Source organism: Anarhichas minor, unplaced genomic scaffold (assembly GCF_050575085.1).
Source record: "Anarhichas minor isolate MPS153535 unplaced genomic scaffold, ASM5057508v1 ptg000006l, whole genome shotgun sequence".
Classification (NCBI taxonomy): Eukaryota; Metazoa; Chordata; class Actinopteri; order Perciformes; family Anarhichadidae; genus Anarhichas; species Anarhichas minor.
Window position 1 is genome coordinate 3846061 of NW_027466452.1, and position 72089 is coordinate 3918149.

Below are 72089 nucleotides of genomic sequence, written 5' to 3' on the forward strand. Positions count from 1 at the left end.
TAGACCAGAGGTCTTCAACAGGGGGTCCGCGACCTCTAGGGGGTCCGCGAAATGTTTGGTTAGACAATTAAAAAAAAAGATTTTTTTTCATTTTTTTCCCCCCAAATATGAATCTGTCCATTATTTTAATAGTTCAGTATTGTATGCAAGATAACAGGTATGTTTATGCATGGCAGTGGCACTAATAGGCCATCACTCATTTTCGTTTCCACATGAATAGCTTGTATGCATGATTATCATGCAATTGACAGACAATATTGGCATTGGTATCAGCTGACAAGGTATGTTTATAAATGGCAGTTGCACGGCCTCCCTACTCACTGTACCTTGCACATGTTTAAAATAAAAACATGAATATATGAACCTGTGTTATTTGAATAACTTAGTATTGAATGCACAATAAAGAGGTATGTTTATACACGGTACTAGGCCCAGTTTAATATAAAACACAATTTTATACAATATATATAGTCGGGGGTCCCTGCTCCATCTTTCTATCAGTTTGGGGGTCCTTGGTCTGAAAAACGTTGAAGACCCCTGCCATAGATTCTATAAGAACTGGATATACAGTGGGGAAAAAAAGTATTTAGTCAGCCACCAATTGTGCAAATTCTCCCACTTAAAAAGATGAGAGATGCCTGTAATTCATCATAGGTACACTTCAACTATGAGAGACAGAATGGGGGGAAAGAATCCAGGAAATCACATTGTAGGATTTTTAATGAATTAATTGGTAAATTCCTCGGTAAAATAAGTATTTGGTCACCTACAAACAAGCAAGATTTCTGGCTCTCACAGACCTGTAACTTCTTCTTTAAGAGGCTCCTCTGTCCTCCACTCGTTACCTGTATTAATGGCAACTGTTTGAACTCGTTATCAGTATAAAAGACACCTGTCCACAACCTCAAACAGTCACACTCCAAACTCCACTATGGCCAAGACCAAAGAGCTGTCAAAGGACACCAGAAACAAAATTGTAGACCTGCACCAGGCTGGGAATACTGAATCTGCAATAGGTAAGCAGCTTGGTGTGAAGAAATCAACTGTGGGAGCAATTATTAGAAAATGGAAGACATACAAGACCACTGATAGTCTCCCTCGATCTGGGGCTCCACGCAAGATCTCACCCCGTGGGGTCAAAATGATCACAAGAAGGGTGAACAAAAATCCCAGAACCACACAGGGGGACCTAGTGAATGACCTGCAGAGAGCTGGGACCAAAGTAACAAAGGCTACCATCAGTAACACACTACGCCGCCAGGGACTCAAATCCTGCAGTGCCAGACGTGTCCCCCTGCTTAAGCCAGTACATGTCCAGGCCCGTCTGAAGTTTGCTAGAGAGCATTTGGATGATCCAGAAGAGGATTGGGAGAATGTCATATGGTCAGATGAAACCAAAATAGAACTTTTTGGTAAAAACTCAACTCGTTGTGTTTGGAGGAGAAAGAATGCAGAGTTGCATCCAAAGAACACCATACCTACTGTGAAGCATGGGGGTGGAAACATCATGCTTTTGGGCTGTTTTTCTGCAAGGGGACCAGGACGACTGATCCGTGTAAAGGAAAGAATGAATGGGGCCATGTATCGTGAGATTTTGAGTGGAAACCTCCTTCCATCAGCAAGGGCATTGAAGATGAAACGTGGCTGGGTCTTTCAGCATGACAATGATCCCAAACACACCGCCCGGGCAACGAAGGAGTGGCTTCGTAAGAAGCATTTCAAGGTCCTGGAGTGTCCTAGCCAGTCTCCAGATCTCAACCCCATAGAAAATCTGTGGAGGGAGTTGAAAGTCCATGTTGCCCAGCGACAGCCCCAAAACATCACTGCTCTAGAGGAGATCTGCATGGAGGAATGGGCCAAAATACCAGCAACAGTGTGTGAAAAGCTTGTGAAGATTTACAGAAAACGTTTGACCTCTGTCATTGCCAACAAAGGGTATATAACAAAGTATTGAGATGAACTTTTGTTATTGACCAAATACTTATTTTCCACCATAATTTGCAAATAAATTCTTTAAAAATCAGACAGTGTGATTTTCTGGATTTTTGTTTTCTCATTTTGTCTCTCATAGTTGAAGTGTACCTATGATGAAAATTACAGGCCTCTCATCTTTTTAAGTGGGAGAACTTGCACAATTGGTGGCTGACTAAATACTTTTTTTCCCCACTGTAGTTGTTGTGACGTCACCCATTGATTTTTGGACTTCCGTTTTGAAGGATAATCTGTTTATTTTTTTTTTTTACACGAATGAATGGCTGAGAGGTTTGTATTTACGAGTACATTGTTTGCATCTTGTAATACATATTGATATGTTCTTGATCACTTTGTGTTTCGTCTGTTTGCCTTTTCTGTTGAGAAGATAACTGAGACTTTTGTGGGTTTTGAGGCACCGGTGACCTTACAATTTCATTAATAAATGCTTTGTAAGGCATAGACAGTTCTCACTTTAGATGGGGTCACACAAAATACTTAACTAACGACTAGTAACTACCTGAATTAATCATGAATTGCAGTATTAATACGTGTTTATAGAGCATATATTAACATAGTCCCTAACCATTAGTGCATATGATTATATATATATATATATATATATATATATATATATATATGCATGAATAATGTACATCTAAAATAAGTTCTTAATCATTTAATTACACTTTATAAATGATGTTATTAATCATCTACAACTCCTTAATAATTGGTTTGTAATATAATTGGTTTATAATATATACATATACTTCATTTATAAAGTATGGAAACACAATCATGAAACACAATAGACGACCATAAACTCATGTTTACAATGTTTACTGAGGGAATAAATCAAGAGAGAAGTAGAGTCATTTTCTCATAGACTTCTATACAATCTGACTTATTTTTGCAACCAGAGGAGTTGCCCCCTGCTGGCTTTTAGAAATAATGCAAGTTAAGGCACTTCTGCATTGGCTTCACTTTTAAGAACCGGAGGTTGCCATCTGGGTAAAGCACATACATACAACAAGGGAGAGGCTCTCACCTTTTAACACCTCCTTAATTGCCTCTCTTAGTTACTGGTTAATTGATTCTGATGAATTTACTTTGCTGTACTTTGTCAGCGTTAAGCTGCTATGACATTAGTTCAACACTTCCTGCTGTTTTGTTTTACCGATAAAAACCTCAGAGAGAATGGAAAGGGTTGTGCCTCCTAGAACTAGAAGGCTTTAAATGTGAAATGTGGAGAGAGTGTCGATTATAAAACAGGGATGCTTCTCTCTAAATGATGAAATATGGTAATGTTTGATGGCCAGTATAAACATTATTGCATTTGCTTCACTTTTCAGAACCGGAGGTTGCAGCCTGCTTAAAACACACCGGTAAAAATGAAGAAAACTATAATAAATTTTAAAAAATCGTCAGAAACCATGCTGCGGTGCCCTTAACACCCGTCCCTGGCCCCTGATTGACCAAGCCCAGACTCGACACGATTGCCAGAGGTAACCGCTCCAACACCTGTCTCCACTGCCAACATTGATAAAACAGGCAGCATTGTGGATTGCATTCAAAGCAAAGAGTGCAGTCAAAGCATGGCTGGGAATAGTGATTTTGCTATCGGAGTATCAACGTTCCGGATTGAGCAATAAAAAAAGCACGATGTCTCCAAGAAACACGTCCTGTGCTGAGACAAGTGCGTGGCAGTTAGAGCAGCCTCCCTCCCTGCAAGGCAGCGGCAAAACTGAAGCACCGAGGAGTCAGAAATGATATCATTTGAAACCGCCTAAAATAAAATTATATAGTAATATACAGTCTATACATATTCTATATTCGCTCCTCGGCCACTTCATTTGTTACACTTATAATGTTATATTCTGTGTGGGTGTGTTACTCATCTTATGGGGACATAAATCTGTTAACACAGTCACATTGTGGGGACTCGCCTGAACTCGGTTAGGTTTAGGAAAAGATTGTTGTTTGGGATATAATGACTGCGGAAGTACCATTAATTCCGAATGCAAGTTAAGTGACAAATAAACACTTCTTGTTTCACATTCAACAGCCGTCTTCTGGCTGAAAGATATCTGCTGAACTTAGACGTGAATGTTTTTAGGCCCAATTCAGTGTCCATTTTTGTGTACAGACTGTCTATGTTTATGGGGATAAGGTGAGATTGAGTGGAAACAGCCAAGGGTCTGATGATTTCAAGTAAGTGATATGTGTCCTTGTTGGAGAGGGGGCCCAGGTAGTGTTCAATGTACTGGGAGATGATGTATGATGTGCTGTTCCAGTCGGTATTGTCCAGATGGATGGTTCCTTGTAGGTTCTGGGTAATAGCTTTTTGGCAAATTGCCAAGGTATAAGCAGGATAATGCCCTTCTAGGTGTCCATAATCAGGAATCAATGGCCTCCACGTTCTGGCGTACCCGTCGTCCAATAATTCCTGATTATGGACAGATTGGACACATTGTTGGGCATTATTCCTAACATATATTTCTTTTCTGTGCACGTTTAGAGTGTTTGGTAAGACCTGTGACTGAACTTACGGTATGTTGATCATCATGAAGCTCTGATAGCTCCCAGTAACTACAGGCATCTCCTCCTGACAGAGAAAAGTACAGATCTTTAGTTTCAATATTATTCCCATGTGAACGCAACACCTGCATTCCTTCACAGCAGGATTAAATGTTGATGCCATTCATTAGAATAAACTTGGGAAGAGAAGTTTTGATATTATGACATGTTGAGGGCAGCCGTGCTAGCATGTCTTTCTCCTGTGCTGTGCATTGTTTCTCCACACTACTTGACCACGTGCACACCATCAGGGGGCTGCCAGTCTATAGTTCTGATTGTCTATAGCGGCCTGTGTTGTTTTCTCTTTGATTTACATTTAACAATTAACAGCTTAAGTTGTGGAGTGTGTTACACCGTGAAACGTAAGGCTGCTGCGGGAAATTTGAAAACATGGCCTACCTTCCAGCCTAAGATCCTGGCCTACGTGTTGTTGTCACATGTGGTGTTTATTTTCAATTAATGTGAGTGTCAACTGTCATTGATTACCCAAGTCAAGAGTCTGATAACTCATTTCCATAACAAATGAAAATTAATGAAACAATGGCTTTCTAGAACGGTAGTGAAAGAACATCAACATTTCTAAAACACAACAGCATAAAAAAGAATAAGCTACGATGTTAGGTAGTCGCTGTAAATCTGCAGATGCCACCAAAAATGCTCCCAAGTCATTGTTTGCAAGTCCAAGTCAAGTCTCAGGTCTTCCAGCTAGAATCCAAGTCAAGTCTCAAGTCTTTGAGGGGCCAGTCCAAGTAAAGATGTAAGTCTCTGAGCGAGAGTCCAAGTCAAGACTATGAAAACGTTCCTATAAAGAAAATAACTGCATCTAAAAGTTGATATAGACTAGTATTACTCAGGGTATCAGGAAAATATTGATATTGCTAACAGCTTACATGCCATACAATATTAACCACAACCTGTTTTTTAGTCAACAGTTAACTAATGAGAGCTCACAGTCTATTGTAACTCAAAACATCCCTTTAGCCTCTCACACCCTGAGAACAGTCCAACAGGTTTACAACCTTGTGGCTCAGATGTAAAATGAAACGTTGAGGCCAGCAAAGGCTGCCAACCTTCTTGGCGCTGGCCTTGCTTGTTTATGGAAATTACATTAATGCATCCAAATGAATGTTGTAATAAAAGATTGATTTTGCAATGCTACATGCGGCACCATTTACATGAGCAGTTTTAATTGATTTCCCGCAAAGTCTGACAGAATGTCCCTCCAGACTGAAATGAGTACACTGTGGGGAGCAGACTACTAGGTATTCTCATGCTTTCTATGTTGGAGTGTTGTGTTCATTAACCCAGAATGCTGTCAGGATTTCAGCTTCCACACAGGAGGTACCGCTCTGGATGTTCCTGCAGTCTCAGACTCTGCAGTAGAAGAGGTCGTCACCTCTGTCAGTGCACAAGTAAATATTCTCCCCTCCAAGAAAGTAAAAGGGAATAGTTTCCACAGAGTACAAGTACATCAGAAGATTGCTCTCCTATGCCAGGCCCTGGGTTTTGTCAGCCGGTGCTTTATGCAATATGATATTTGAACTGCTGTGTGCTTTGCAAAAGGCTGGAAAGTTGCTCTGCAGCACCCAGCCTTGCTTGTTCTTTTTTCCTTCCTTCTCTTCCATGCTGTTTGACACAGAGTATGAAATGGTATGGAGTCTGAGTGGCTGGATTCAATTTGCTTATCAGACTATAACAGTCAAGTTCAAAACTGATAAGACATGAGAGACAGAAAGCAGACAGATGCAGCAGCGGAAGTATTACATTCTTGCTCTCTTTTTTTGCTGCCTTGCTCAAACTTAAAGTCAGAACTGAAGTCATAGCAATCTTCATCTAGGAAGACGGAGTAATTAAATATACATGTTTTCAAACTTCCAGGTTAAAAACAAATTAGGCGCCAGCTTTTTCTCTCTTTATTTGTTCCTGTGTGTGTGTGTGTGTGTGTGTGGTTAAAGGAACATTAAGTGATTTGAAATTCTATGATCATGTTTTTGCAACTCGTGCAAAACAGCCAGATTTAATACGCTTTTTTTGTAATTGAAATAAGTTCTGAAATAATTAGTATTCAGTGTCTGTCACATATTTCCACTCTGTAAAAGTGTAACGGTGGCCACTTAGATGAAATTAAATATCTTGATACCCTACATTTTGGCTTCAGGGTGTGTGAAGAAATATGATGTAAATGTGAGTAATAAAAGTGAGTATGTGACAACTTTAAGCAAACACTTCATACAGTATAGACCTCATGACATAATGTGGTGTGGTACATCTGGGGGTGGTATGTATAAGACTTCAAAGAAATTAAGAATGACCATACATTTTAACATGTCTACCCACAATGCCCTGCTTCAAGCTCTGAATCAGCCAATAGCAGGATCCCAAAGGCCCCACAGCTTCGCGCAAACCTTGTCTCACACATCCTCATTATGACCAATTAGGATTATTATTCATAACACAACTAAGGGAAGTAAGAGCTAAATGCTAATGTCAGCATGCTAACATTTAGATGTTAAGCAACAGGTTTACCATGTTCACTGTCTTAGTTTAGCATGTTAGCCTGTCGGCACTGAAGCTGGTGGATGCCAGCTGATGCCAGCTGTTTAGCAGGTGGTCATACACCAAAGTATGGGACAAAGTGAAGTTCTGACCTGATGCTGTTGCTATATAGTTAGCTATGAAAAGATCACCAAATCATTCACAATTCACCATGAGGGGAATTTGAATGTGTGTACCTGATTTGATGGCCATCCACCCAATGGTTCTCAAGATATTTCACTTAAAACTACACGTCAACTTTGTGGTGGTGCTAAAGGAAAAGACAGGATCACCAAGGTCAGTAGGATTCATTGTCTGGAGACCGAGCATGTATCCACAAGATTTAGTGGCAACCCATCCAATGATTGTAGCCTACTTAAGGACAGTACTTTAGTAAATGTACTTGGATACATTCAACACTGTTAACATACATGCACTTTTATAGTATTTTCTCAACCTCTAGTAAATAAACGTGATAGCAGTTGTGAAGTATTTTGTTTCTACTCGATGCTAAATTACAAACAACTATTAATATCATAATTCATAATTAAAAGTAAACAGCTTATGTGGTACACATTTACATGTTTCAATGACGAAGACAAGTTCTTTGAATGTAAATAAGATGCCAGACTGAATCTTTCCGCAGCCCACCTTTGGGTCCTGACCCATGCTTTGAAAAATAGCAGCACACATGCAATAAAGTGTGCCTGGGGCTCAGTTGTGAGCCTTGTACCCCCTACCGAGTCAAGCTGAGTGGGTAATGAAAGTATTTGTGTGCTGCTCAGCCACTGTGTCTGCCCACTGGGGGGATGGATGTCGCTGTAATTGAGGTATTACAAATTGTTTCGTGCGGAACGAATCCCCCGCTCAAAACAGGCAATTTAGGAATAGTTTAAATGAAGATCTACTCAATGACATGGGCGGCATGGGAGTGTGGGCACACGTGTTTGTGTTTTTTACACCAACAACTGACGACTCAGTGTGTTTGACTCTTTGAGAGACGCAGAAATGGAGTGAACAAAGGAGAGGAAGGCCACAGGGGAGTGAAATAAGTTTGTGGCCGGCTTCAAAAAGGTACTGAAAATAACTGTTCCTCCAGGGATTTCAAAAAAAAAATCAAATCTATTCAATGAAGTGAAAGCATATGATTAAAGAGAGCTTTAATAGGATGCGGCACTTTATTCAGTCCCATCAAATCATTTCAGAGGTTGGGGTAATATGACCAACTCAAACAGCTTAGGGCTCTTACAGATCACTTTAGCATTCACAGCCACATCCTGCGCTTCTCTTTAATGCAAACCAAAGAGCAATATGTCGGACATTTATGCAATTTAAAGGATACTTTCAATTTACAATATAAAACCGAATCTCCAATTTAGCCTGAGCGCAGCGTGGCGCATGTATTTGATGCTTGTTGCCCATATTTTTAAAAAGCTACTTCGTATTACCATCAGTCTTCCCTGCAGGGAGCAGGCAACAGAAGGAGAATGCAATTACCCAAATGTGTATACCGCAGCAGCATGTACGCAAACATGCGGCAGAGAGAGCGCCCCTGTTCTGTGTGTGAGCCGCATGCATCACGTGAGCCTTCAAGCTGGAACTTTACCAATGTTATTCATTACTAGTCCGTGCGTGCACGTCTCCCCTGTGCGCGAGTATAGATCTGGTGATCCGCCTCCCATGGCGACTTCATAACATGACCTCAAAATGACACGCATTCTGTGCAACCCCCGTACCACCTCTGTGGGTATTCCCAAAGATCACATCAAACGTGCTTCAATCACAGTCTTATAGCTAGCTGTGGACTCTTGTGAACATGCATATATTCTGCTTTATATGTCGTGTAAGGGAATAAGTATGACTCTCCTGGGAGAAAGGATGAGGAGAAAATCTCTGTACTGAAACAGACCCTTTAGAGAAAGGTGATCTTAGCTACATGATGACTTAGAAGGGGACTGCCCATTCATTAATCTGAAACCCCAACAGTCCGAAGAATGCCCTGTATCGAAAACCAATTTGTTTAGACCTCCGATCTATTACCAAAAGGAAGACACTCCCAATTGTATCATGAATTGAAAGTACTGGCTGACATGTATTTCCCCCAAGAAACTTTCCCAGGCGACCAAGAACCTTTTGAGGAATTCTGACTGGAGGAAGCAGGAACTAAATTTAGTTCTGCTACAATAGTACCAGGCAGCAAAAACAGTCCCTGCTCTATGCGAAGTACACTGCAATGGTTCAGAAACTTTCGCTGACTCGTCACACACCGCAGCTGCTACAACTTGCGGACAGCTTCTTTCACAAAATAAGGCAGCACTGGGTGTCACTGGTATTAAAACTAGTGTGGGGGTAAAGATTTGTTAAGTTATTTACATTAAAAGTAAACATTTTAAAAAGTCAGCCAGAAACAACTCACGGAGCTACAGTGTTGACATGACATGAGAAGCTGCTTTCGTCTACATCTGTCTGAATTCAAGGATCACCGTTATAACAGCATCGAGCACTCTGTACATCTTGGTTGGCCATGTAATGATGGAAAGCAGGCGTACGATTCTATTATTAAAATGAATGTCATTATGATAAAAGATCCACTGGATGTCTGGTCTATAGGGCACCGAAATGTCCAGAAACGGCCTTGGTTAGTTGGTGAGGTCACGCACACCGACACATACAACAATCTTTGGATTAGCTGCTTCACATTACAATAAGATAGCAGGAAGAGAGAATGAAATATATATGGGGCTCCTATATTTTTATGTTGGAGGAAGAGAGAGAGAAAATAGAGAGATCAAGATACAATGACAATAGAGAGGGGACAGAAAGAATGTTGAAAATGAGCGAGGGAGCTGGAAATATAAAAGAGAGTGTGACTGGGAGAATGTAAAAGAGTGTGGAGGAGGAAATAAGGCAAGGACACAAGGAAGTGAAGTTTGATAGTGCCGTGTAAAAAGAAAGAGATTGCACAGCGGAAAGAGCGAGCCAGACACGGATAGAGAGAGGAAGTAAGTTGGATAGCACGAGCCGGGAAATGCAAGCGAGATGTTGAGGGAAAAGGGAGGGAGAACAATATTTTAATAACCAGAACGTGAGCTAATAAAATAACTGGGGAGGGAAACGCAATAACAGAGAAGCAAAGAGACAATATGAGAAGGGAAGGTTGAGAGAGCAACCTTAAAAGACAGGAAAGGCAACACAGAGAGAGTTACAAAGGGAAAGAAGAATAGCCAACACTAATGAGAAATAGTACTGCATGTGAAGACTGCACTGTAATCTCATCAACTGAATGTGATGAGTTGATCTTTAATCGAGTAGAGTTTTGCCAGTTTGCAAAAGGTTTTTAAATTCTAGTAAAAAAACATAATGGACTCGAGACCCGTTGAATTGTGTCTCAAAGATTCTTCACCAAACTCATCCAAAAACCTGGCTAGCTTGTTAGCATACTTTCCATGCATTGCAAATGTTTTTAAGACGTATAAAATCCTCTCTGGGTTTCTTGGTGACAGAAACTCTCCGTACATTAATGAGTCACAGGTCTCTCATAGAACACCCCAGGGTGTTCCTCTGGCAGGGTCATTTCATAGCAAAGACAAGTGTCCGATCATGTCGGTCTGAGTGGTGCGCTGGTTTAACGGTAGAGGCAGTGCCGATAAGAAATGTACTGAATCAGAAATTGGACTTTTCAAAATTGGGAGAAAACCCAAGTAAAAAAATGAAATGTAGACATAAGATATGCTACCCAACAATGAACATATGTGCACTACTGCACTGAAAAAAAACCTTGACTATTTGAGAGGAATTTAAAGTTTGTTTTGACTCTTCGATTCTTATATTAGAACAACGAATGAACATCCTGAACAAACTTGTTTTCACTAATATCTTTTTGTTTTTGATGAAAAGAATGGACGGTGTGGTACTGACTCAAAATACTTCTCTACACGGACCGAGATAAACCCAACAATGACCGCTGCGGCACAGTTCAAGTATGAGGGAAATCGTCAATGTGTAACAGGGTAATATGAGCCGACATTCCCTTTTTATTTCAAACTCTACAATATATCACTTCAGATTTTACAGTTTCACATCCTTTGATTACATTGGAAATTACAGCAAACCTCTGAAAGAAAATATTTGTTTATTTAATTTTTGAGAGTTTAAAACAGCATACATTTCTCCCCCATATGTTCAATTTTATTTCATTACATTTTTTTATTTATTATTTTTTGCTGTAATGTGAGTCTTCATCCTTTTTGTCCTCTTCAAGTACCAGGACATAAAAGCAGGAATAATCATAAATCCAAGTGGTGGCTGCTGTAAAAGTGTCATTTGCGAGAGCTTTGCAACTCTATAACAAGTTACATATACCAGTGCATGTAAATCTTTCTCCCCCTATCAGTTAGTGAGTGTGTGTGTGTCGTTGGCATGCATGTCTGATTACAGCATTCAACTCACCTGCTCCTGTCTCCACAGCTGCCATCCATCAGTGCATCTACTCAACAGCATGGCACCATTCCAATCTGGCCCCTAAACCCTGCCACTCTGTGACGGAGTGAACTCAGTTTGTAGTCCCACTCCCAGCTGAGTGAAGCACCCTTCTTTACAATGTAGAGCATAAATGCCCATTTACTTAAAGTGCAACTTTTCTGAAACATAACATGAAACACAAATACCATGTTCCTTCATAACATGTCTACACTGTGAGACACGGAGGACAAACTCCACAGACCTCGTTCCAAAGCTCAAATGAAGATAATATAAGGGGTCATTTTTACCATCAAGAAACATTTAATTAAACAAAATGTCCCTATCTCTCTTTCTACTGCTCAACCTGGACAAAACTAAAGCTACTCCACTGAAGCTCAGAGGGACAATGTCAATGTGAAACTGCGAACACATGTCATTAACTCCCTGTGAACAAGTAAAACAACCATAGCGGTTATCTTTGATTCAGATCTTAGTTGAAAACCTCACATTAGAAACACAAATGCATTTCAGCATCTTAAGAAATTTCTCAGGCCAATATAGAGACATTAATGCATGCCTTTACCTGCAGGATTGACTAGTTTAACGTTCTATTTTCTGGTCTTCTGTGCTGACTAGGACCAGAAAGGGAGCACACATTACACCACGTTTAAAGGCTATTTGTTTCAAAATTGAATTCAAGGTTCCTATATTGGTTTATAAAGCTGCTTTTAGCCGATGAACCCTCTAGAACCTTCAGGTCTTCTGGTGGTGGCCAGTCAAGTTGAGGAAGTTCCATTTGTGAGCGTCATGTAGAGCACGGTGCCGACACGCTGGCTCCACAGAGAGATACGAGCTGAGATATGTTGTAGTTCTTTACCAACAACTACGTCACTGAGCTGGATGCAGGATGTACAACAGATGTTACAGCAGGAATACAGTAAACATAATTTGTGCAACCGATGTATATGTTCCGACTTTTTTTGCAGTATGCTGCGTCAACGTTCAGCGAGCTGTGGAACTTTCCACAGTTGTCAAGTAGAGATAATAAGAACCATGACGTTCAGGTTTTGAATGTATTAATGAAGACCTCCCTGCAGCGGAGTCACAGCAGCTCTCTCTCTCTCCAAAATGGAAAAGGACTGCTCTTCTAACGCACTGCCATTCTCAGTGTGGACACCAGGTGGACAGCTTTCTGTGTGGTTCCCGCGTTACATCGTGTGCGAAGGCAGCGGGAAGCTGGAGGGGATGGGGTTTACTCTGTCGGGCGAAGGGGAGGGAGGGAAAGGTAATGATTATTTGATATTTCTTCTCTCTCTCTTTCACACACACACTAACAGACGGCGTCTCCCTTTTTTCCATCTTCTCAGCCGCTATCATTTCTCTCCGTGAGGATCTCGTTGTCAATTCCTCCCAAGACTCATAATTGCTTCGCCGGGCCTCTCCACGTAATGGCCCCATACCGAGTAATCCTGAGCACCGGGGCCTGTGCTCTGCCTATGACTAAAGATTACTTTATTGATCCCTCCCTCTCTCCCCCCATTCCCTCTCTCTGTCTCTCGATCTCATCTCTCCACTTTTTCATGCCCAGAAGTAATTTCCTCACTGTTGTCCACTCCTGTTTCCTACCACTGGGTTCACATGACCCCATGCAGCGCAAAGTGCGAGGGCGGGGGTGGTGATGGGGCCCGGTGATCGATGCTTTGCTTTTTCTTCGGCGTGGCTGACTCAAACGGCTAACGGTTTCTAGTTCTGTGAAGCAGCTGCAGAATCTCCAATCAATGTAGGTGGTGAAGCAGATAACGAAAAAGGTTGAAGATAATGAGGTGAGATGTTTGTTTGGATATAGAAGGCCGTTGCAGTGCTCAGGGAGGGAGAGAGGAACAAAGAGGAAGAGCTCAGCACGAGCCGGAGCTGGATTGACAACCAGAGCTGAGGATCCCCTCGACATCGGGGTCGATGTCTAGATCGCTGCCCACTCCCGTTTTCTGTGCGGCATCTGCTGGACGCCCCTCAGAAACCCATTTCACAGTCAGTTTAACAGCCCACTCCAGCAGGAAATATTCATACACTCGTTTCCCTCCGCAACCGCAATCTCTTCAGGGGGAAATTGAAGCTCGGATTCTCTGGAAAATGAAGTTCATATTTCTTTTGTTTATTGTGGAGAGACAGAGGAAAGTCATAAAAATGACAATATCATGTTCTCGGAGTGAGTGCGCGTGGGACAATATCTGTTTTCTGTTCCGGGTGAGCAGTAATCCAACAGGCGATTCCTCTTTCATTCTCTGTTTTACTGCGAGGCCATAAACAGCACAGTATATTACATGCAATGCTGAGCAAAGGGGGGGGGGCCAAATTACACAAGTTATGAATCTGAAAATGTGGGGGAAAAAAAACCAAAATGGATCTTCACAGGGGGAATAACACATGGACATCTTATGTATGAGGCAGCAGAGTCGAGCAGGACAGTTAACCATAATAAAAGGGAAATTTATCAAAATGAAAGAGGGCTGTGGCGGCTGATAAACGCAGGCGTTTCATTCACCAGGACTGGGGGCCATTTGTTACTGACTTGTGCGGTGACTTATACAGTTGTAACTTTAGATTCAACAAATATAAACCGAAGGTGGTCGTTAAGTGGAGGTTTTTTACCTGCTCTTCTTGTCTATGAATTAGAAAATAATCTATATCTCAAATAAAAATTTCCTCATCCTCCATTTTATTGTATTGTGTGGGCTGACTTACTATCTTTTCATTATTTTCTCAATAAAATCAAAATTTTATAGGGTGGATGCTTTATGTTTTTATCGACACAAAAGGGATTAGATTGCCGTGGTTAAATTTTTTCAGCCATTAAAAGAGATGCAAAAGTTTTTTCTAATCTAGTTTTTAATGCGGTTGCCTGATGTTAGATGACCTGAAATGAAGAACAGCTGGTTATATTTTTTTATTGCATGCACTAAAAAACTGTGCTGGGATAGGTTCTGGGCCCTTTCACCGAATATGTGGGGATGGATGGGTGGATGACTCATGGATGATGGATGGGTAGATGGATGTCTGGATGTATGGTGGATGGGTGATGAGTAGATTGATGGATGGTTTGGTGGATAGATAGATGGATGGATGAGTAGATGGATGGGTGGATGGATAGATGAATTGGTGGATGGATGGGTCGATGAATGATGGATGGATGGAGTAGATGGATGAGTGGATGGATGGATTGATCAATTGGTGGATGGATGAGTAGATGGATGGGTCGATGAATGATGAATGCAATAAAACAAAAAGAACAGTGGTGTTGACATTTTGCTGTATTGCATTAATAGCAAAGAAAATACTCAAGTAGTCAACCAGTCAAACACCAAGGACAAAATAAAGACACTCACCCAAAGGAAAACACATTCAAATGCCAAGTGGGAATAATTTATCCAGAGTAAACTCTGTGACATAGTTCAGTCTGCTGCCACACTTCCATGGTACGCTCATCACTGCAGTATACATCCAACAAACCCTTGTTAACAATGAGACGACTATTGAAAGCTGTGCTGACACTTGCTGCTGTTTATACAAGCTTTCAAAAGACTCCACCTCCACCACAGAATCCACCTGTAGGATGTGAGTCTACATTCCCAGAGGGGGAAGTTAGTATTATAACTCCCTGCTGTATTTAACTCAGTGTTTACTCTGAGGGGAGTGACGAGGTCAGAGTTTAGACCATGTATTTATTCTACATTCACACATTCATCTATTTCATGTGAGTTGGCAGACTGAAATAAAATGGTGGCAATTAAAAGGATGTTTTGACAACCAAAATTTGTTTTACACCACTTGCATTCGCACATCTAAATCTATAACACGTTGTTAAGATTCAATTATTACTCATTTCAAAAAAAGTCTTAACATACTAACAAAATTTGTTTGTCATTCTTTTAAAAAGCATGTTTCCATAAATACATGGTTTATTATAGCCAGAAGCTTTAAAACAGACATTATCGTCGGATTTCAACTTTCCGACAGTCCTTGAACACATTGCATGCGACAAACACGTCTGTCAGAAAAAAGCCACCAAATCGAAGCTTAAAATTGTGCTATTTTATCAAAAACACGTTATTCTACATGTGTCGTTTAAAATATACTGTTGCAGATCCTGTAAAATAACGGTGAATTCTGCGCTCCTCAGCACAACTGGGAAGCCATGATTGACACTTGAGACAAATAGTCACATGACAAAAACTCTTAGAAACTCCGACTGACCTGCAGGCTGCTGAACACGGGGCTGTGAAGGAGGACTAGTCAACGTGATGACGTTTTGTAGTCCCATTAGGCCACTTGTTAGCAAACGTCTTTTTTTAAAACACGTACAAATTCACATATTTATTCAACAATTATTTTTTTTATCAGAGAGAAAAACGATTAAATCTTTTAAGCTTGTGTTAACCACAGATTGTATTTCAGGCCTCTGACCAAAAACCCATTGAATGGAGGAAACCTGAAGTGTAAAAATGGTTTTAGGGCTCATTCCTGGAGCACTCTATACTGCTGCTGTGCCAGTCAATCCCACCATGCTACGTGTGGTGATCCTGTATGTGCGTGTTGTGAATACACCACACATTAGAGGCTGCAGAGTTATCTGGATATTATTCAGATGGATTACATTTTCATGTACAGACTGTCGTCCACACTGGATGCGTTAGCACTTTGCATACCCTCCACTTCACCTTCTCCTGCAATGATAGAAATGTGGGGGTGTATCTGTCAAGTTGTGCTGTTGTATGTGCTTTTCTGTACTTTTGAAAGTGGCACAATCAGCTGTCGCAGACAGCTTGCAACGTGCAGACAACAGAGGAGAGGGAAGCTGCTGTCGTTGCAGCTGAGGCGTGTAGTAAGGTAACTGCATGGATGTGGGCAAAACAAGATGAGTAAGATCCAGCTATGTAATTATTGAGTAAGATCCAGCTATGTAATTATTGTGTGTTACTAAGTGTTTGCAATTTCCGCTACTTTAACCTTCTACTCCTGTAATTCATGGGGACATACTTTTATTCCACTACATTTATTTGACACCTATAGTTACTATTCAGATTAAAGGCTTTTAAAACACCGGGGGCGTGACCGATAAATGACACGGAAATGCGAAATACTAACCTTAGCAAATTCTGCATCAAAGCTGTTCATAATGCCAGCGATGTGAATTTGCCACAGCTGCAGAACTTGATCAATAAAAGGTTTGAATGGATTCACACAGGCAGAGGAAAAACTAGCAGGATCCTGTTGACCCAGAGCAGGAGTCTGTCTGAGGTAATGTTTCTTTATCCCAGAGGGAGCTCAAATTCACTCAGTAACGCAGTGTAAATAAACATAGCACGAAAAATAAGGACATTTCTGTTTATTTCCCTTTTTAAATGGTGCCACATTTGTAAGGAACATGCATTTGTGGGATGAGCAGCAGAGCTGAGTATGTGGGTTGCGCCAATGAAAAATTTGCCAAATCTTCTCTGCCAAACAGCTTATTTTGCCATTGCCTCTTGTTTGGTGGATTGGATGATTGAAGTCTGAAGAAACAAGGCAATTTAACAATTTATTCAGTTAACAAACAGGAGCCTCAGTAGCGTGTGGAAGAACCATACACAGCCACAACAGCCTGGCACCTCCTCCTCATGCTGGTCACCAGCTTGGTCACACACTGCTGTGGGATGGCATCGAATTCTTCAAAAAGCATTTGTCGCAAGTCAGCCAATGTGGTTATGTTGGTCACTCTGGCACAAACAGCACGCCCAAGCTGATCCCACAAGTGTTCAATGGGGTTGAGGTCAGGACTGCTGGCAGGCCATTCAATCCTCTCCACTCCCAAATTCTGGAGGTGGTCTCTGATAAACCCCGCTCTGCTGGCATTGGCAGAGAAGATTTGGCAAAATTAGGCAAGATAACTGCAGCTGATGTTTAACTTTCTGTTGAAGACGCTATCGCGTCAGAATTAAACAAACTGGATTGTATATTTTCACAGTTTTTACCTTTTCTGTTGTTTCAAAACAATTTTGTAAATTGAGGAAAACTGCGTGTTGACAGCACAAACAGCAACAGTCATTCACTACACCATCACAGCTCATCTCTACATGCTATAAGCGCTATACATTTTTCCGTCGCTCAGTGGTTTCTTGTATTTTTATTCAATTGCGCCCAGAGGCATTCTGGTCTACCGCCATTGATAACGCATTGGAAACAGGAAATGAAGGTTCCAGGCTAAAAGACAACATCCGCCAGAGTGAAGAAAGGCTCAATCGTAGTGGTCTCTTATCGGTCACAAACACCTAGCGAAGTCATCTCTACTGTAAACCTTGTGCTCACCACGATCACCGCTCCCCATCACAGAGAAGGAGACAATACAAATATGACCTTTGTAGTCTCCTATTCAGTAATGAGACCTCATTTTTATGTGCAATGTATCCATCCAGTGTTGCAGGGATGCTATCAACGGGTAAAATCTTATGTGCCATCAATCCCTTGTGTGAGGTAGGGATGTTCTGATCAAGTTTGTTTGGCCTGACCATTGAAGATCTGAGTCATTTAATTTTCCGTACCTGCCGATACAGTCATGTCAGGTTCTTATATTTGCCTGCATTACTGATATTGATGCATACTTGGCACTCCTTGTTTTTCTCAAGCCGCATAATCCATCAACTAAAGGTTTTAGTTCAAAATGCTGACATTTCTAAACATTTCTAAAATCATAGATATGACATGAGTGGGGGATTTACTGGGAGAATGTGACTCTAGAAATTGTCGTGAAACATTCAGGTCGATAATTTCAGAAGAGAAGACTAATCACTTTGTTAGAGTTGTAACTACAGAAATACTTGGGGGCGAATCACCAAAGAATGAATTGCGGCTACTGATACCACCCTGAATAGCGCATTGCTTGCAGCCGCTCCCTCAAAGTCCGATTCACAAAAGACATTGCACTAATGATACTACAGCTTAAACACGCCCATAAAGTTTCACTGCTGAGCACAATTTAAGTCTGATCGCAATTATCCATGTGGCAAAATATAAATGTTGCCTTTGAATCAAGAACATAGTAGGCCGAACAATGGCAAAGATAAAAAGTTCTAACTGTGAGCTAAAGGTCCTCACTGAGGAGGTGCAGAGGCATTCCTCGAAACTTCAGGCAAGGAAATTAAACGTGACGGAGAGGAAACGTGTTTGGGATCGAAAATCACGGTCGGTCAGTAAATGTGCTTCAGGTACCACCATCTCTCTGAAGACGTTAATAACTGAACTGTAACTGTGTGTGGCTATTGGCACCAATTGTTGTGAATTGGACTGTTTTTGCAATACGGTTCATATGCATAGAAAGGATTTGCACCACATGTCTGCATATAACCTCATTTAATTATGTGCAAATAGCACAAGACGCTATTTGCTTGGCAGCGCATCTTCATACAACAACCTATCCTTCTACAACAACATATCCTCCTATTACAACGTATCCTCGTACAACAACGTATCCTCGTACAACAACCTATCCTTCAACAACATATCCTCGTACAACATATCCTCGTACAACAACGTATCCTCGTACAACAACCTATCCTTCAACAACATATCCTCGTACAACATATCCTCGTACAACAACGTATCCTCGTATAACAACCTATCCTTCAACAACATATCCTCGTACAACAACGTATCCTCGTACAACAACGTATCCTCGTACAACAACGTATCCTCGTACAACAACATATCCTCGTACAACAACGTATCCTCGTACAACAACGTATCCTCGTACAACAACGTATCCTCGTACAACAGGTCATATGATATCTTACGGAAAACTGACTCCTCATTATTCGTGCATTTTCCAACGAAAGCCAGCAACACTTGTCAATTTACACTTACATGCATACGGTCTTGATACTTCCTCATTTGGGACTGCACATTTGTGGATAACATAAAAACATTTGATGGGATATTCATGAATTACGAGGCATTACTTTTCGTAGGTTTAGCTATGAATGCTGGATGAAATCATCCCGGGCAGTGCAGTTAGGGCTGCGTTTCCACCAATGCTTGTGCTTTTTTTCATATTTGTGCAGGTTTAGCAGCCACAAACACTGGGCATTCCTATTGGGATTATGCCCCCCCTGTCTACAGTTTACAGTGGTGTTTTTCTTCCGCTCTTGCAGAGATCCCACAAACCCAACTGACAAGTTTTATTTTGGCCCGTTATCAAGCTACTCACAGCATTAATGTTTATTTGCAACATCTGATACCGTCTGCTCCCGGCAACGTTTGTCACTTCAACCGGTGAATTATGACAGTCAGCGGCAGCTGAAAAGGAGAAGCAACACAGGCAGGGTGAGGACACAACTCAGTAGAATACAGTAAAGAAATGACCAAGAACTGTTTATTTTTGCCAATATTGATCCATTGAAATATGTACTGAAGGGCCCGAATACAGATCCTTAGGATGTTAGTTATCAGGTATAAATCCTGCTGAAGCTATTTCCCTCCATGGTTGCCTCTTGATGCTGCAGAGGAAACACAAGCAGAGAGCCCGGTGCCAATCCAATAAAAGATCCAGTTACTTTTTTCTCGAAAAAGGAACCATTTTTGTCCCGAGACAAATTAGCTATTTTTCAAGTCTGATTCTCTTCCATCCACACTATGTTTTCACTGATCCTTTGAGTTCTACTTTCTCATAACAATCTAGGTTTTATAAAATCATGTGTGATGCACTTTTTTTTGAATTTCACTGCAAACATAATCAAAACAGGACCATGTTAAAAATGAGTATTAGAAAAGGTAACTATCTCTAATAAGCCTGAGCTAACCTACAAGTATTAGGGTTCATATATATGCAAAAATGATATTGTTGACATTTAATATGTTTTATCTTCTCATCTTGACCCAAACAATAAGGTGACCAGAGAAGTTTGCAGTAGGTATCATTGTTGATGCCTACATTTTGGAAAGGAAGAAGACACATCTTCTGAAAAATGTCAAACTGAGTTCATTTAGCTGAATGTACACAGTGTTTTCTTATCATCGTGGCTTTTACATACAGTGTGAGTGACTGTGGCTCAGAAGGTGGAGCGGGTCGTCCCTCAATCAGAAGATCGATCCCCGGCTCCTCCAGTCCATGTCGATGTGTCCTTGAGCAAGAAACTTAACCCCAAATTGCTCCTGAAGGCTGTGACATCAGTGTGTGAATGGGTGAGTGGTATGTAGTGTAAAAAGCACTTTGAATGGTGGGAAGACTAGAAAGGCGCTATACAAGCACAAGTCCATATTTCCTATTTGTATAAGTTTAGTTTTATCTGGTTCATCTCTGCCCTTTAACATTTTATTTGACTCTATTTTTGCTCAATTATCTCTGCAAATTATATTGTAATCCAAACCGATCTTCAGAATTTGAATGTTGAAAAGAAAACAAACAACGATTCAGGCAGCAGGATATAAAGACAATGCACTTGACAACAACACAAACTAGACTCAACATCATCTCTCTCTCTCTTGCAACTTGCTGCCACTGCTGCCCGGGAAGCGACGGCAAGCTCAGAGATTGATTCCACACATTCTTCATCCAAACAGCCCCCAATGTTCCCCGTGGCAAAATGCAGCCAGCACGCAGCACCCTCACAGTAATACCCTGAGAAAGACGGATCATCAGACAAAAAACCTCACTGAGGGCAACTTGCTCCAGCTGACAGCTCTCCCCTCAGGAGACTCCACTCAATCACAGTTGCTCCCGTCCTGTTACAGAATCTCAGCTGTCCGCTTTAATGTTATTGTGGATTACAATCCATCTCTGGTTCAGATTCCTCTCCTACTATTTCTTCCAGCAGTGAAGCATCCATTCTGTTTTCCCCCAAAGCATGCTTTACAAAGATGTTTTCTTCACATCAGATCACTGTTGGACATTGTAGACTGCAAATGTACAGAAGCATGAGTGGGTGGAACGACAACTGGTCTGAATCAGGTGGCAACAGCGACGTGAAGCTTAGTTTATACTATGCCAGCAAATGACGTAATCACGGATTATACAAAGAAGGCCAATTCACTTTTAAATGCTTTAGAAACGGGTCTTAAAAATCTACATCTGAGTAAATATTTTTACAGCCAAATCAAACAGTTTACAGGATCTTTAACCTTTGTTTCTTTATAATGCATTTAATACTTTACTTGTTTCTTTACAGGGTTTGTATAAAGGCAATAAAACAGTCCATGAATATGAGATATGAGTTTACAGATAACTACAATCTTTCCTCGTCATTGTGGAGGTTTATGGCTTTTTACTGGTTACACCTACAGTCTATGAGTTACAATCGTCATTTTGATTCTTCACAGTTTTCTTTGTTCGCCCTCTGGCGTTTCAGAGAATAATGCAGCACATTGAGCATCAACGCCTCCGTTCATGCTGGGAGATCATGCTACTCGCCAAGAGAGAGAGTATAAACAAAGTTTAAGGTAGTTACATCGGGCCCAAAGCTAGTTATTAGTTAGGAAGTGCGCACACCGTGGGCTGGCGTCTTGTTCATAAAAGGGCCAAAATAAACTAATTTAGGGAGACATGCTACCTTCTCCCCTTCTTTTCTTCTCGTCTTTTCTTTCTGCTTCTTTCAGGTTTGAAAGGCTGGACTGCTCGCTCGGATTGGAGATGTGATCAGCTCGACAGTCCTGACAGAATTTGCATCTAAACTAACAACCGTTTGTCCTTTCACCTCGTCACATGATTAAATAGAGACTTGACATTAGACAACATCAACATCAGTGGCGGCCGTGCATTTTATACCTGGGCCTTCAGTGCTGTCCTGCAGCTGAAACACCACCTAATAACCTCATGATGGCGCCACAGCTACGGTTATTTGTTTCTAAGGGTGTAACAATACACGTATTCATATTAAACCGTTCGGTACGAGGCTTACGAACCGAACAATACATTTGAATAATACTAGTGCATTTGGAAAATGCAGAAGCTTAAATTGTGGTAAGTATAATTTTTTCGGTGGACTGCGCTCACGTAGGAGACAACGGGCTGTGACCTTTGAACCCGGAACAATAACGAAAAACAGCTGAGGCCCCGCACTTCTGGGAGGCTACGCTAAACTAGCTTAACAAACAATAACTCCGCGCATGACGGTATGCTTCGTAATTAACGGACAATGCATATAAAAAATCAGTCCTGATGACGTTGCTACTGCTAGCCACTGAAATTTGACGAGTCAAATCATCTGTGGGTGACCACTCAGTCCACTTTAAATTCTGCAGCAAGGATCTGGGAATTTTGTTCATTATGAAACTGGGGTGGGCCGCATGGACTGAATGAATTGTAATGTTGGTGATCCCATAACTTTTCATCTAGCGCCATATATCAGGACAGAATTTAAATCTTTCCAATACTTTTGTTTATGACCAAATACCTGCAGAACTAAATACATTCCCATCAGGTGTGAGTGGCCAGTGGATAGAGTTGTTTATTTCCTCATTCCTCTCGTGGTATGATTTTATGTTTGGTTCCTAAAACAGCTTTGAACATGGCTCATAGAAATACCTGTGCTACATGGAATCAGACAGTGTGGCTGTAATACACAGAGGTCTTGTTTGCTGTGAATTTGACTCATTGTTCTCTTCTCTCACTTGACTTAGATCTTATAAATTCAGACTTTTCTCCCCTCGCAGTAGATCCATATGGCCCTCCTGATATTTGGCACTTTAATCAATAGCTATGAGCACACACAAGCCTCTCCCAAAGACAGAAACTAGAGATCCAAAAATCTCATAGTAACAGGACCAGTAAACAAACCCTGGAGCCCCTTCACTGGCAATTAAGGGGGACAGGCTTTGTGGATAAAACTGAGCCTTGTTTTTTTCCAGTTCTTATCTGTTGAAGAAAGTTGTTAACAAGCACAGGAATTGATCCAAGAACAAACAGGAATGGCATTATTCTGCATGTGCAATACAAGTATGTGGTCCACACAGTCTTATAGAGTACAGTGCGTGTTCATAGCAGAGATGTGGGCAGGTCTGCTTTCTTTCTTCAAGCCCTCTAAATTCTCCGGCTAATGATCGTAGAAACAGAGAAAGTCATCTCGGTTATGTCAGAGTTAAACCATCTTAAAGGAATGGACCTTTCTCTCACGCTGAGCTCCCACCTTGAAATTGATTGTAAAGAAGAATTTTCGAATATCAAATGGTTGCTATCCCCGGGGGAGAACACATTAAAAGTCTCTACCTGCTGTGATTTTGTTCACTGTCCATTTTAAGTATTGGACGTTAAAAAGCCGCAACAGGAGCAATAATGAAGTGTTCCACTTGTACCTTCAGGCTATTAATGGCTAATCACAGACACCACATGCAGGGCTGCATGCACACACACACACACACACACACAGGATGCAAAAAGGGAAGATTGAAAAGGAAACTACAAACCTTATTCCAACAGAATGAAGCTTAAAGAAGGTTCAATGAGGAAACTATCTTCACGGCAGGCACGGTGGCAGTATTTAAATTCTGGATGGGCCAAATTAATTTCGGCCTTTTAATTATAATTTTCTTTTGATGTTTTTTGTTACTGGTAGTCTGGCAAAAACAAAAGTGACTAATACCATGCAGTGGAAGGCGGCTAGCGCGTCTGATTGATTACAACTGTTTTGGAATTTGAAGAGTTAGCTTATTATTTACCCTCCACACTTTGTAGGCTATTAATTCAAGCAGCTCATGCAGTTATATTGCTCAAATTTGGGGGAAATGAATGATATCCATCATGTATATATTTTGCTTTGGATTGTTGAAAATACCATCTTGTTTGGAGGATCTGGCTAGATTATTACTTGGTTACCATAAATCGATTGCAAAAAAACCCAAATCTTAAAATGACCTTTGATGTATTCATATCCAGTTCTCATTGATGGGCACGGAGTCCGTATTGTGACGCCACATCAATGGCCTGCTGTGATTGGTCCAGACTAATTAAATGTTGTGTTTTACTTCACTTTTTTTTTTAGGAAAGGGAAACAATTTTGTATTATTTTTGTACTTAAATGTTAATTCTCATCAGAGTTCAGAAAATATATGATGGGACAGTTATACAAGTGGGTGGGCCTTGGCATTGGCCTGTGGCCCACACATAATGTCACGCCTGTTTCACTGTTCCTCTATTTGTTCACTTTCTGTCTCTTTCTAACAACTTTAAGACGTGGTAGCAATCTGACGATCACTGTGTAGCCCCGCCCTAAAGCATACCCTGCTTTATGGTCTGTTTGACTCTAAATGGACGATCATTTACTAAATGAACATCATGTTGTATTGAAGAAGACTTGAAACTAGAGATTTAAACTCATGTTTACAATGGTTACTGAGGTAATAAATCAATAGAGAAGTAGAGTAACTTCTGCATTGGCCTCACTTTTCAGATGCAGAAGATGCTGATATGTCCATTTTGTGGCGTATCTGGAAATATTGCATTACTTGAAGCCTATTAAGATAGATTTCCATGTGATATGTGATCCTGGGATTATCGTGTTATACTGTGACATCGTGAGAATCCAGCTGCTGTAAAAATAAGTTGCCACTTGGCGGGTAACAAAAGAATACTTTATCTACTGCAATCTAATTAAAGATAGCGTTGCTGCTAATAGGTCCCACATCTATTCATATGATATGTGCACTTAAAATAATATTTACAATACACAAGTTTGTTCAGTGCCATGTTTATTGGCAACATTTTAGAATTGGGGGGAAGCAGCGCCCATGGGCCTTTCTCTGAGCTCATTAAAAGCTATGAAAAATGGATGGATGGCAGCTTTTTCTGAAAATAATTAGTTTTGTAAAATAATCACTATTATAAAGTGTTGAGGCAAAACAAGATAAATATTACACAGTAAAATGCATTTCATTGTCATTAAATTGAATGCTCCACCAAAAGCACTGAATTCATTCAACCACCTTCAGTGGTATGTATTCATTTTGTTGTCAGTCGGTGGTGCTGTTTTCCTCATTTTGACTGTCATGGTTGGTGTCACTGATAATAATGTTTTCTCAATTCTCCCTTTAATTCCAAACAACTTGCTGTTCCTGTCACGGGATCATTTCTGTGCAGCAGAGGATGAGTCACGGAAGAACTCAGCATCTCAATGGGATCCGTGACCTTCTTGTTTTACATAACACTGTTTTCTTCTGACGTTTTTTTTTTTTGAGACTGAGGAGTTGTTTTTGTAAACGCATCCGAAACATCACTTGTAGCAAAATTAAGTTTTCAGAAGTGTTTCAAAGACACAAAAGGTGACTGTCAGGTTTTGTAGAGTGTTTTGGGTATTGATATTTTCAAGCTGTCAGTATCTGCAGCAGACTGCTGTCATTGTCCTATGAAACAATCCCTAAAGCAATGAGAGTAAGAATTAAAATGGGTGTGAAACAGAGGGGGATCTTCACTTTATAGTGATTTAGGTGGGAACAACGTTACAGGCCAGGCCTGTATTAATCTTTGATTACTCATTTCAATCTTCATTTTTTGATGAACCATTTTAAGGTGGTGTCTGTGATTCTAACCAAATACACTTATTGTCAAATTCCAAGAAAATCTCCTCACGGTACGTCCGTTAGTGGAGGTGTGAGCTTCCCTCTTATGACAGCAAGTGGGAGATCAAAAGGTTTTTGACCTCAGTGAAATTGTTGTTCTTGAAAGGAAAAACGCCAACAAATATGAATAGGAGCAGGACATTAGATTAAAACATGTTGTGAATTTGGTGATGATCATCCATCCTTTTTTTCAGTTAACTTTTGAACTGAGGACTGAGACAATTACAGAGCGTTGCGTGTTTTAAAATTTAAACAGAACAAGCTTATAAATTAAGATAACTGCAGCCATTTTGCCTAAACAGGCAAATATAATCAATGCAATTTACAAAAATAGATTGAAATTAATTCACTTAACTTTGTAGAAGGAAACTGCACGTACAGTGTCAAGCCGAAGGGTAACAGCACATACCACATAACCGCAATATCGCCAGTTCAATTCGAACCAGGGAACTTTGCATGTCATAACCACCTCCTTTCTGGTCTGCCTCTCCACTGTAGACTGTCCAATGAAGGCAAACGAAGTAGTAGTCATTTTCTCATAGACTTCTATACAATCAGACTTCTTTTTGCAACCAGTCGCCCCTGATGGCCATTAGATGCAATGCAGGTTTAAGGCACTTCTGCATTGTCTTCACTTTCCATAGGCGGAGGATACGTCCCCTTCTATTATACTGTCTGTGGGGGGAAGTAAGAAGGATAAAGAGATCTACAAGGAAGGGAGAACAAGAAGGGGACATGAGGTGACTGCCAGTGTGTGTGTAACAAACATTACTTATTCTTGATTAAAATGCCCATGATTATTTTTGCAATGTTCGTACCACAGACAAATATTTAAATATTGATAACAGTAAAGTGATCAATCAAAATGATCCATTTCTGAATTTGTGACACTCATAAGGTGAAAGAATGGGCACAGTATCACTGCAGTATGAAGTCCCCACTCTGATAGGTAGACATAATGCAAGTCCCCTCATGACAATTTCCTTAAAAACTATTAAAAAGCACATTTGCTGTTATTTTCTAAGATAAATACCTTGAAAGTAAATTTTCATTTCCGTTTAAGTTTTTCTCAAAATGAACAGAAACAAAGGGCCACATATGGTTGGAGTAGCTTGGTAATCCACTGTTGGTAATGTAGACATGTATATGTGTGTGTGTAAGCCGAATGGATACCATATGAGTAAGAGCATCATAGCAGTTGATTAAATATTAGTATTGATTGAGACGTGATTGGTTATCAACTGTGACAATACTGCATTAGAAATAAAATAATTCAGCTGGAGAAAAATAATGGAAATATTGTACACGGGGACAGTCAACGTTTTCATCTAACAGTCCCCAGAAATAGAACTCTTATAGATATCCTTCTGCTCCTTCTTTTTATTAACAGTGATGTTGTGTGTGGGATTGTGAGCTGGGAACCCACTGTATCATACCCTGGAGGAAAAACTGACAGGCTTAGTGTACTGTATAGTTTCACGTCTCTATCTCTTCCCTTTTCTCTTTCTTTGACCTTTTATTATTTCCTCGACCGAGGTATTTTCCTCTTCCTGTCACCTGTCTCTTATTCTGGAAATGCTGATATATGGCTATGTCCTGTAGGTATTTGGGTAAACAAGCTTTGAACGCCTTCAGAGAGGCAATGAGTTTTGAGGCTTGAAAGGGTGACTTTTTTTTAAAGACAGCCGTCAGTTTGTGACTCAGACTTTTTTGAGGGTGTCCAAAGATTTTTTTTTGTTTTCATGAAAGCGTTTCAGCCTCTGCAGTGCATTGACAGCAGTCTCTGCCAGCATAATTCTACACAGAAGCAGAGGAAGTCTTTCAGAAGCACATGAAAGCTATTTCATTTATTTCCACAAGCTGCAGTAAGAGAAGGAAGGAGTAATTTATTAGCACCCATGGAAGTTGTTGTTGACAGTTAAAATAGTTTAAAAGGAGACAACGAACTGTAATTATGAATTTGGGCATTTATAACAGGATATGTTTCATTCCCTTGTTGTTATGATTCCTCGAGACGATTTTTACAGGACGGCTGCCAAACCTGGAGCAGACAGGGAATGGAGACAGACAGTTTTTAGTGTCTGGGACAGTGATTTTCAAAGGGGGGCATGGAGATCTACATTTACTGTTAATATGTGCAACGAGTGTCAGATACATTGTACTTAGGAAAGTGACTAATAGTTTACACTACAGCCATCAATATTAGAAACCTATTTCACCCACAGTGACGTTGCTTAAGATATACAATATCAACTTTCACACCAACAAAGGCACATTCCTATATTACCAACAGTGGACCGACATGCTACTCAAACCAAGTCTTGACTTCTGTTTCTGGTCATTTAATAAAAACAAAAATACAGCAGAAAATATTATTTTTAAAGAATTTTCCCAGAATATTACTGCAAATGTGCTTTTTAAATTGTTTTTGAAGCAATTGCCAAGAAAGGGTTTGCATCCTTTTATGCGGACGCATCACTGTTAAAAGGCACTTCAGTACACCTAAAAGTAAGCAGGACCGCTCATACGGCCTAAAGCTCAGCACTGAATCTCATTACGAACAGTGAGTTGGTGGTCCAAGCTGTCATGCCTACACGTACATTACAAAAACATACTGTCATAAGGTCAAAGGAGCAGTATGTAATACCTGGACACATGTTCCAAACAATTAGGGGCAGCATTTAACCTCCACTACTGGGACCATATATACATATATGATTTCTTTATACATTTACTTAACACCTCTATTCACTGCAAAATAGCACATCTTGTAGATGCCACCGTTAAATTCACTACGAGATAATCAGAGCCAATAGCCACCTGAAGTCGGGAGACATAACTGTCCTGTAAACTGTGTGCATCGTTGACAGAACTGTAGCGATTCAAGGCCGCTAATGTAACCAGCTGTCAGTGTTAGTTTTTGGCTGAAAATATCCTTTTTGTGGATGTTGTAATAACCATTTTACACATCAGGCAAAATATATAAATATAGTAATTACATTAATTACATTTTTCAACCATACTTCGTACACCTGTGTGGTTTTGCTCTTTGTACGTTATACATTTTCATTTTTAAGGGTCAAAACAGAATACATTCATGAGTAATGTAAACAAAAACTATTATTAGCTTATTTACTGTAACAAAAACAAAAATCAAATATAGAGAGCCACAGTTAGAGATACAGGAAAACAGCACAAAATGTCTGTGAGGTGCTTCCAGATTCAGTTAAATTTTAGCGTCTATAAGTGATTGAATGTTCTGTGTTGCTCTCTCGCAGTTGCTGACAAGCCCTAATAGCTACCAATGTAAACGTTAGGAAAGTTCAACAATCCAGCAATGTTGTACAGTAGCTCTGATGGAGGAGCTCTCTGGTGTAGTGAAAGAACTGAAGTGTATCAGGTCATCAGAGAACCATTTGTCCAATTCAGTGGGATATCACAGAGTGAGCTCCGTCACATACAACACTGTCTGATTCAGCGTCACGCTGCATGTCTGGTCTCCTTCTCCTTTTCCTACACTTTGCTCCCGACCCACTTGGAGTGTATTGTGCGATTGTCATTAGCATAACTTAATTTCCAGTCAGACAGTGATGGAGGTAGCTTCTACACACGACACCAATACATCATATCAATATACACTGGAAGTCTGTCTTCACCAGAAGCAGATGATTATCTAACTTATATATTTATTACATGAATATTACTGAATGTTATTGACTGTTTCAAAATACAGTACACACTGTTCCAAATGCTTTATATATTACTAACTCCTGCTGTATCAAATGGTCTGGCTAAGAGGGGGGGAAAAAAGCCTCCGGCTTCTTTCACAATCATCTTGGGGCGGTGCCAAGCCCAGGAAGCAGTGACAGGTCCCTTCCAAAATAGCTGGTGCATGTTCTGCTCAGACCTAATGTCGACTCTGTGTCCTGTATTGGGCTTTGCAGTCAGCTAAACTCTTTCCCCAAGGAACAGACCAGCGTGTTGTATGTGGACAGGTTTAATAATATGAAGTGTGAAACTACAAAACAGGAAAAAGATATACAAGCACATATTAGTTTTCATCAAACTTAAATACTGTGTACCGTATTTTCCGCACTATAAGGCGCACTTAAAAGCCTTTCATTTTCTCAAAAAACGACAGTGCGCCTTGTAATCCGGAGCGCCTTATATATGGATCAATTGGTTAATTGGTTGATCCATACTGGTTGTACACGGCGCTCTGTCAAAATGTTTCAGTACGACTGGTAAACTACAAAGCCGCACCGCGGTAAACACCGGTACTGTGCTTACTCCTAGTCCAACACCACTTGTGTGTATAAAGACCCCAAAATGGCACCTTTCAAGAGACACGCTTACGACGCTATTCTATTCTATGCGCCTTATAATCCGGTGCGCCCTATATATAAAAACAGTTCTAAAATAGGCCATTCATTGAAGGTGCGCCTTATAATCCGGTGCGCTTTATAGTGCGGAAAATACGGTAATTTAGAATGTTCATTTCAATTTTCACATGCAAACTTGCTAGCAAATCTAAACAGATCGTCACTAAATGTCAGTGTGTGATAAAAAATAATGGAAACATACATTCCTGTGCCATCTACCCATATTCAATCAGCTACATGTTACACATGTCATCAAACTCGTTCTACTTACAACATACTAACAAAATAAATCCTCAGAAATACTTAAAGCTATAAAAGTAAATTATACTCACTGGCATTGCCACTCAGAGGGCCAGGAAATGCAGGACGGATGAAGATAATATTGCACTGTCACTCTAGTACAACAGAGCCATCTTGTCACAAAACCAGGAAAAGGAATAAAACGTTACTTCCTGTCACATGTGCCACACATACTGTATAGTAGGTGAACACTGCATCATCTACACTTAACACTAGCTGGCAGTATTTGTACAGTGTGGGGACGAAAACTAGCGAAAAACCGTAACAACTTAACGTAACACTAGGTGGTAGTAATTGCTTCAAATAAAATACAAGTCATTACAGTGCAGATAGCATCAACTGCCTCATTGCGTAATTTGTGCATACACAGTGTTTACACTCAGGTGTAACCATTCGCTGCATCTGCCATTTCATACATTTGCCACAAGTAGTCTGTTATCCACTGTGCATTTGGCCCGCATTGACCGGAATGAGCTGTCGTACACGGGGTGTACGTATCTGTGATCCAGTGCTGCACAGACCCACTGGTGGCTGTGTTGGTAAGCAGCCTGCATTGTGCTCACAAGTTGGCAGACACACTTTCACATCCATTACGGGCGCATTAAAGCGTGTTTGGTCCATGAAGAACATGTTAAGGAGGCTGTGTCACTCTAGAGCCGCTAGCCGGAAACAGCTGTTTGAACGCGCCTACCCTGCTGATTAGGAATGATTTTATGTGAGTGCTCTAAGAAATGTATTAGTTAAATAGTAGCCTGATGTTGTTGCTATTCACAATCAACATTTTCCGAGGCTATTGTGTATTCATCCTGGCACCGGGCCTGTATTTGTCAGGACTGGAAGCATAGAGTGATGGATATTTACTGAAATGGTTTTAAGGGGATGTTATTTACAACCTTATGTCACATTCATTAATTTTACAATTTCTTGAGATCCCTTTAAACGGCACCATCAATTCATGAAGTGAACACACACACACACACATTTTAAGTGTTCCTCAATTAATTTGCTATAACAACCATTGTATGATTTTAGATAGCTCAGCACTGGGGACTCATTTACCACCATCTCCAGCAGTTTCAGGTTGGGCATCAGCCCCGTGGGGAAGATTGTGAGGGAGACCTGTGACAAAAAAATCTAGCTGCAACTAAAGGAGGAGCACATGCCAGCTCCAACAGACGAGATCTGAAATTACACAGCATAGATGTCCAATGAGAGATGGAGCCACCCCCTGTCCATTTCTGCCCTGTTCCTCTCTCTTTTTGCGAATGTATGTGTGTGTCCCGCAGTGTCACCACTTATTTTGGCGCCACAACAGTACATCTTCAGCTTCACCTTTGCTGCCTGTTTCAAAAAACATTGGTAATTCCTCTACACATGGAAATTATTGTTAACAGGACTAAAGGTGCATACAAATGCACAAAGGTTTTGGGTTAGAAAGCAGCTGGATGTTGGCCCATTGGACCACTTTTAGCTCCTACTGTTAGCAATCAGAGCAGCGAAGTCTGTAAAGTCGTCTCATGTTATTACATGTACAGTGTCTCTCACACATACAAACACTTTGGAAATGAATCTTGTCAGAATCAGGCATCTGACCAGGGACAGTGGTTACCTTCACTGATAATGTCTGCCTTTCAGGGCCGGTACAGGTGTCACCGCAGAATTTTAGTCAACGAAAAACCAATAAATAGTTTTCTTTATGTTGAACCACCGGCATGTTTTAAGGGTTGTGATGTCGCTCGGAGAGGAGAATAAGTATTGGCTTCACACGTACACACACTCTGAGGCGGATATGTTAAATTTCAGGCTCACCGGTGCGACCAATGAAAATGTTCAGTCGCACCTGACAGATTGGTCAGCAGACAATGATTGCTCTCTGGAGTCCTGCCTGGGACAAGCTCTTATCATACATCAGCGGGCTAATGTGAGATTTTTTGAGTCTCTGAGACGAGAACCAATTTAGAGCCATTGCTGCAGCAGTTGCACGTTTGTGTATTTGTGCAAGGAGCCATGTCTCTTTGTGTGATCCTCAGTTTGTGCACTACTCTTTGATATGAATTTCAAACAAGTCATCTGGATTCCCAATGAGAATAGTACTTAAAAGTCACTGTCCATAAACCCTAAAGGGGCCAACCACGTGAAATAAAGAAAAAAAGACTGAGGGCTCCTCAAATGTACAGGAATTAATTATTTAATTAGTTAAAGGGAAGTATGACATCAGTATAATCTGGAAAGTGGAACTTGAAAATAAAAAACAGGATCGGGCAGATAAAGGCGAGGTGGTGTAGCTGGCCAGCTGGCATCATACCGAACAGTTTGACAAGCAGCAGCATGATAGGAGACCTTGGAGTCTGTAGAAAAGCAGTGAACCATGTCAGGCACACTGAGGGGGGTCAGAGGGCAAAACAGGCACATGAAGATCGTACCAAGGACCAATCTCTGTGTTTTCGACATGTCAAAAAGAGATTTAGAAATTATTTTATTCCCTTTTTCCCTGATCTTTTTACTGTCTGAACCTATTTTTTAACATCAAAGGAATATCAACTAAGACAGTGTAACAGTTATCTTTACATCAGAATTTAGAGATTTACAGTTTGACTTAATGAGATAAAAAGCTGACGGCCATGACAATTTGGATGATTTGGACCTAGTTTGAGAAACTTCTGCATGGGTTTTGTGTTTTATGACGGATGGAAGTTGATGGTCTTCTAGGTGTAAAACATCCTCTCTCCTTAGATAGACATGTTCAGTTTTATGATAATTTATTCAAAATGACTGGTATGTGACTTAACTTCTTTCCAATAAGCTCACAAAACACACTCTTTGTTTGCTGCCAACACATTCTCAATCCCAGCCGGCCAAATACCACAGCTTGGTCACTGGCCCTACTCTTCAAGCTATGACGCTCTAGGTACCCGTCTAGCGGCAGTTTCCTGCGTTTAGGGACACCATGTCAGTTTGATCAGTTACCGCTCGTTACATGCATCATTTTCAAAATAAACTCCCAACGTAGCTTTGCTTAGTTTCTAGGTATATTTACGCAACAAAACTACTTGGTTAGGTTTATAAAAAAGATTGTGGTTTGGGTTTAATAAATACGTTTTTTACATAGCTTAAGTTACGTTCTTAACATTAAATGTTTAACGTAGTGTTTGATTAAGTCAACGTTGACTTCTGGTTCAGGGTTGGCCAGGCGTCCATGCTCCTATGCCCTGACCAATGGGCTATCATGATCCTAAATAGTCAATACCTAACTTTAACCAATCGTCTCTACCTCAACCAGCTGCGTTGGGCGGGTCTTGCCAAAAAATGCAGTGGGATTCATAATTATGCGCAAAGGACATGCAGATAGATTTTATTGTTAGATGAGACCCTTTTCTATCCAACATTTATTGTAGTTCTATTATTTCTTTCCCCAACATGATACAACCTACAATGTAAACTTGAGGCCTGTATTGGAATTGGTGACGCAATTTAGATATGAAAAATAAAAAAATGCAACCAACTGTTAACATGAACAGAAAAACAACAAAAAATGTCTTTCAGTCCAATTATCAGCCTAAACTAAGCTCATCACCCACCTAGCACATGAGCAGTTCCAACTTGGCTTTGCAGTATTTGTCGTTTTGTAATTTGTTCTTTTTCTTGTTTTGCGGCACATTTCCATTAACGATTATTCTTTTGCCTTTTCCCATGTTCCAATATTTGCAGCATACACTTTTGTAAGTGTTTTGTCCTTTGGGGCCACCTCACTTCACAGTAACAAGTGACAAAGCTCCACACACACTTGCTTGTCAGAAGGCTAGTGGCAGTACAAAGAGCCCTATGAAACATCAAGTGGTGACTTCCACACTAGTTCAGGGGTTACATTTCTGACCTTGGAGGAGCTCTTAGATGCTTCTTTTTCTTCTAGAATATCACTGACAGCTTCCGCTCTTTTCTTCTCCCCTCTGCTGCCTCCTCACTTTCTGAATCACAAAGCCCAGCCCTGATTGTGGAATATGCTTTCACACATCAGTGATTTCTCTTCCGTCTAAGCTCTGTCACAGTTCTTTCCTGCTTCTCACTTGTCAGTCTCTCTTTCTCTGCATCTCTTTGACTGCGAAAAAAAGAATGGTAGCTCGGATCAGAACAGACAAGAAGGAAATGTACCTTCAGTAAAAGTTAGGTCTTTGAGTCTGGTGGAAATTATTTCTCAGAACTGATGACCGGCAGTAAAAAATGTGCTGGAAATGCGCTTTAAAACAGAGCAGCTCATTTCATCAAGTTTTGATGGCTTTCCTCCACTTGATTGAATGAGATACTTGAGTTTTAAGTATTTCCATAACCACCTGATGGAATTAACAGAGTGAGCAATCTCATTTTGAAGCACATTAGGTAGTCCATTTTGATAAATAATTCCCACATGACATGGGATGACTCACTTTAAAGCACTTTAGTTATGCTGGTGGTTCGTCAATAGATAGCAGAACTCTGACCCCACTCACTTGAACATGGTTTTCATAGATGAGGTCTTCCACTCTGGGATGAAGTGTTGTTCCTGAGAATCTTTTGTAAAGTGTGCCAAAAAAAATATCAGTTTGGTATAAATTCATAGCATGTTATATTTATGACTCCGCGAGACTGCTTTAGATACATTATTGCATTTTTTAATAGGTATACAATGCTGAACGTGTCCCAAACAAGACCAAGACGCAACCTCTCAATCACCTTTTACACCCTAGCTACCACAATGGAGACCTTATTAAAGGGGAACTGCATCGATTTTAGACACAAAATTGTGTTTACTAGTGTTGAGGAGAACTACTGCATATGTGAAGCATGCTTGAATTCGTAATAGCTGTAACCACATACTACCAATCAGTGTTTATTATCTACGCCATTCATTTACATGAGTTACTACGAGCAACCAGGCATGAAAGCTGAAAGTCACCAGTTATGGTGCGAATTATTCGCTCAAGTAGATTACATACAAAGTCTATGCACAGACGCGATGAGACTGGAGTGACACAAATTTGCGATGGCGCGATTGACGCGAATTCGCGTCAAACGCCAAATCGGCCCAAACACGCAAGTTGAAATTTTTCAACTTCGCCGAAATATTCGCGTTACGCCCCAGCGCGATAGCCTATCAGCGTTGAGATGTTTCTCCTGTCATCACTGACTGCCGTTGTTGAATCAGGAAATAAATACTGTAGCCGTCTGTGTTCACCCAGAGCTCTACGATACCGCATATCAATAGAGACCGGACCAAACTATGTGTATAAATGTGTGTGTGTAAACCATATGATACAAACAATTACATACAACAACAGACGCTGCCGTATTTAAGTCTAGATGATGTTATTCTGAGTGTTGGTGGAGCTGCTACAATGTTAGTATAGCCTAGCACCGATCCATCAGAGCTCCATTGAGAAGACAAGTAGCCTACAAATCGGCATCATTACGTAGCTATTTCGGAGTCCCTTTTTGTCGGAGAAGACATGTACAAATCGGCATCATTACGCAGTTATTTCAGAGTCCCTTTTTGTCGGTTTATTGCCATTAAATCACAGCCAAATCAGTTTATTTTGTGTTCATACAGCTGTAGTAAACAGCGACGTGTGGCTTGCTAGACACAGTGAATACACTTCAATAAAATCCACGGAGCTCCTCTGGACAATATTATAAACCCAGAAGTGACGGTGTTTAGTTTCCCGGGATATCTGGGACTTCCACAACACGTAGTAAGCAGAAATAGTTTATTTTTTCCATGGTTAATGGCGGACAGTTGAACGGCTTTCAGGGCAATAAGCCACGCCCCCTCTCCGGCGCGTCCAGCGCCATTCGCGCGAATGAACACAAATAGTCCCCGGCGAGACAGGCGGCGCGAATGACGCGAATACGTGGCGCGGCATTAATATGGTCACTAGTTGAAGTGAACCACCTGTTGACCTGTTAAAGACAGACACAATCTTCCTGCTATTGACTGAAGTAGCATTTGACCACTGGCAACTTTTGTAAACTATTTTCATTACGTAAATAAGGAACATTTCTGAATTATAGGAAAGAATACTGAATAAACACTTTCCCATAAAGCAATACGTCATACCAGGATGTAAGACTGAACAGCACCTCTTATGCTATGACATTGAAAATACAAAATACGGATTGCTTTTTTCCTCGTCCCATGGATCGGCACATCTGGTGATTTGTTAGCATGTTGGATGCATTACCACTCACATCTCCTACAATGGTTGAGCAACACCGACACACCGTCCTCGTTCAAACTCTTTGCTCATTTTTTGATTATCCGGGAGTCAGGCTGTGTCGCCACTGCTAAGATGGCGACGGCCCTTCAGAAACCTATGGGTGACTTCACCAATACGTCGTCCATATTTTACACAGTCTATGGTATTCTCCTGTGGAAGTAGACAAGTCATGCAAAGCGATAATCAAGTATACCCGAGTGAAAAATCTATTTGTTCTCCATGTGCATGATTGCACTTCAGTTAGTTCACTGTAAGGATGGATTGATATTCAGTTCATTGCTGCCGGCCTTTGTGTGTCTGAAAGTCAAAACGTCTAAAACATTAGGACCGGAACTGAATCAGAGTGCTGATGACAACATAAGACCACCAAACTTTTCTTTAATGTCATTTTCTTTACTATCTAATTTGAAATGTAACTATGTCATGGTTCTTTATGATGGTTCTCCAAGGCTCTTGTTTGTGGTTCTTGGGCAACCAGCCATCATTGTATGTATGTAATTGTGCATTTCATTTGGCACTTAGCACAGCATCAATCAATACACGTTTTCAGTACATAAATACAGTCCCTTGTGACAGTGACTTCACATGACTACTTCTCTAACTTATAACTTTTTTCTGAATTTCTGGGGACCGCAAAATGTATTGCATACAAAGTGAGGCTGATGAAGCTATTTGAACTTTCATATGCATCAGGAGTTTTTCCATCAACAGCAGGACTTTGGCCATACGGCTGATTGCTGACCCAGAAGTGTTTGTGGTGGACCAGCAAGCCATATGCCAGCCAATTCCCTGCTGGTAACCTTCAGCATGCAGCCAATGTGCTGTTAACTGGGTTTTCTTTTTTTAAGGTCTCCAAGGAAATTGTTTTTGCTGATTAATTATTTTATATCTAGAATGTCTGATAAATGTAATAATTTTAACTGATGTATAATTTAACTTTTTATTAATGTACAGAGACATTTTATTGTGCTCAGGGAATACAGAGAATGTGATGATTGAATTATGCCTTTGTATTTGCAAAGATTCTGTTCCATGCTTCTTCCGCAGAAAACTTGCTAAAAATAAGCTTGACATGACAACCAAGTTTCCTCCAGTACAACGTTTTTACAGGCCATGTGTCTGCAACAGATTGTTGCTGCGAAACAAAACAATAAGCAAGTGCAGATGTATTACAGGATGGCACTGCAGTCCAAAGTCACAGACCTACAATGTATCCTAGCTTTGTGAAACGTTTTTTCAGAACTAGGTCAGAGAGGTGTTTAAATGCTCTGCGTTATGTGTATATATCATACATTTGGAATTCCCAAAGGTTCGCTGTTCGGTCCCCTCATCTTTATCCTCTACATGCTTTCCCTTGATCACATCATACGCCACCATGGCCTCCATTTCAACTGTTATGCCGATGACACCCAACTCTACATCTCCACCATATCTATTACCGCTGATACTCACTCCACCCTCACAAGGACATGGATTTATTGTACATTATCCAAAATAAGTTTAACAAATTCATTGACAAGTAAGTCTTGAGTCTATGAAGTCAACAAATCCCAAGCCCAGTTCAAGGCCTAAACTTTGTGCCCTTCACCAAATGTAACACTATGTTGATTATTTTAACAGAGTTGCAGTTACATAGTGTAGTAAATTTAAAGAAATAATTTGAAAGCCATTGAAATATTTATACATTATTTAAATTAACTTTGTAACATTAAAACACAAAATTAACAGGTGTGCCTTTATGTCTTTGTCCTGTGAGACAAGTACAATCATTTGTGATTTCTGGTAAAATTGATCACAGCAGATTCAGTGTACCAATAGAATTTTAACAAAAGAGCCAGCGGAAAATATTATGAAATGTAGAGATGTTAAGTGTCTTGATGGCTGTATTTGAAGGTAGTTTCACATATTGCTAAACATCCTTCAGAAAACACAATTAGGTTTTTAATTGCTAATTTCTTTTAGTTTAAATTTATTTATGAATAAAATATTTTTCTAACATCATCTATCAAATGTATCTTAAATGTATCTTAAAAAAAACATTTGTTGTCTTTTCATTGGTTTTCTAAGAAACCAAACACGACCTTTCCCCATGATAATTATAGGATCAATGACAAATATGCAAAGTCTTGCCAGAATTTCTTGGTGTGAAAACAAAACTGTTTCTGAATAGTCATCAGAAAGAACAGCTCTTATCTGTTTGTTTTTTTAATTACTGAATGTTGTGATTTGGTATTTTGGTTAGGTACTCATAAGTGAGCATCCAAACCTTCTTCATATATATATATATATATAGATATATATATAGATATATATATATATACCTATATATACCAAGTCCAATATGCCATGATATATGGAAGAGACAACATCTCTTAGGCAGGTTCAAAACCTCTATTATTGTTACTTTTGGGTATGTAGTTAAAAACAAATTCTTCCCACTGCGAATCCGCTGGATTGGGGTTATTTTTTTAAACTGCAACAAAACATTAAACCGTAAAATAATGGCTCGAAAGCAATGCCAATATTTTATTCTGTTTACCGATTGTTTAGAGAGGACGTCCTCTCCTTATTTTTTTCTTCCAATCACAAGAAAAAAAATAGATAAGGATTAAACTCCTCTGCCTCTATGCCTCTCCTCTGACTGATACATACATGTGAGTACAATCGAACAAGATGTGAAGTTAGGGAATAAAGTGGTTCCAATGTGGGAACTTCTACTGTACGGTAAAGTACCACCCACTGAACAACAAAGCTGGAAGTTTAGGGTGAGATGGAGTTGGCCCCTTCTAATTTGTTATTCGTTGTGGGTAATAATCATGGTTTAAGTTGAAGTTCTAATAATTTGGGGACTATAAAGAGGAAGTACAATGTTGCATTGTATTCAGTTAATTAGCTGTGGGCATCAACCAGAGCCCCAATTTTGCCATTTGCCTTTTGGGCACCATTAAAAATATGCCAAAGTAGACATTAGCAGTTATTTTTTGCATTGTACACATAGTTCCTACATAAAACTGCTTCTAACAAAATCTGTGGATTATCTTGAGTAACGAGGTCATGATTTCTGGAAAGAGACATTGCTGTTGAGCTTTTCAAAAGTATTATTTGTTTGCTTGAAGCACCACAAGCCATCTCGTGGCCGATATCTCCAAAACTAGCTGACTCACACCCAAACTATCTCGATTCTGTGGTGAGCTGTCCTTGTTTTATTGCCTTCATAAGCTGTGTCTGTAGAACACGAGGCTGCACCTGTCCATTTCACATCATCTTTGTCTTTTGTCTCTCAATCCTCACGGTTTGAAAACCTCCTGTTAGTACTTAGGAGTAAGTCGGACTCATTGTTATTACACTGTAGATAAAACTGAGACAAACTTTACTGTCTCCTCCCAGTTACATTCATATGCAGCTATTCTACATTAGGCAAGACAAGGCAATTTTATTTTGTATTGTACGCATCCAGAGGCAATGCACTTTTACTAGTAAAGTGCATTACTCAAAAACAACCTTTTTTAAGAGTAAACAATTGAAGTAGTATTTAGTCATGTAGGCTTCGAGGCAGTGTTCACTACCAAAGCGGGACACAGTGCAACATGATATAATACAGCAGAAAGGTTGTGTTGAGGTCAGGATGATGGATGTGGATGAATACCATTTAGCATTAATCATCAACACAAGCATTACAACAGTCATCCATATACTATAGTGCCTATAAAAAGTATTCACCCCCCCTTGGATGTTTTCCCCTTTTGTTGCTTTTATACATGAAATCATGGTCAATATAATTTGGCTTATTTGTCAAGAATTTTCAAAAAAAAGCTTCTTTCATGTCAATGTGAAAACTGATTTTTACAAACTAATGTCAATTAATTAAAAATATATAGTGTAAAATAAGTGTTTGCATAAGTATTCACCCCCTTTAAAGTGACTGACCTAATTCAACAGAAGTCCAGCTAGTTGATGCCAGCAGTGTCACAAGTAGTGAAATGGAGATCACCTCAGTGCAGTTGATGTGTGTCAAGTGATTGTAGTATAAAAACACCTGTGTCTGGGAGGTCCAGTCTCTGGTTCATCAGTATTCGTGCTACAATTGCAACATGAAGACAAAAGAACACTCCAAGCAACTCAGAGAAAATATAATTGAAAAGTATAGGTCAGGAGATGGCTACAAAAAGGAGAGTTCAGTTCAGTTCATCATTAAGAAATGGAAGGAGTATGGCACTTGTTTGAATCTCCTAGATCAGCTTTATGGCCATCAGACTAGATGCTATGTTTGGTGAACACCAAACACTGCACATCACCACAAACACACCATCTCCACAAGCATGGTGGTGGCAGCATCATGCTCTGGGGATGCTTCTCAGCAGCTGGCCCTGGAAGGCTTGTAAAGGTAGAGGGGAACATGAATGCAGAAAAATATCGCCAAATCCTGGAGGATAATCTCACTCAGTCTGCAAGAGAACTACGACTTGGGAGAAGATTTATTCTCCAGCAAGACAACGACCCCAAGCATACAGCAAAAGCTCCACAGAAATGGTTCAAAGACCACAAGGTGAATGTTCTGGAATGGCCAAGTCAAAGCCCAGACCTCAATCCAATCCAGAATCTGTGGCTTGACTTGAAAAGAGCTGTTCACGCCCGATCCCTGAGCAACCTGACAGAGCTTGAGCTGTTTTGAAGAAGAATAGAGAAAAATCTTAGTGCCCAGATGTGCCAGCCTGAGTGAGACACATCCACACACACACTCAGTGCTGTGATTGCAGCCAAAGGTGCATTTACTAAATACTGACCTGAAGGGGGTGAATATTTATGCAATCATTTACTTTAGCGTATATATTTTTAATTAATTGACATTATTTTGTAAAAATTTGTTTTTTTGCAAATTCTTGTCAAAAAAGCCAAATTATATTGACCATGATTTCATGTATAAAAGCAACAAAATGATGAAACATCCAAGGGGGGTGAATACTTTTTATAGGCACTAATAGTTTAATAAATTATTATTATTTAGTAGAAGTTAAACAACAAGTGCTACCCTTCTTCTCCAAACGTGTCTGAGAACCTACTTCACGTAATGCAAAAACATGTAAGGCTCTCTCTAGTGGTAGTGTTTGTTTTGTCAGTTCTGGGCTACTGAAGAAACATGGAGGTGCAACATGGTGGACTCTGAGAAGAGGACCCACTCCCTATGTAGGTATGTGCTCATTCTAAGCTAAGGAAAACATGATTCTTAGTTTCAGTTATACACAAGCAAAAATATAGTGATTTACATTATATTCCATTTTTGCTAATAAATCTACATAAAATAAACATTTCTACACACTGGTCCAAGAGTATTGAATATATACAGTATTTATGTATCCACTGGAGGTCAAATTTTAAATTTGTCGCACAATTTACATGGTCCGGAGTCAATGTTTCAATGGAAGGGATTTTTCCCTGATATAGGAAATTATACCATTTTATAATCTGTCATTTTTCCCCAAAGCCCTTTATCGATGCTAACTCCACTGCCTGAATGGAGAGGGTGTGGACAGTCACATGCAGTTTTGCCAGATCAGATCAGTTTCCAGCCTAACTCAAAACCCATCCAATTCAATAAAACAGCCTTCACAATAATTCCAAAACCCTGGCAAATGTTGACAAAAGCAGACCAAATTTCATCTACCAGCCCAATGCTTTTTTTCCCAGCCCATCTTTTTTAAAAGACCAATTGGAAAGAAACCTGCCCAATCTGGCAGCACTGGCCACATGTCTCCTCTTACCAAGAGTAAGCAGTTCTACCCATATGCTCTAAAACACAGAGGTTTACACTCTCCGCCCAGATTCCACAAACCCTTTTATACAAACCAACCAGCAGGGATTTCTAGAGCTGTGAGAAGAACATGATCCCGCACTGGCTTCCCAATGCTCGCTTTCTTTCCTCTTTCCTAATAATCAAGCGTTATCTCTGCCGTGTCCAGTTTAGAGTAATATGGAGAGTACCCAAATGGCCATCCCTATCTCCTATTATACTCCAACCACTTTGCTTTAGCAATTTCAATTCAGTGGCAACATTAAGTGCTCAGGCAATAAGTAGGGTGGCATTAATAAGTGCAGTGCAAAGCAGAGGAAGTTGAGCATATTGTCATATGGATAAGAACAAGAAAATATGAATGCAGTTGCCAAGTTTAAGAATAAACTATCAAGCTGAACTTTTAAGTCAACTTGGACGAGAAGTCACGACAGTGCTCAGAAAAGATGGAAATTGCAGTCCATGACAACTGGCCAAACTCCATCTGCTGATGAAGATCATGTGACGTGATCAAAAGTTCAAGAACAACTGCTAAAATGGTCTTTGGGGTAAGATTATTTTGTCAAAATAATCTTCTCAACTGGGCGGCTTAAACTCACTTCCCCTAAGGAATTAAAAAGAAAAATCAGCAATGACAAACATTTTTTAAAAACTCAAAAATGTTATGAAAAAATATAATTATTTTAGTTATTACTATGAAGTTGGGGAGTTTGTTTTTGCAGCCCATTGCTGGTATTTTAATACATTATTTTAGTAGATGCCAGCCCTGTGGCAGCAATGTGTGTCTGTGTGTGTGTGGAAGCTGACAGGCGTGGCGCTGATGTGTAGAAGCCTGAAGAAATGACTGGGGTGAATGTTCCCTCCACATACTGAGCTCCCCCACATGATGAACAATTATCATTCATTACCGCTAGCCGACAGCCTCTCTCTCTCTCCCTCTCTCTCTCTCCTACCTTTGCTAACGCACCGTTTCTTCACCCCCACCTCCCTCTCCAACTCTTTTCCTAGATGTCCTTCAGCAATCGGCATGGAGCTGTCATCCTGTCAGCCCTCCATCAGCCTATCGATTCGCCTATCTTTGCCCGACCATGGACAAATGCTTGCATGCCAATTCCTCTCTGTTTTCTCCCGCACTTTCCCTCTCCCCCAAACCCTTCTCTCTCCCCCTCTAAGTGACTTGTTCTTTAGCTCTAAGTAGTTTTGGCAGGGGGGTAAATAATCCATTCTAAACTTTATTTCAGGGTGACAAGAAATATTGCTCTTTTAGACTGAGGTAAAAAGTGGTGTGCCAGTAGCGTTTAGAAAGACAGATAAGGTGGGCAGTGTGGTGTTGCAGATACTCAGAAGTGATCTTCTCGTGGCTGAGGGAAAACACAGCCCGATATTCAGACTGAATGACCGTTTGGTTTCCACTCGTTACTCTTGCTGACATTGACTTTATGTGGGGGAGGATTTGACTTTGCCCCAAACCACTAATCACAAATATGCAACCACTGTTATTGTTTTCCTTTGACACTGAGGGTGTTAGCTAAAATACAGTTTCATAGACAGACAGTAGATAGGTTATTAGATTTCTGTGATCGAAAATAGGACTTCCATTTACCTGGCTCAAGATCTCACAAGACTGGCGGCCAGGCTGATCTGAAGGCACTCAGGCAATGTATTGTGAGGCAGTTGATAATGTGCCGTAAGCTCTCGTCTCATATTTAGAAATTTTCTATTTTCTCTACATCCAGAAATGTATAATCTAGTGTACATTTCTCGCAAACACGAAATCGACATACTATACAGTGTAAACGCACTACATTATCCAATATTTTACCACTATTTAACTCAAACAATACGTCTTTTCTGCATCATGACTGTCTCTGCATTACATGACTGTATCGACAATGACAATTGTGTATCACAAATCTTAATCAAAATAACCTGTTAAATAAATATGTTTTCCACAGTATATTATGTACATATGGGAGCTCTTAACTTAACCTTAACGTCATTCACCGTCATTCATAATTATTTTATCCAACTGGTTAAGTATTGGACAGTGGGGGGTTTGATTAGGTCTCATAATCAGAAATGATTTTATTTTAGTATACAACTGAGCACTTCTAACAAAATCCAAATAGCATACAATTGGAACGCAGATTTCACATCATACCTAGTGTGAATAGTATGTTTGTATATTGTCACAGCCCGAGACAAAACAGGGAGACAATGAGCTGGCGCCAAAAGTAGTAATTTATCTGTAATGCCAAAAACACGTTAACAGCACTTTCACAAGGTCAGCAACCGTTGTGGTGAGCCCGTTAACACAGGTCTTCCTTTTTCCCCGCCTGCCAACTGGAAAGGGTATCTAAGGATGAGCAACGCCCCGGCACAGGTGAGACTCATCCTGCTAACGATCCTCCACTCAGCACCTGTAACAGATGAAAAACTGGCACCTCGTGTATGACAGGAGGAGGGTCGTCACAATATGATTTTAAACAGAGCCAAAGAGACTGTTCTATATTCAAACTAAATGATAATAACAACATGCTAACATTTTCTAAATACAAAGTATCGTTGAGGTGGAACGCATCAGGTACAAGTTGCAATTTGTAACTCGAGAAAGTAATTACTGTCAAAAATGACTTTGCCTGTGTCAATGATTGTGAGGTAAACAGTAGAATTCGCTCACAACGAAATCGGGGAAGTGTACTTAGACATGGTCAGCAACCACAGTTCATTGCCAGAAGACATTGCTTTATAACTCTGATTTTTTCTGTTTCACTGAGTGCTGTTGTTGGTGTGAGCACTGCCTTGGCAATGTAACACAACTGAGCAGTGGTGTATAGTAACGAAGTAGAAATATTTCGTTACTGTACTTAAGTCGTTTTTTTGGATATCTGTACTTTACTTTACTACTTATATTTCTGTTGACTTTTACTTCACTACATTTTGCAAAGAAAACTGATACTTTTACTCCGATACATTTCTCCTGAAACCTTCGTTACTCGCTACAAAATCAAATCTTTAGAAAAAAATGAATCATGAGACCAACATCGGGGACTGTGGTGGAAGACAGACTGCAAGCAAGCAGGTTTGGCGAATCACGTGGTCTAGATGAGAGTTAAATCATTGGTTAATCACGTTAATGCGCAATTGCAAACAAGTGCTCTCAAAGCCGCTGTGTTTTGATTCCCAGTGATGCCCAGGATGCTATATGCTATAGCTAGCGGGCGAGTACACGATGACTGATTTCATGATGGAAGCAGAAAAGGAAGCACCTGCTACTCCCGCAACAAACGACAGTGGTGATGAAGACCAACACCCGTGGCCATATTTGCGAGGAATGTTTTCTTATGTTGGAGTGAAAGATTCTTCGTACCGGATGAAGTGCCTCTTATGCTTACCAAAAGCTACCGAAATACTGGCATTCAAAAACTCCCCATCCAACCTCAAGAAACACATTGAGGTAAATTAAGATTAATCCCATGAGCCGCAACCTTAATGTTGTTATCATAATTAGCATAAACCTGTTAAGATATCTAGCAGTGTTTCCTACAGGATTGGAGTATATCTTTGGCGGGGGAGGGGGGGAGTTTTGATCTTCTAATTTAGCTATATATGGTGTATGTTAGGCTAACGTTCCCTAGCTATCGTAAATCAAATGAGACAATTAGTGTAGTAGACAGATCGCTAGCGAGTTAGTGAGCTGAGGAAGTGTTGACATTTGTGAGATTTTGTTGATTTGAGTCATCTTAGCTATAATCATTGCAGCACGTTAAGTTAGCTAACGTTAGCCACCACACCATAGGATTGACAGTAGCCGCGAGAGCGCAGCATTACGATTTGAACCGTGTTGGAGATGCATACAAGTGTGTGTGTAGCAAGTGGGGCTAGCTAAAGTTGTTATGCTTACAAAATGTCTTTCTCTCACTGTTTCAGAGAAAGCATGTACACCACCTTAAAAAATATTGAGAGCTGACATCAACAAAGAGAAAAAGGGCTCCTGAGACTCCCTCCACCAGCAAGCAGACCACATTAGTGAACACCTTGGCTGTGTCTCAGAGGTCCACTGACAAAGCTGTCGTGAAGTATGTCGTCCAAGGGCTCCAGCCATTCTGTGTTGTTGAACAAGAACCATTTAGAGATTTTGTGAAGCAACTGCAGCCTAATGCAAAAAGTATGACACGGCTGACCCTGCGCTCCATGATTGATGACGCCTCCAAGGGAATGAAGAAGGCGGTGACTGAGGCCATGAGGGGAGTTGACCATATCGCCACCACCACTGACTGCTGGTCTGTCAGAAGGCGGAGCTTCATTGGTGTTACTGCCCATTGGATTGACCCTGACAGTCTCAAAAGATGCTCAGCAGCCCTAGCCTGTAAAACAACTGAGAGGTTCGCACACATTTGATGTGTTGGCAAACGCCCTGAATGACATCCATTCCGAGTTCGAAATTCGGGAGAAGATTCCGAGAACAACAGACAACGGCTCTAACTTCATAAAAGCTTTCCAAGTTTTTGGTGAAGATGAGAACAACAATGCAGTCGGAAGTGATGGTGATGCATCTCAACCAGGAGAGGATGAAGAGGATCAAGAGGGGGGTGAAGAAGTGGAGTTTGTTGATGTGTCAGCGCTTCTGAATGAAGATGGTGGTTTGGAGTTCCAGCTCCCAAAGCACCAGCGCTGTGCTTGTCACCTACTCAACCTAATAGCTATGGTTGATGCCCAGAAAGCAACATCCAATGAGGCATACAAGAAAGTGTACCGTTCAACATTTGGCAAGTGTAATGCACTTTGGAACAAATGTGGAAGATCAACACTTGCAGCCGAAACTGTTGAAGATGCTTGCTCCCTCCAACTGCTGCGCCCGAATGCTACCAGGTGGAACTCCTTGTTCCTGGCAATGGAAAGACTGCTGAGGATAATCAAAGACAAGGGAGAGGGGACCATCAGAGTCCTCTGCACAGACCTAAAGTTTCCGATGCAAGTAAGAATTATGTATGTTTTATTATTTCATCATAATTGAACATAATGTCTTTAATGTCTCTAGAACTGTGGATGTGTTTCCCCACCCTTTCTTGGGCACTAATAACTTTCACATTGTATCCCAACTTCCACTTATCATTGATCCATTTTAGTTAATTACTCATCCAGCAATTTTTTGTTGAATCTGATGAAATGGTTATATAGTGTTCAACCTGCTGACCGCCAAACTTGACAGAGTCAAGTTGCCATTGAAGTACTGCAAGCCTTTGGTGGATGCTCTACAGGTGGGAATAAAGAATCGTTCTGGCCACATGTCAGGAGACCCTGAGTTGATCGCAGCTGCGATTCTTCTTCCAAAATTCCGAACAACTTGGACAAAGGATGATGCCACAATCAGAATGGGTAAGACAACATGGGGATAGTGAAAAATAAGTGTATGGTTGTACATTTTGACTCTTTGTAATATTGGCAAATCCACAAATCAATTATGGATGCATGGACAGTGCATGAAACTAAATGTATAAACCTCAAATTAAAACAAACTATTTCGTACAAAACCTTAGGTTGGGGTCATGATATGTTAGAAAGTTGTATTAATCCTATCATTTATATTTTCACCCTCACTATATTTCAGGAATGGACTACATCAAGCAGCACATGGAAGAACCCTCCCTGCAGCTAGGTGATGCCACCAGGTCCAGTTCATCTGATGAAGATGACTTCTTCTCTGCCCTGCAGTCGTCTCAAGCACAAGACAGCACCAAACAACTGGATGGATACTTGGCCTGTTCAGCAGATCACATGCACTTGCTGAAATCCTTCCCAGCTGTGTGCAAGCTGTCTGTGAACCTGAACACCTCTACCTGCCTCAGCGGCCTGTGAAAGGCTATTTAGCATCGCAGGACTAGTCTTCAGCCCAAGAAGAGCGAGACTTAATTCTCGCAATTTTGAAAACCAACTTCTTTTGAAGATGAACAGGACATTTTTCAGTTTCCAGTAATGACTGGGTTGTTATTTTCGGTGCTGCTTTAGTATGGATCACAGCCAACCCTTATTTTCAACACAGCTCCATGCCCTTGGTCATGGTGGCCACAGCACTTAAAAGAATAAACTTCATAATTCTCAGAATTCTGACCCTTTGCTTTTTTATTAACAGCATTTACTTGTACTTTTACTTTCAATACTTAAGTACATTTAATCAGAAAATTACTTTTGATACTTAAGTACAGAAAATATCAGATACTTTAAGACTTTTACTCAAGTATTATTCTAATAGGTGACTTTTGCTGGAGTCATTTTCCAGTAAGGTATCTTTACTTTTACTCAAGTATGGCTTTTGGGTACTTTATACACCACTGCAACTGCGGCAGGACTTTTTCAAGCAACAATCAATCGCTCAACATGATTTGAGATATATGCACTAACTTCGAGGTCAGGAACCAAGATATGTATAACTAACATCAGTGAAATGGAATTTAGAGGCTTTGGAAATTAGATCCACTTTTCTGTCCAGTTAAATTGTAACTGTACTTGAACAAGAAGAAACGGCAGTATTTTTTTCTCTACTATGTCAATTTATTTAACTTTTCAGTTAGTTTACACAGTTATCACCCCTCTGGATAGATTTACTTTTGAGTTCAATACCTTTGAGTCAGGCATTTGTCCGATTTAGACTTCCCCTCTTACACTTTATAGGTCAGGGTTTTTTAAACATTTATCACCTTGCCCTTATCCACACTCACACGTGGCCTAGACATATGGGGATCCGAGAGAAGGTGGACTGACTAAAACCTGACTTCATTTGTATTCTATAATGTTTTCGCACAGTGGTTGCTTTTCAGATGACATGACACACCCAAATGGGGAAGAGAAAATGTGAGAACTGCAGCGTTTGAGTGTAGACTTTTCTCTCTGAGCCTTTTTGAAGTTAAAGCAACAGAAACAGTTTCTTTGTGCTGTTTGGGATGTCAGCATATACCGTATATGTATTTAAGGTAGTTTCCCATCTCATTGAAAAGTAATATACTTCATATTAACATGTTGGATTTTAGAACTCTGGGAGCTCTGGTATGTTAGAGGGGATGAAATAGCCTTTCAGTATGGATTAACCCATGGGTGACCAACTGCGGCCCATTTTGAAGTGGCCCATGGTGAATTTTGAAAAAAAATAAAGTATTATATTGTTAGACGCCATGAAACTAAATATGGCTTCTTTGTACACTGGCACATGGGAGTTTTCTTAGTCTAAAAACACTGACGTCCTTGCAGTAAAACCAGCTGAAAACTACTTATTTACTATTGTTTGACCCGTGACTCTTTGCATTTTTCTTCATATGGCCTACAATCAAAAAAGTGTGGCCACGTCTGGATTAACCTATAGATTATAGATGCGAAGTGGGAAGAGTTATTTTGGGTACCGTAGGTTCCAATAGTAGAAATCCCACAAAAAACATCTTTCCATCTGATTACAGGGACATTTACAAGAAATCAGCAATAGAAAATGTGAATCAATGCACATTTCCATCCACTACTGTAAATATTAGAGGTTGTAGTCATCGACATAAAGAGTTGATGGTGCTAATTCTCCAGTCGGGTACCATTAAACCACTGCAGAAGAAGAGCACCAGTCAAACCTCAAACGATTGAAAATGTGGAAAACACGATGGAAATATGACATCCGTTTGTTTCATGGATTCATTTAGTAGGGTTACAGTCTCATCTCTTCACACGGATCCTGATCTTTTCATCATTTATTCAATAAGTCTGTTCGTCCCATTTCATTTTACCGATACATCAACTTTTTCATCAAAAGGTTAATAAAACCTTTTCCACTCAGATTTGACTTGTGAATGGAATGCAGTTAATGAGATGTGACTGGCCATTTGACACTTTCCAGCGCTTGGATTAACACGAAACTCTCCCAGTTCAATCATCAGCAAAAAGATGAGCAACTGCAATGGGAAATCATAGAACTTTTCGTTCATGATAGATGGTTGATTGGTGGATAAAGATTATACCTTTTAGAAAACTTACATTTCAATTTGCAAGTGCATTTCATTGCACTTGCAAAGTCAAGGTCAGTTTGAGATGAAATTGTCAAATATGGGGCTTTGGTTTTCTTGTCATCTGTAACAACGCATTCTGAACTCCCCATCACTCTGACTGGCTTATTCTTCATAACAGAGGCCGAGGCTCATGGGTATCATAATATTTAGAGCCATCTATCCAGACAAACGGACATAACACACTTTATCAGAAACAAAGCAGAAATTACATAAACATATAGACCCCTACGTTTTATGTTGTTGAGTAATATTAAGGTTATCAATACAAAAACATTTGGAATAACAATCCAGTGTTGGTCAAAAATACATCCAGAACAGTGGAAAGCTCATAAGAATTCAATATACAATCATATCAGAGAAAACAAAAACATTTTCAGATTTTAGTAGCCAAGCAGTGAATGGTGGGTATTTTTGCTTAATAAATTAAATTAACTGATAATACATATTCAAAACTGTTAATCCATTTAGTGATTTATTGTCCATAATCACCATAACATTTAATATATTTTCCCATGAAATGCCACACATTTTTCAAAGCAATAATTGGTATGACATGAACTATGCTAACAGATGCTAATGCATGGACCCCCCCAGTGACTGGGCCTGTTTGCCTCAGCAGTCCGCTCGCTCTGCCCAAAAGGATAAACTGTCCCGTTCTATTGTATGCCGCCCGCTTCTGTTCAGGCTCTCGCTCAAACGACAGGATCGCTATCACAAGGGACAGCTACTTCCGCTGGGGAATGCATGTCAGCCAGCCTTTCTCCCTGTCTCAATTTGTCATCCCTTCATTGTCTTTCTCTTACTTTATGCTACCCAACATACTCTCTCCGTCACTCATTCTCTCACTGTGTGAGGGATGAAAAGCAATGGATTGGCTGCGAGGAACGAAAGCGGTAACAAAAAGGGAAAGTCTCAAAGGAATGCAGAGAGACTAAACGTCTTCCCGGAAGATGAAAAACTTAATCTGTATATACCATACTGTATAATCAGCATGGTGTCTGTGGTTGCCATGGTCACAGTATGAGCCGCAGCGATAAGTTGGAGAAAGTTAAACTATCATCAACTCTGATTGAATGAAATAAATGAATTAGACAGGGTGTGATGTAGTCCTGGCTGGTTAAAGACGCATTTAAACCACTGAGACTCGCGGGATGGCCCACGATCCTGGACAAGGTTCTTCTCTTTAGGAAGCTGTTGCGGGCTCAGCCTCCCTCAGCTTCAAAGCTAGTGAATATACTGTCACCATGTGAAATGAGATGACCCACTGAATCCATTAGTACCATCCGTGCCATGCTAGCTTTTCAGGAAGGGGGCTGAATAATGCTCTGAAGTTCGGCTAAATTTGGAGGGGAAACACAAGGCGATCTTCGAAGGATTCCCTTGAATTCTCATCTCAAGATAAGTGAATGAAAATGGGTTCTGTTTGTACCCACGAGTCTCCCCTTTATATAATTGCTCCCATAATGATAATCCCATACACTCTGGGGCAAAAAAACAGGCAGTTTGTATGCAGTATAAATGTGTAATTTTCGCCAATTCTAAAAGTGGTTTATTTGAATATTTCTGCACACTGGGGTCCTGAAACAGCCTTGGACTTGCATGCATTGGGTATGACTGGAAAGCTGAGACTTGTTGGTCCAATGAGCCCAATTAAATTTATGTGTTACGCTATTAGTCCAAAAGTTTTTGATACCAAATCCCAGCATGGATTTTTCTTTGGTGCTCATGAAGTTCTTGCTGTCTGATTTTTAAAATCCTTTTCGAGTGGTAAAAATGTTAAATTTAGCACCAAATCTCTGTAACAAATGTATCAACACAAACATTGCTGCAACAACTTATGATAAATTATAGAGCATGAGAATGACCATCATATACTTCCATCATAATGTTCTAAACCCTTTCACATGTTTAAAATGTATTTTGATTTATTAATTTTGTATTTCTTATTCATAGACTAGAACAACTTGACAAATAAATCTTCCGGTTCCCAGCTTTCATATGATGTACACCACTACTATGTGGCATATACTGTTGACTCGCCATCTCCCACTAAAGATCTCCCTGTCCCCTGCTAAAAAAGACAAAAACAGGTCTGTCAGGGTCTCAAATGGTTAAGAGTTAACATATTTGTAGAATGGGAAGAGCCACAAGTGTAGACACAGCTCACAGACACGCGCCCCGGCACTTGTTATAAAGGTCAGCCTGCTGGCCAGATGCCAGACGGAGCCAAACCAGCTGCTCAGACACCGGCTGATGCCAATCCTGAAATCAGCCATGTCAGAATTATTATTATAATGGTGAAGTGAAATAAAAACATGCCTCCTGATTTATGTCAGGAAGTTTTCCACATCACTTGGGATATAGACTACCTGTGGCGGCTGCAACCAGACAATCAACCAGGCATAGTGAAGGTGCTGTTTCACTGCTCTTTAAATTATGATGCGAGAAATGAAGACACTTGTTTTGACTGACTTTATATTTCTAGATTGAGTGCACCCAATCACATAATGTTGAGTGAGGGTTGATAAAAGTGTTAACTTTCCTGTCAGTGTTTTGCAGCCGACCATCCTTCTGGCAAAAGACTGAGCAGCTGCATCACACCTCTCTAAGTAGATTATCCTGGACAATTGGACTGTACAATTCTACAACAGCAAGAGGGTTGTTGTCAGGAGCCTTTACATCTGCACCACAGCGGAGGAATGTCTTCACACCCCTGCAATTAACTATGGACTGGCCAGCGTAGTATATATCATGCAGTTAGGAGATGGGGAGGCAGTGTCCCTTGTTCAGAAGAGCACTCACTATGTTGTTTTAAACTAAGTTCTGTTTAATTACATTGTACTTAGACTTTAGTGCAATTATGTAAAGTTTATATATTTATTCTGATTTGTCACTTTGGCTTGATTTTGTGATTTTGTTATCCATCCTAATTATTGTAAATACTTTGGGTGAATAAAATCCCTATTTTTCCCACTTTACCTCCTCTCCCAGCTTTATGCGTACCCTGGTCCCTCACACAACCCTAACCCCTCTAAGTCAATGAACTCCTTTGACTTAACAGAGACCAATACTTGCCTTTTATAGGTCACTCTGCAATGTCGGCCCTTCTACCTTCTATTGTAAAACACCTGTCCTGAAGGACAGTGTTAACATATTGTATATATATGTGGCCTGATTAAAAGGATGAGACCAGCCACTAAGATACATTTATTTTTCATGTGGGTCTTTTATTTCCCCCGACTGCACTCTTGTTTTTGTAATTTGTCAAATTTTGAAGGTACAGAACAATTGACAGCAAAATGAAACAATTGCTTTTTACTCAATTAGGATTACAATATAACAGGAATGACAACTGGAAACACTATATTCAAAAGCTACATAGAAAACAATAGTAGTGGCTTCCTCCTGTTAAGCAGAAACAAAGAAGCTCTGCATCTGTCTCATGCTGTTCAACTCTATGAGATATGCAGATAGCATTCATTTCAACAGGAACACAATTATTTTCAAAGAAAATAATGAACTCACTCGTATACCAGTGCGCCTGTGTGCTCAGACCCACACGTGGAACTCACGGCAGCTTCTGTCTCCCCTCTCAATGAGTCAGATGCATACAACTTAACACCGTGTCTCTAAACAGTTAACAACCCTAATTACAAGGGGATTCGGCATTTATTCGTGACTTCACCCGCTACTTACGCTGAACCGTCATTCAGGTCTTTCCCTTCAGCGCAGTCTGGATGCTAAATGCTAATGCTCGGTCCTCAGCAGTCTCTGATTCCCGCTCTGTATCTCCACATCTCACGTGAACTCCGTGATGTCTCTGTTCTTAAAGTGACAGTACGCCCAAAATAAAAACAGCATCTGTCACTGTCACTAACCCTGCACGTAGATCATGGGTACATCCCAAGTCTCTTAATTCTCATTTCCTGGCTCCTCGATCCTCGCTTGAACCGGAAGTTGTTCTGCGCCGCCATATTGACGGCTGTCCAAAAGCTCTTATTTAGCTCTGAGGAGAGAGGATCGAGGAGAGAGGAGGGATCTCCGAGGAGCCATGAGCGAGGACCCACGAGAACAGACTTCCAGGAAGTCTTTTAACGGCCGACATGCCCCCTCATTGTTCATCAGTCATGTGATTGGACGCTGCAGCCGATCGGACTGATGAGATTTTTTTCAACATGTCACAATAAACTCAAGCTTTATATTTGATTCGTTTTCTGATTCAACATCTGGTTTAAATAAATGTTCATTGTAGACTGAACAACAAAAGGACCACAAACAACTTTCTTCATTTATTAGAAAGATTTGTGTTTTCATGATCTGAACTTTTATTATGGAAACAATTAAAGTCAGAGGGAACTGGAGAGACGAAACACTTTTTACATCATTTATCATCATTTCATTCAGTCACGTGAGGCTGTTCATTCCTGATTGTCGGGTTTGATGAGTTTTATCATTTAAGAGAAACAATAATCATATTCTGGGTTATTTAATAATGATGTCATAATCTGAATTTCAAAACGTACAGACGCAAATAATTCATAAATAAGACGATCGCATTCCGCTGGTAGAAATGGATCCTGTGCTTATAAACAGAACACAGGACACAGTTTGTTAACAGACTACAGAGAGAAACACCTCTACAGTGGTGATTACTGTGTGTATTTATTAGTTATTAGTATTATTAGTTACTATTATTAAGTACAGTGATCATGTGAACAGACACAAACTTATCAAAAGTCTCTCCAGCTGTTAAAGCCGACTGACAGCTGATCCAGCTGTGATCATCAGCACCGTCATCAGAAACAGACGTCGCTTCACGTGACGCAACTGAGGAAAGGACATCTCATGTCTCTTAAAACATATTTCCTCGTTCCTCTCTCCTCGCATGGTTTCCTCCATGCATCCCTGGTGGGAGGGACTAAGACGCAAGGAAAGGACCCAAGTGAGGGAAACAGGGATGCAATTAAGAGACTTGGGATGTACCCAGTATCTATCAGGGCCAGTGCAAAGACCTTCCTGCCCCCACTTCGCCTGGCTACATATATATCCAAAGTCTGACCAGCATACAGCAGTTTTTTGTTCTTTTTGCACAAATCAAAACGTGTGCTGCAGTTTAAAGCTAAAAAGCCAGTAAGACTTAAATTGAACTGTTGGGGATACACGAGTTGCTTGTAGGGAGGCGATTTTCTTTCAAACCAATAGGATCTAGATATAAAACTGCTTAAGACTTCAGAGCTGAATATAATAAGACATAGATCATGTCTAGCCTTCCTGTACTGATCCCATTATTTGCTTTACTAAATGGGCCCTGTTGCCTTGCATCGAGTATTTAACCCTTTAATCAAAATAAATCCTCACGGACTGGTGGGTGAATCCATTGTCCACTTCCACGCACTTTCTGCAATACTTTGATTTTGCATGATTTGCAGTAAAATGTCTCTCACTCTGACCGAAAAGCAGACACTATCCCTGAATTTCAGCATATGCAGGCAAAACATCAAATACTATTTATCTCTGCTTTGACTAATGCATGATGCGTCTTTATAATCGACGCTGTTGACAAGTTATTTACTCTTAATTAAACCCCAAAGAAAGTGACAGGAATCATGACTGAAAGATTCTTGTCCCACAATAAACATCAAGCCTGTCACAGTTCAGCTCCACACCCTCCTCACTCTTCTCGTCAGTCACTCCCTTCACCTGTTCACTCACCTGCCTCTGATCAGTAATCAAGCCCCTATATAGACTCCTGCCTCCCAGACACATTTGCCAGATTGTTCTTCGGTTTTCCATGCCAGACTCTCCAGCACGCTCCCACGGATTGATCGCCTGTTACTGACCCTGCCTGCCCCTGTTCTACCCGTCTTGCCTGACTCCCGGTAAACCCACTAGCCTTCTGATCCTGACCCTGTTTAAACTCTGTCTGCTGTTATAGAAGTTTGTAATAAAAGGTCAAAGATCCCTGGAATCCTGTGTGTTGCATTTGGGTCCATATACAACCCGTCACAAAGCCACATTCTTTCATCTATATACCCTAACCCTCATGCCTACTGGAGAGTAGTCATATGTTAGTGTATACATGGTTAACGGATGCAATGTGTAAGATCTGGAAAGAATTTTAGTAAAAAAAAAAAATTAAAAAAAAAGATTATCAACAGGATATGAAGGTTACAGTGTTGCATGCTAACCAGCTAGCCGCTTCCCGTCCAGTCTGTCCTCGGTCCAACATGAGAGGATGAAGACGTAGAGCTGCCCCGAGGGCTCTTCAATCACGTTGAACTTTCAGCAAACTCTGTTGATGCCGATACAGAGGTTAGACCCGGCGCATCACTGGCCCGCTGTGGGGTGCCGGGGTTTTTGCTAGCTAAATCAGAGCCGCCAACTGAAGCTTCACGCCACGGAGTCACCGCAAACGATCAAACGTACATGGACTATACAGCCCCCAGTTAGTGTCACAACCACACGGATGGCTAACGGAAACTATAGGCATTAATGTCTGTAAATTTAGATTGTATAGACCCAGTGGTAGGGGTGAAATGCTGCCCCATAGTTCTTTAAAGCATGTGGCTAGACATTACACAGTTGTTGGGAACGTAAAGGAGCGTGTTTGGGTTATCGGCATCTAAGAAACTAAATTCTTGACATCAATAGAATTATTAATGTCAGTAACAATTATTTATATTAACGGGGCACCATCCTGCGAACAGGGACCAATAAACGATAAACTAAGTCTCATAATTAGTGTTTCCTCACAATGTCAATAGTCTGAGTACTATTACACATTCAGAGTGAAAGTGAAGGTTTAAGTTCGAGCACAGACCACATATACAGCTATTATCACAATACATGCACAAAGTAATCACAGACAGCTGCTCTTTAAAATATAACAGTTTATTACGTTCTAATGATCTAGTCAACTAATATCTAAACTAACAACTATACGTTTATGAGCACGCTATCTAAAATCAACAGACTATGGAAAAGAGGGGGGGGGGGGAAGAGTGTGTACATGTAGTGTGTGCATGTGGGTACGTAGGGGGAGGAGCGAGGGAACAGCTCAGCGACGTATGACGTAGTTGGGACGTGGTGACGTCTCATGCGCGAGACTCAAAAGTCTATACGTGCCGGTAGCCGTTTAGCACATAGCTACATTAGCTCAAAGCTATATGTGTGTGTGTGTGTGTGTGGATTAGTAAAAGAGAAGGGAAAGGAAAAAAAAAAATTGAAATAAAACAAAAGATTAAGATCCTCCGCGTCACGCTGGGGTTCGGTAAACTGTTCTCCCAGCCTGAGGAGCACGAACCGGGCTCTTTGTCACAGACGCGGTTCCGACCTCTGACCTGAGATGCAGTCCCCGACCTCACTGCGGCTGTCTCGACACGAATCGCAGTAGCATGTAATACACGCTAACTTCTACACAACACTAGCAATTTCAGGGATCGCCAGTGTCGGTGATCATAAAGCATACACCACTTTATAAAAATGAACAGTACTTTAAGCACACAAACAAGATAAAATAAACACAAATGAAACTCTGTCTAACTCTGCCCAGAATCTATTTCGCCTTACGGTACGATGCAATCGTGGTGATTGAGGGGGGTTCTTCTGAGCTTCGGTGGGCTCAGGCAGCGCGGCTGCGGGCCGCGGGAGCAATTCTCTCGGTGGGAGAGAATCGCTTCTTCTGGATAAGGGAGTTTCGCGTCCTTATGGCCGGAGCGAAGGCTGGGGCTTGGTGGAGAGTGGAAGTTCTCTCTTTCTCTTTCTGAAGAAGTCTTGCTTCTTCGCTTCTGCAAGAATAAAAGGGTTCGCTTCGTGGATACGAACGAAGATAAAATAGACAGTTTGGTGAATTCGGCCAGCGAATATAAACTGTTAAACCTAGGTTTTGGTTAAAAAGGGAAACAACGTTGGTGTGCTCCCTAGCTCGACGGAGGTCGAAGGGAAAAAGCATTGAGGTGGGGGTTGCTGGTTGTTTTGTAGAAAGGTGGCTGAACCACAGGGGTCCTGGCCCTCGGCCAATTAGATTGCAGCGCTGCTTTCAGGTAACTTCAGGAACACAGTTTTTGGGGGGAGGAAACTCACACCCTAATGTGAATTTCTTCAGAGTTGGGGGGTTTGGTGCTCATCAAACTACAATCAGGATGAAACCTTTGCCTGCAAAAGGGAAGGCCTGACTCTCTTTGTTCCACAGCACATGTCGAAGCCATATATTCAGATTCCAACACAGTGCACATTTATGGTAAAGGGAAGATTGCTTTCAAGGTTTAAAGAAAGCGACATTGAATGTTTATGGGAAATTTGACACAATCCATCCTTTCCATTATGGAACACTGACCAATAACACTTTCTTCAGCTAAAATGAGAAAAAAAAGCATTGAGCACAGCATGTACTTCAGGTCCGGGGGTGCTGGCAACTGCCAGATAAACACGTAAGCAGAACATCGTTCATAAAATACATATCCTCAAAAATATTTTGAACAGGTCGAGTATGAGGTTTCCTTCATCGCAGGAGGTCGCTTAAGAGGAAAACATACTGTAAACGGGTCGCAGTGAACACAAAACCGTCATGGTCTTTCTATTGAGGACAGTCTTCAGTAATGGCCCTAAACCCTGTACACAGAAAAGAGGAGGTAAACTGTAAAGAATGCAATGCAAGCAAAAAAATGTCTGTATTCCCAAAGTGCTACATTTCCGTGTCAAAAGGTTTCCCTCTTTATCAGACTCCATGCATTTCTAACAGAAACCACTGTCATCAGGCTGAGTCAGACCGCCTGTGCCTCGTTAGGCTCAGAGTGCAGCCATCAATTAGTTGATTAATTATTTATGAATTAAGTCAATCAGTAAGATACAGTGTGAAACAGGTTTTCCACAACCAGGTTTATGTGCTGGTCTGTGCAGAGATAATGGGAAAATCACAATTATCAGACTATTGTCGTTGTGGTCACTGAGGAGTAACAGGAGGCCCTATTAGCCTCTTCGGCCCAATCCCAATGTCCCCCCTTACGGACTCACGGACTTTGAGGCACGCTCCTGCGAAGTCCGTGAGGGCATAGGATGCTGACTTAGCCTAAGGGAATTACCCACAAGTCATAGCAACGTGACGTTAAGTACTGGGTTTCCAGGCGTAGCGGTTCAAAACAAAACCAACAACAAAAGACACCAGTTGTCATGGACAGAACAACCGCAACTACAAAAAAAAGAAGTTTACATGTAAGTATGAACTCAAAGCTCACTGGTGATTCATTGCCAGATCTGTGAGTAGTAATTTGTTCTATGATGGCTCGATGATGATTTGTAAATGCTCTGATCAAACAACATTACTATTTTCTTTACAAACAGGAAGCGAACAGCAAACCCTTCAATTCATCCAACTACGGATGGAGAACGAGCCTCATTTTACTGGCCACAGGAAAGCTTCTGCTCAAGGTTTTGAGTAAGCATTCAGCTAGTAAACTTGTAGTAGCAGCAGCAGTAGTATTCATTTATTTCTGTCCTTATTGACAGTTCTCCAGAAGAATACACAAAAAATTAAATGAATAACAATAAGACATTAAATAAAGAGGAAAGCAAAAAGCTGAGGCTGAAGCTTATGATATACTCTGTTTCCATATTATATTCTAAGAGGCAACCGTTTCAAAACAGAATCAAAAATAGAGTTCCAAATGTTTCATGCTAAATAATAATCATATCTCAGTTTCATGAGTTTACCACCTTAATTGTTATTTGTTTCATACTGCCTTGTCACAGCATTCTACAAGTTAAGTGAACCCCTTTGATAGGGGCATATAATGCTGACAGTCTACTACTGCTGTGGTACATGTTCTTCTCTGACATTAAATTGCATTTAATCCTAACACATAATGGACCCCCAACTTTGCTTTTCTCATCAGTTTGGTCATAAGTGAGATGGGATTGGAGAGTGAGCTCACAACCATTCTAGCCACTAAGAAGTGGGAAAACTTAAAGAAGTACAGGTGAACCAAATGTATACCTGGTGAATGGGCTACTGGATCACATAGGCTATTTCTATATATGAGTTTACTTTACAGTCATGGTGAATCTTCCTGAATGATGTTGTCATGATCAGGCTCTGCCTTCTGTGTTCTGTGTGTGTCTTTGTGTAGCTTCACTCTCCTCACTCCCTCAGCATCAGCCTAACTCCCTTCACCTGCCTCTGATAACTAATCAAGCATTCCCTCCTCATCAGCACAACTCCCCTCACCTGTTCAAGCCACTTTATAAACCCCTGTCTCTCAGTCACTCACTGCCAGATCATTGTCATGTCTACCTGCCTGTGTGGCTTGTCCTGTTCCCGGTTTCCCACGTCTGCCTGCCCTGCCTCGTCCTGCTGGATTTCCCCCCTGTCTCATCCGTGGATTCCCTGTGTGTCCTTGTAAGTGTCCGGTTTTGATTAAGCTTTCATTAAATTCCACTGCAATCAACTTCTGGTCTGGTCTGCGTTTGAGTCCTCCACCACACCCTGTGACAGATCTGGCTCCAGTCTTAATAAGTTAGGCTGTATAAAAAGATGTACTGTGTTGATCTAATCTTGTGTTTCGTACGCTCTGGATCTGATATCACCAAAAACCGGATCAGGGACAGAGGGTGGCGAAATGACAGCTGGGAATTGGCCTTTCTTCGAGGCAATGCACAAGGCTCTGGGGCAGAGAGATGCCATCCAGCCTCTAAATATCATTGCCACAGCAGAAGACTCATCAGATGTTGCAGAGGAGCCTGATGAGGAGCCCAGTACCTCTGCTCCAGGGCCATCCATCCCAAAACTGTCTGGGGGTTCCAAAAGGCCAAAACCCCCAAAAAAGACAGAAGTTTCAGAGTACCTTCAGGAGTACACAGAACGGCAGGAGAAGAGGCAGAGGGAGCTGGAGGAAGAGAGCGAGAGACAAAAACAAGAGCAGCTGGACACCCTCATTGGCATCTTTGGGAAGTTGGTTGAGAAGCAGTAGCCTGCTACTTTTTTTTGGCTGTAATATTTTAATTTGTGGTTAACCCTGTGACTGTTTGAAAATATGTACAGCTATAAATTATATATTTGTTTCTTTTTTTTAAGCTGTATGACATTAAAGCTGAGTTGCATTTCATTTGTCGCAGTGCAGTGTTTTTTTTAATTTTTTTTTATTAAGATTTCCCACATGATTATCTAAAGAGTTTGCTTTAAGGGAGATTATTGGGTGCCAAACAGAAATGTGTTTAATTGTCATTCTTATCAAAAAACTTTTAGATCCATCACAAATAAGAAACAAAGTAGACAGTAATATAGGTATTCGTAGCTTTATGACCACTAAAGTAAATCATTTTTAACAATTTCAACAAATGTTTTAAGGGTAAAACAGGATTCCGGTAGCTGTTTTAAACTGTAGATAGCACAATATAATTTTACAAAAAAATGTCATACTTTCGCAACATTTTATCTGCCGGCATAGTCATGATCCCTTAATGGGGCTTGAAGGTGCTGATGTGTGGGCACATAGCCTGTCCCTCATGTGGGCCCTACTCTTCTCCTGGATGTCATCAGGTGGAGCAGGGGGACCAGGTTCCTCAGGCTGGCGCTCTGGCTCTTCCATGACATCCCCATGTCTAAGGCACACATTGTGGAGGAACGCACAGGCCAGGGCAACTTCAGAACAGAACTTGGGCCTAACCTCCAGCGCCTTGAATAAGGTGGCCCGCCACCGTGCCTTCATGACCCCAAATGTCTTCTCAATTATAGAATGGGCTCTGGCATGCTTTTTATTAAAGCGCTCCTGCATCCTTCCTTGTAATGGGTGTCTGAATAGGGAGCTCAAGACAAGGGTAGCCTCCATCTCCCAAAACAAAATAACCAGGTGGGGGGTACAGTGCTTTGAAATAAACGGGGCTGTTTCTCAAAATCAGTGTCATGTACTGAACCTCCATAACCAACAAAAATGTCCCAGAGGAGTCACAGATGCCTTGCAGTTGAATGGAGTGAAACTGCTTGTAATTGTTATAATCTAACTGATTGTTTTGGTGGTTTAATTCTAATTTGACAGCCAGCTATGGCCCCCACAGCCTTATTAATAATAATACATCAATTTTCTATAGCGCTTTTCAAAATACCCAAAGATGCTTTACAGGGCAAAGACCAACAAAACAAACAAAAAAAGAAAGAGGAGCAAACAAAACAAACAAACATTTTGGTAAAAGAATAACTGGAAGCTGTGCGGAATGGGTCATGTAGTGGAGGGTAGGGTGCAGGTGAAGGCGAGTTTGAAGAGGTGGGTTTTGAGGGCTTGTTTGAATGATGATAGGGAGGGAGCCTCACGGATGTGGATGGGGAGGGTGTTCCAGAGGGGAGGTGCAGCAGCTGAGAAGGCCCTGTCACCCCAGGTCCGGCGCTTGGTCCTGATGGTCTTCAGAGTGTTTGCACCGGCGGACCTGAGGCAACGGGTTGGGGCGTGGAGGGGGAGGAGGTATGAAAGGTAGGGAGGGGCCAGGTTGTTTAGGGCTTTGTAGGTGGTGAGTAATATTTTAAAGTCTATTCTATATTTGACTGGGAGCCAGTGGAGGTTGCGAAGGACCGGGGTGATGTGTTCATAGCGGCGGGTGGAAGTGAGCAGTCGAGCGGCAGAGTGCTGAACATATTGGAGTTTATTGAGGATTTTGTTGGGAGGACCATAGAGGATGCTGTTGCAGTAGTCGAGTCTGGAGGTTATGAGGGCATGGATGAGAATTTCGGTGGTGGCAGAGGACAGGGAGGGTCGGAGGCGTGCAATGTTCCTGAGGTGAAAGAAGGCAGTTTTGGTGATGTGGTTGGCGTGGGGTAGGAAAGAGGGTGGGGTCGAGGATGATACCGAGGTTGCGGATCTGGGTGGAGGGGGTGACGCTGGAGCCATCAATGTTGAGGGAGAAGGGCTGGGCTGAACGGGTGAGGGAGTTAGGGCCGATGAGTATTTCAGATTTATTGCAGTTGAGAAAGTTCTGTTGCATCCATGATTTTATATCAGTGAGACAGGTGGTGAGAGTGGAGTGGGTGACGGAGGTGATGGTCTTGGAGGAGAAGTAGAGTTGGGTGTCGTCAGCGTAGCAGTGGAAGTTGAGACCATGAAGACGGATGATTTGTCCAAGGGGAAGGATGTAAATGATGAAGAGGAGGGGACCAAGCACGGAACCTTAGGGGACACCGTGGGTGACTGGGGAGGTAGAGGATTTACAGTTGTTTATTGCAATGAATTGATGTCGGTCTGAGAGCTATGACTTGAGCCAGGAGAGGGCAGTGCCAGTTATGCCAAGGGAGTACTGGAGACGTGAGAGGAGGATGGAGTGGTTGCTGGTGTCGAAGGCGGCGCTGAGGTCAAGGAGGATGAGGATGGTGAGGAAGCCAGAGTCAGCAGAGAGAAGTATGTCATTTGTGATTTTCAGTAGGGCGGTTTCTGTGCTGTGTTTTGAACGGAAGCCAGATTGGAAGGGTTTGTAGAGATTACGGAGATTGAGGTGGGACTTGAGTTGTGATGCAACAGCTCTCTCAAGGACTTTGGACAGGTAGGGGAGGTTGGAGATGGGCCGGTAGTTGTTGGGGATGTCGGGGTCAAGACCAGGTGGAGGTCTTCATGCTGGAGAGTATGGAGGAGAGGTCCATTTCAGTGATTGAACTGAAGGATGAGAGTGAGTGGCTTGGAAGTAGGGGAGAGTCATGTTGAGGGCTTGGGGGGAGGGGGCTGCCAGCTGGTTGTGTATTGCAATGATTTTGTCGAAAAAGGATAGAAATGAGTTGCATTTGCTGATGTTGAAGGAGGTGGAGATGGTGTCCATGGGCTTGAGGAGTTTGTTGATGGTGGAGAAAAGCGTTTTGGGGTTGTTGGAGCCAGATTGGATGATGGAGGAGTAGTGAGAGGAGCGAGCGGTGTTCAGGGCATCTTTATATTGTTGTTGGTGGAGTTTGAAGGCATCAAGGTGAACAGTAAGTCCAGTTTTGTTGGCAAGACGTTCCAGTTGACGGCCCTGCACTTTGAGGAGGCGAAGTCGGTCAGTGCACCAGGGGGCGGAGTGGGTGAAGGAGATGAGTTTGGATTTTTTGGGGGCGATGACGTCAAGACAGGAGGAGAGTGCATCATTATAGTACTTGACCAGGGCAGTGGGGGAGGCAGTTGAAATAGGGGCAGAGACAGTGACAGCCAAGGTGGAGGAGAGCGAGGAGATGTTGATAGAATTGATGTTCCGGAATGTTATGGTGCGATTCTGCTTAACATGGGGGGTGGGGATGTCTATGTCCAAGGTGATAGCCAGGTGGTCAGAGATGGTGAGGTCGATGCTGGTTAGATTGCTGATGGTAATGCCGGATGTGCAGACCAGGTCAAGTGTGTGTCCTTTTTTATGGGTGGGAAAGTCGACATGTTGGGTGATGTTGAAGTAGTTAAAGATGTCCAGGAGTTCTGTAGAAGTTGTGGAGTCAGATGAGTCGACGTGCATGTTAAAATCACCGAGTAGCAGAATGGATGGAGAGATGGCGCAAAGTTTTGTGAGAAATTCAGACAGGTCAGAAGGGAAAGCAGGGTTAGGTTTTAGGGGCTGGTAAATGACTGCAGTAACCAGGGGTTTGGGACCAGACAGTTTAAAGACAAGGTGTTCAAATGAGGAGGGAGCCGGGATGGTTATTGCACTTGTAGTGATGTCTTTGCGAACATTTTTGGCTATTCCACCACCACGTCCATGGTGGCATGGCTTGTCCATGTATGAATATCCAGGGGGTGTGGTTTGGTTTAGTGAAAAGTAGTCCTGTTGGTTTTGCCATGTTTCGGTTAAACAGAGAAAGTCCAGATTATTGTCAGTTATGAATTCATTGAGTAAGAGGCCCTTGTTGTTTATTATTGAAGGTCTCATGCTGTGCCAGCTGTCCAAATCCTCGGCCAACTTCCTCCAAGGTGTGGGAAGAAGATGACCTTAGATTTACAGCGACAAATCTCTTTAGCAATCCTGTGCACAACCCTACAAATTGTGGACTTTGGCACATCAAAAGCCCGTGCAGTCACCCGGTAAGATACCCCATGGGCCAGCCAAAACACAAAAATAAGGACCTCTAAATGATGTCCCCAGCCATGATCCCTCTCCTGGTGCGAAATGGTTAGAAGGCCGTTGAAGGCCTCTCTTGACACCCAAAAGTCAATCCTCATGTCTCGTTCCACATTCATGTAGGTCCTGAGGACTGGCACAAGGCTGTTCAGCCTGGCATAGTGAGTGCACTGGAATGCCTAAATTTACACAGAAACACTACATTAATAAGGTACATAAAGCACATGAAATTAAAGCAATGCACGCACATATTAAGTTTATTCATCAATGTCTTAACATTTTTGTTTTTCTGACAGAAACAAGTGAATAGATTATTTGAAAATGACCTCTCGTCCACTCTGTAAGGCAAGAGCCTGCAAGATATTGAAATCGGGCAGTCGATGCCTCCTAGGCCGCAAATAAATAAACAAATTGAAAATCAAAATTCCCAAACTCACAATGGTCCGCAACATGTTTTGCGACGCTGTCAAGGTGACGTCAGATGACACAAAGTGTTGTCCCATTCCTATTTATACCATTTCGAGCCCTTGCAGCCTCTCACACTCAACTACTTACCAGGTGACGTCAATTAAGTCTCTTTGGGTTCAGGGCTTAGGGTTTAGGGGGGACATTGGGATTGGGCCCTCCTCTTCTTGTGTGTTACCACACACTGTTGGCTAGGTGGGGAGCATACAAGTTGCACTCAAGTGTTTGCTATGGTCCTGTTAGGACCTGGTTTCAGTGGGGATTCCCCTGGTTGACTTTTTTTTTTTTTTGAAAACTTTATTCAATTTATAACAGATCTACAGTTCCACAAATACATAATTCACAAGTATACAGACATAAAACACAAAGACAGATACAGGGAAGTGATGTGTGCTTGGTTCAAAAGTCCAACAAATGCCATGGGTTGCCGTCCATTACAGTCTGATTCATTATACAGTACATCTGGTTTTCCATAATTTAAAACATGTGAGGCTGACAATGAGCTGGCAAAGCTATTGTTATTTAACAGGCATCTTCTCATCGAACATAGCATACATTACAGATTTATAATTGACATTAAAAACTAGGCCGAGGTCTTGAAGCAAGGCCCAGACCTCTTCCGCTCTGTAACAGTCCATGAACAGGTGCTTTTGTCTTTCGTCCTCATCACAAAGTATCACGGGACGTTTCTTTGTAGTGACATAGCAGCTCCATGACACAGTGGCTCTTACAGCGAGTCTGTTCACTGACATGAGCCATCGGACGTCTCTGATGCTCTCTGAGAGGTTTTTATCTTTCAATATTTGTATTACCTCCTCACCCTCGACATTGGTCAAGTTTTTGTAATTAACAAGTCCACCGTATTTGAAATCGTCTTTTTAAAGATACTTTTACTCGATAGACCATTCCAGTCTATCCGTAGGCGTTGTTGTTGGGTAATAAAATCTCCATATATTAACTTATATTCAGGACCTTGTCTCAGTCTCCCTTTCCTCTTTCTCCACATGGAGCGATCTCCTACCCAGAGAGCGTTTCTGGAGATGGCAGCAGAACATTTTTAACAAAGGCAACATACTGTATACTCCAACACCGAGCTCTAGAGCCCCTAACCCACCGTAATCTTTACTTTTATACATCAGTTCTCTTTTAGTCACTTCCCTGCTTGTGCCCCAGATTAAGTTTACACACTGCTTATTTAACTGGATTATCATTTCGTTGGATGGAAGAAAAATGTTTGATAAGAAAAGTAGCTTAGATTAGATGAAAATCTTGACTATATTGGATATACTGGATTTATAATTAGTATTTTTGTTTTCCCATTTTTTCACCTCTTCTTTAATTTCACACAACTTGTTTTCCCAATTTCTTTCACTACTTTTTCTGTCACGAAATATTAAACCCAGTATTTCTATTTCAACTTTAATGTTAATATTACATTTATGACGTTCATCTCCGATCCAAACCCCCTCTGATTTGTTGTGATTTAATTTAGCTCCAGATGCTAGTTCGTACAGAGCTAGATTATTGGTTAAAGTATCCATCTCCAACTGGTTTTTGATGATAACCGTGACGTCATCAAACTTGGTTGGTTGTGTATATATATATATAGTAAACTACTACAGATGTGTGTATGTACAATACAAATGACAAATATACAGACACATTAAAACAGTCACAAACTAACAGTCTTGTCTTTATGTATGACAGTGAAACACAGCAAATTAGCGCTGATTGTAAGAGAATGTTCTTATTGATATAAGAATTTGGCATCTGCAGCTGTTTGCACTCAATCATGTCATGATTAAAGCAGTTAAATTTGATGACGCCTACATTCAAGATAAAAACATAGTATCAATGAGAATTGAGGAATGTGGTTAGAGCGGCGCCGTACAAGGCACTACACAAACGGTGATGGGCAGAAAGTTTGAACGTGCATCTGATCATCCTAAATAACTTCTATTTATGAAGACAAAAGGACCAGTTACATGTCTAGAGTCCTGCTGGGGTTTGAGATTATTCCAGCTTTGTGTCCCGCCTCATTTACCTCACGGGTGCAGAAAAGACTTTCGCAGAGGATACACTGGTGTTTCCTCGCTTTTACGTAGCTCCTTCAGCGGGCCTCCTCGATCCTCGCGTTGCAATTTAGGAATTGGGAAGGCCTTCAAGATGGAGTGGTGAGATTTATTTCCGGGTCACAAGCTGGAGGAGCAAGGAGACGAGGAGGCAGATAATTGGGAAATGAGTAAGTCCTCCAGCTGGTCTATTTTTCTCTATGCATGGCACTCTTATCCATAAAAACGAGTACCTGTTTGCAACCAGCTCATCAAGTGCACCTGCCTCTCGTCATATATTTATACTGGCTTCATAATCACTTGTTGCCAGATTGTTGTTTCTCCCTCGGTAGGTAAACTCGGTAAACAAGTGGGGATTTAATGTGTCACATGTGGGTGAAAAAACAACATGAAAAACACATGACCAAAAATCACATGAGATTTCAGTTTACATACCGTTCACATGGGGTTTTTCAACTGTGATTTTTTTTTAACGCTACAGAAGAGAGAAACAATAGAAATCTGCCATTATCGAAGTGTTAACATGATTTATTTGACCATGTTTGGTTAACTAGAAGGATGTTTGGACAAATCATATTTACGGGGATAACAAACAGTTTCTCCCTGCGGTTTGTCTTCAGAATGCTGACAAGGAAAGAGGTCTACTGCAGCAGCAGTGAATTTGTAATGTGACCTTGTCTCTTGGTGGTTGGAGGTAATGAATGAGTTTGCCAAGTGAGTCTTGGAAAGCAGTATGAGAAATAAATGATATCCGTTTATTTTATTTTTAGTCATGTGAAACTGACGAGCTGTATCAGGGTTCGTCCATGATGCCGCTGTTGATACAGTTCTAATCAACCACCTTTTTATGAGAACGACTCAGTTTGCCTCTGCCAAGGTCAAACAAGCTCCCAATTTTGCATTTCAATGTCCGCCTTCCGTCTCACACCATCTCCAAACATGAATCATTCCTCCTGAATACATTTGTATTAACGGTATTTGCATGTAATTTCAAACCTTGAAGTCTGCACCGTTATTGATGAATATGTTAAATGACCCTCAGGTACCACAGTGCGCGCACGCGTGCCATTCAATTTCACCAATTCTACCTCATTAATTCAAACAGTTCAACTTCCTAAACATCATAAATCACAGTGAGACTAGCAGCCCAACCCCTCTCACCTTTCCTCTCCTTCCCACTTGTTTTCCTCAACCATATCTTCCCTCTATCTCTCTGTCATTTGCTACCTTTTCAATCCCTCTCTCTTCCCCCCCCCCCCACGCTTCTTTGGGAGGTCCACAAAGTTTTGTGGTGTGCAGTCTAAATAGCGTTCTGATGGATTAGCTGTCTTCCACAGGCCTGAAGATTAGCCCAAGGGCAAACCCACTCCTGTTTCCTGGGTGCCACGCCGAAGATGAATAACTGTTTATTAACCCGATGCAGAGTGACTCCTTCCCCACCTCATTATGGCGTCGGAGAATGAAAATAAATAAATAAAAAGGGCCGCCGAAGTTGGCCAACGTGTCTCTCTCTCTCTCTCGCTTTCTGCAGCAGATAAACCAGCAGCCTGATGGAATGTGACAGTGTGCGTTCGGTTCTTGTTTGTTCCCTGACAACTCAGGAAATTGGCTTTTCATCTTACAAAAAAACACTGCACTCCGTATATTAGAGGACATTCATCTTATTATGAGGGGCCGGAGGTAATTGGAAGTTTATGCATTCATTTCCGTGGCAACGCATGCGAGGGCGTTGTAGACTTTTGTTGCGTTTTTTTCGGTCGCAATCGTACATTGTAGGAAATCCGTAGGCCTGATTTTCATGAAACTTGGTGGAAGCGTGCAATATGTGCCGAGGAAGAACCTATAACATTTCAGAGCTCTCGTGAATCTTGTTGTAGCGGGATGCGACCTGTCTATGCTGTTTTACCAGCCACTAGCTCCCTGGGTCGGCTTAATGGTCGTACAGTCTGGTGTTTGAAAGTATATTTTTTACTTACATTCTATACTGCCTGGGGAAGCTCCAGCTTCAAGATTACTTTACGACAGATAGATTTCTGCATAAAACGTAACCCTGAATAACCCGCGTTAGAATCCTATGTATCTCCATTATGTGCTACGTTATGTGAAGCAGTGGGATGACAGGTTAAGCTTTATGAAGTCCTTTCACTATGGGATAAGATATGCCGAATCATTTAATGGGGCCTATCTCGTTACCATAGTTATTGTATACAAGACCGGTGGATCTACCATACGCAAATAGCAACCTGGTTGTGATCACTTACTTGTTATGTCTTTTAGTCTGAAGTCTCCGAGTCACTCTCTACAGGGACGTCAGTGAGTAGGGCCACCCGGAGCGTTCTGCGCCTTGTTATGCCGTGGACCAAGCACTTAAAAGTACTTTTAAAACAGGACTCCCCTCTTATTTGGATTTCCAACCTCGTATTACAGAGGTTGTTGGTTTTATTTTATGAAAGTAAGATACAGGTTAAGATACAAAGATTTAATAAATCACATTACAATCGGCGAAACCGGCGATACAATGTTGTGTGAAATAAATGGATAGTTTAGACTCCTACCGGAGGTAAACCTCTAGAGAATCGTTTTGTAAAAGTAAGTGGATAGTTTTAGAATAAATCACATTACAATCGGCGAAACCGGCGATACAATGTTGTGTGAAATAAATGGATAGTTTAGACTCCTACCGGAGGTAAACCTCTAGAGAATCGTTTTAGAATACCTAGCAAAGGATACCTTCACAGTATTATGTTGAAATTAAGATACTTCCTACCGGAGGTAAACCTCTAGAGAAGTGTATAGAGGGTTGAAACACACTGCAATAGGAAAACCTATTGCACTGCAATAGGAAAACCTATTGCAGTGTGGAGTCCAAAGCTTATGCAAGAGAGCAAAAGTTGAACCGAAGACAGAGCGAAATGTCACTGCTTATATCCTGTCCTCCGCTGAAAGCGGAAGTAGGAGGCGCTTGCTTCTAGCCCGTGGCCGCGGAAGTACTCTGCTGAGTATGAGAGCAAAAAGGTGGGGGCTCACCATATATGGGTAGCCAGCGTTTCCTGCTTCCAGCAGCTCGCTCTGCTGTCGAGGGGCAGCAGAGGTTTGGGTTGTCAGTGTTTTCATATCCTGACCTGCGCAGCCGTCAACATTGTTAACATTGCGAGATCCGGCGGGGGCTCGGCCCAATGTCCCCTTAGCATCGTCCCTGGGCTGTGATATCATGCCAATCCAACATCCAATAAAAGACGAGTACTAGTTGGTTGGTTGGGTGGGTTTAGGCATGAGGAATGGTATTGGTTACGACGAAAAATCAAGCTCAGCCTATCAGAGGCAGAGTAGGGCAGTTCATGCCTTTTTGCCATAGTATGAAAAAAGGACGGCGGAAAGGGAAAGTCTGATGTCATTATGGCCACTATGCATAATAATAAGGGCCTTCAAAATAATGGCCGTTTGTTTTTGGGATAATAGGTTGTCGAACAAATGGCATTTATGTCCAATGGGGTATTTTTCAGACTATTGAGGTTCAGAATAACAAGCCATTGGAACAATTACATGGCAAGGAAACATAAAATAAACGTAGTGGAGAAATATGAACTTGCCACATAAAATATCTAGAGCTGCCATAGTCGAGACCACTT